At 34.6% G+C, this 72089-nt stretch overlaps 4 protein-coding genes across 4 annotated transcripts in view; all 4 read left to right on the top strand.

The window, feature by feature from the left end:
- Nucleotides 1–4474, top strand: part of LOC120080031 (violaxanthin de-epoxidase, chloroplastic) — a 7542-nt gene extending 3068 nt beyond the window's left edge. The window contains exons 2-6 of the mRNA XM_039034565.1: nt 1–148; nt 308–480; nt 2370–2466; nt 2541–2932; nt 3833–4474. The exon at nt 1–148 is cut by the window's left edge and continues 18 nt beyond it. Coding sequence (XP_038890493.1) covers nt 1–148; nt 308–480; nt 2370–2466; nt 2541–2932; nt 3833–4379 — 1357 coding nt within the window. The 3' untranslated portion in view covers nt 4380–4474. The remainder of the gene's footprint in view (nt 149–307; nt 481–2369; nt 2467–2540; nt 2933–3832) is intronic.
- Nucleotides 4475–25089: 20615 nt separating this feature from the next.
- On the top strand, nt 25090–25951 carry LOC120079186 (secreted RxLR effector protein 161-like). Its single transcript, XM_039033353.1, has 2 exons — nt 25090–25188; nt 25358–25951. The coding sequence occupies exons 1-2, from the start codon at nt 25090–25092 to the stop codon at nt 25949–25951; spliced, it is 693 nt and encodes a 230-aa protein (XP_038889281.1).
- A 31059-nt stretch (nt 25952–57010) lies between these two features.
- LOC120080229 (stearoyl-[acyl-carrier-protein] 9-desaturase, chloroplastic-like) lies at nt 57011–61255 on the top strand. Its single transcript, XM_039034809.1, has 3 exons — nt 57011–57270; nt 59223–59727; nt 60348–61255. Exons 1-3 carry the CDS (start codon nt 57149–57151, stop codon nt 60906–60908), a joined length of 1188 nt encoding a protein of 395 aa, XP_038890737.1. The 5' UTR covers nt 57011–57148; the 3' UTR covers nt 60909–61255.
- Nucleotides 61256–64837: 3582 nt separating this feature from the next.
- LOC120080148 lies at nt 64838–65706 on the top strand. Its single transcript, XM_039034715.1, has one exon. It carries the CDS (start codon nt 64939–64941, stop codon nt 65491–65493), a length of 555 nt encoding a protein of 184 aa, XP_038890643.1. The 5' UTR covers nt 64838–64938; the 3' UTR covers nt 65494–65706.
- Nucleotides 65707–72089: the final 6383 nt, after the last annotated feature.

Raw genomic sequence — 72089 nt, 5'->3', positions numbered from 1 at the left:
TCAAGGAATACTTGTGGATAAAATATATTCAAAATACTTTTGCAAATCCACTTCTAATGGTAGATTTTTGAAGTCAAGAAGTTTAGCAATTATCTCCCATAGGTCAGAGAAGACTGCCTTTTGTGAAACGGAGATAAGTAAATCCAAGGTACCTCGCTAGACATACTTTCTCTTATTTCTTCTTGCTTTCAATTTAGTGACTGATTTTAACGGCTTTTCTTTCTTTCTTTCTTTTTTCCTTTTTCCCTCTTTCCCCTTTTCCCCTTTTCCCCTTTTCTTTGCTTTGTTCCTCTTTGTCACTCTGAAGGTGGATGAATGCTTTGACTTTATTTTTGGAAAATCGTTAAGTTTTCTTCAAGAATGGAGCCAAATACAAACAATGGGTATAGTTGTCATACTAACGTGCACATTCATGTTCATACCATCATCCCAAGCTGTTGATGCACTAAAAACATGTACATGCTTACTGAAGGAATGCAGGTATTTAACTATGCTGGTTAGCAATTGTTATCACAATTTATCTCCTTATTCTCTCCTTGATGTTTCCCCACCTACACATATTTGATTTGTGGCGAGGCAGGCAAAAGATATGCTCACATGTGCATCTTATACAACTTTGAGAAAGTTTCTATTCCTGGTTACATGATTTCTGCTTCTGCAAACGACAAGGATATGTATTGCCTAAAAATTTTCTTCCTTCAAATTAGGTACTAATTTTGATACATATCCTTTATTTCGATTCTGGGGAATCCTCTGAATTTTGAGCAATAACTTTATAGTTTACTTCTGCACCCAAGAGTTAGACACTCCCAAAAAAAAGGGAAAAAAGAAAAAGAAAAAGTCATGGGCTCCTGTTGAATTACCTGGTAAGGACAGTATATGAAACCAGGTAGTCGTCAGTCAAAATTTTTTAATAGAAGAAATATCCTTGATTAATCTGTTTCCATAAAACAGGGGAGGGAGTAGTGAGAAATAAAAAACTCAATAAAAAGTCAATTATATCACTCAGTTTTCTATGTAGCTCATGACTAATGGAAACACATTATGCTGCATAGTTACACCTATACCAACAACTTTTCAACATTTCGACATCAATTGGGTTCAAAACTGCACTATGTTCTTACCTAATTGTGGGTAAACAAGTAAGGTTGGATTGCTTTTTTCTTTTTCAAATACATTTGTTGCTCTCTCCAAATGGAAGTTGGCAAGAGGGCAGAGTAAATGAATCAAATGAGGCTTAACGAGAATATGATAATCACTCAACACAAGTTTCACTTGGTTTGAAAGAACATTGTATGCAGGTTTGCTCGTGGGAGAAAGAAATATATTGGATAGAACTCTAAACTAGGTCTTTTTCATCACTCTCTCTCTCTCTCTCTCTAAAAAAAAAAAAAAAAAAGAAAGAAAGAAAAAGAAAGGGTTGTTTTCATCATTTTCTTTGTATAAATGAACTTCAAAACGATCATCTATGTGTAATGACAGATCCCCATGTAGCTTCACCTGGTACTTTCTTAACCACCATTATAAGTTCCTCACTTCGGATATTCTTTAGTCATTCCTTTCTAACCTAAATGTTATTGTTTTTTTTTTTCTTTGTCTATAAATTTGGGACTTTTTTTTCAAAATAGAACATTATGGAAGTATTTCTATTGTAGGTTTAGGATATTACCAAAATGATGCCTAACTATGCTGAAAAAGAACATAACTTTCCCCTCGGTTTGTTGGTGGAGTAATTCTTGGTGTTTCCATATCTTGGTTTTGTAGAGATAAATTTCTTATTGCTGTAGCTTAGACCACTCTTATCTCCTTGCATTTTTCCACTTTTTAGTATGTTCTCAATCATCTTTAAGCTTTCTTTAAATTTGTTCTTTCTAGGCTTTTGGAGTGTCTTTATTAATCCCTTTTTAGTTTCTTCTTTTTATTCATTAGTAGGAGTCTATGGTTCTTGGTTGCATTCAAATTTAATCCAAACATTTGTAATCATCCTCCAATTCATCCATTAGTATTCCAGAAAGGTTTTTCATCTCCTGCATTTATATCTTTCTTTTTATGGAGGTCTTTTCTCCCAAGTTGAACGATTGATTAAATTTTGCCTAAAAAGTTTAAAGCTATGACACCATATGTCACCATATGTCACCATGAAGAAACGATAATTACAGAAGAATTTATTGTCATTATGACACTACGAAAAAGCGTAAAGCTATACATTGCCACAAAAAATATTACAAGAGATCTTATCTTCATAATGTCTGTTATTAAAGCCAACAACCCCACAAAAGGGACCTTGAAGCATAACCCCATTGCCATTAAATTTTCAAAAGCTGTGTATCTGGCTTCTACAATGACTGGTTTATTTTCCCAAATGTCAGGCTTGAACTTGCCAAATGCATTTCAAACCCACTATGTGCTGCCAATGTTGCTTGTCTCCAAACCTGCAACAATCGACCTGATGAGACTGAATGCCAGGTTGGGTTTTCTCTTATATTGCTTCACATGATTAAAGTACTTTAGGAAATGAACTAATTGTTAAATATTTGCAGATTAAATGTGGTGACCTATTTGAAAACAGTGTGGTGGATGAATTTAATGAATGTGCGGTATCACGAAAGAAATGTGTGCCTATGAAATCTGATGTCGGGGACTTTCCTGTACCCGACCCCTCTGTTCTTGTTAAGAATTTCAATATATCAGATTTCAGTGGGAAGTGGTTCATCACTAGTGGCTTAAATCCCACTTTTGATACGTTTGATTGTCAATTACATGAATTTCATGTGGAGAATGGCAAACTTGTTGGGAATATAACATGGAGAATACGTACTCCAGATAGTGGATTTTTCACTCGATCAACTGTGCAGAGATTTGTGCAAGATCCTCAGCGTCCTGGCGTACTCTACAACCACAACAATGAATATCTTCACTATGAGGATGACTGGTATGCTCTCATTTTAATTCTATATGATCAAAGAAATAAAAAAGAAGCCCGGCTTAGAATGCTTAGCATTATTTATATATATATATAAGATAATATAATAAATTTTTTGTTCAAATACTATTTTGGTCCATATATACTTGAAGGGATTAAAATGGTCACTTCTAAAAGTATAAAGACCCAAATGAATCAAAGTTAAAAGTACGAAGACCAAAATGAACATTTTGAAAGTACAAGGACCAAAATGAACAAAAAAATGAAAGTATAGAGACCAAAATGTACATTTTGAAATTATGGGGAACAAAATAACCCAAACTAAAAGTACAAGGATCAAAGTAGTATTTAAATCTAAAATTTTCTGGCACCTTGAATCTTTTCCATTGGCATTCATTATCCTGCCTTGTATGATTTAACGAAATACAAAAAAAAATGCACTAAGTTGAGAGTTCAAGGACCAAAATGAACCAAAGTTGAAAATATGAAAGCCGAAGTGAACATTTTTGAAAGTATAGAGACTAAAATAACACAAACCAAGAGTACAAAAACTAAAATAGTATTTAAACTTAAAATTTTCTAGCACCTCGAATCTTTTCTATTGGCATTCACTATCATGCCTTGTATGATTTAATGAAATAAAAGAATGCACCAAGCTGATAGCAAGAGTACCAAAAAAAAAATTCTGTTATGTGATCAGGAATGAAAAGAGAAGAAATATGTATGAGCATGATTAAAGAAAGGGTAATGAAAAAGGTGAGAGCAAACATGTTATTTTGATTCAAATTATCTGCTCCTCCGCTCGATGTGTGCATGTGTCGCAGCAGTCTCAACTAGGAATTGAAATTGTTTATTGCCATTTCAAGTTGGCTTCCTTCCTTCTCATTATCATGAACGTTAACTGTGCAGGTATATTTTATCAAGCAAGGTTGAGAACAAACCAGACGATTACATTTTTGTTTACTATCGTGGTCGTAACGATGCTTGGGATGGCTATGGTGGAGCTGTTGTATACACGAGAAGTGCTGTACTCCCAGAAACGATAGTTCCTGATCTGGAAAGGGCAGCTAGGAGTGTAGGGAGAGACTTCAACAAATTTATAAGAACAGACAATTCATGCGGTCCCGAGCCACCGCTCGTAGAAAGGCTAGAGAAGACACTGGAAAGTGGAGAACAAACGATTGTTAGGGAAGTTGAACAGATTGAACAAGAGGTGGAGAAGGAGGTTGAGCAGATAGAAAAAGAGGTGGAGAAGGAAGTGGAGAAAGTAGGGAAAACAGAGATGTCATTGATTGAGAAGTTGGGAGAAGGTCTTAAAGAACTTCAACAGGACGAGGAATTTTTCCTTAGAGAGTTATCAAAAGAAGAGACTGATCTTCTGAATGAGCTTAAAATGGAAGCAAATGAGGTTGAGAATTTGTTTGGAAGAGCACTTGCCCTTAGAAAACTAAGATAGACTTTTATTTAATAACTTCTCACAATATTAGTTAAAACCATATTGTTTAATTACATCAATTTTTTAATCAAGGTTTCAAGGCTTTCATCTGTTCATTCTGAGTGAGCTAATTTCTCCGTAAGATGTTAAGTTCATGCCTCGATTACTTTTGACATTAAGGTATAATATTATTCAACACATACAAGAAGAAACAATACTATTTTTTCTTTTAATTATTACTATTAGATCTCCATTACTTAAAGATAGCAGCTCCATCAATTTTGATATATGAATTGTCACAACGCCATGTTTACCAATTTATATAAATAAAATTTTCACTTCAAATTGAAAACTTCTAGTTGGCTTAAGCTATATATCTTCCACCAAGAAGGCTATATATCTTCCACCAAGAAGGCTAAGGTTTGAATCTTTCAATTCGATGCTAAAGTAACTAAGAAAATGATTAAAAAAGAAAAAGTCTTTTGCTTAAAATAACTAAAAAAAAAATTTCATTTTTTACTAAAAAATTAATAAATCATACTTTATTTTTCAAGAACATTTTGTATTTTTGGTTGCGTTTGTTTCTAATACTCCCTTTTTGGTGTCAGGATTTAAGTAGAAATAATTTTATATTCAAAGATTTTAAAGAATATAAATGATTCATATTGTTATTTAACCCAAGTGGTTGGATAAAGTTTAAGAATATAGTGGTTTTTCAAACTAATGATAAAAATAGGGTAGATGGGAAAGAATTTTCAAAAATAGGTGGGAATGGAAAGTATTGACAAAAATAACGTAGTTTTTGGGGAAGGATAATCGTTAACTTGGTACATGACACCATGTTAGCCGGTAGATGGGACAAAGGCATACTCATGGACCAAGTCCACGATTTACCTTTGTTTCGGGACAAAGGCATAAATAGGAGATCCGAATGATACCTGCACATTGTAACTTGTTCACCATTAAACAAGCTACGAATATAGTGTTAAGGCTATTATTTAAGACTTTAAAAAAATAAAAAATAACAAATAAAAAGAAACAGAGAAATCCATATGCATGGGTTAAAAAAAAAAAAGTCGTGTTCTGTTTTATTCAGAAACAGAAAAATGTAAATAGGAGATTCGAATGATACCTGCACATTATTAACAAGCTACGAATATTGTATTAAGGTCGTTAGTTAAGATTTTAAAAAAATAAAAAATAAAAAATAAAAAGAAACATAGAAACCCATATACATGGGTTTAAAACAGGAAGAATCTCATGTTCTATTTTATTTCGAAACAGAAAAATGTAAATAGGAGATTCGAATGATACCTGAACACTGTAAGTTGATCAGCATCAAGCTTGAACAAGAAACTAAGGGTAACTTGGTCAGCATCAAGCTTGAAGAATAAAATGAATGTGGGGGCTGCAACTTGGAAGGGAAAGGAAATAACAAGTGGCATGCCATTGTGAAGACTAATGCAAGCTAAAGGAAAGGGAAGAAAAGGAAGAAAGGAAAGCTTCCAAGTAATGGAAAATGGAGCTGATCACCAAACAATCTCCTGGAGTGTCTGGATTTTCATTTTTCACTAAAAAATTAATAAATCATACTTTATTTTTATAGTTAACATTTTGTATTTTTGGTTGCATTTTTTTCTAATACTCTCTTTTTCGTGTCTGGATTTAAATAGAAATAACTTTATATTCAATTATTTTAAAGAATATAAATGATTCATATTCTTATTTAACTTGAGTTGTTGGATAAAGTTCAACAATATAGTGGTTTTTCAAACTAATGATAAAAATTGGGTAGATGGGAAATTTTTTTTAAAAATAGGTGTGAATGGAAAGTATTGATAAAAATATGGTAATTTTTGGAGGGAAGGATACTCGTTAACCTGGTACACAATTAGTTTTTAATTTAGTTAGTACCAAGTCAACATCATATTAGCACCGTGGACTGGACAAAGGCTTACTCGTGGACCGAGTCCACTATTTTCCTTTGTGTTTTTTTCTTTTCGATTTTGACTTTTTATTTTTAATTTTTAACTAACAAGAAACAAAAAAATCTATATCCATGGGTTAAAAAAACAAGAAGAGTCTCATGTTCTTTTTTATTCAGAAGTAGAAAAATGTACACAGGAGATCCGGATGATACCAGTGTAAGTTGTTCATCATCAAACAAGCTACGAATATAGTGTTAAGGTCGTTAGTTAAGATTTTAAAAAAATAAAAAAAATAATAAAAAATAAAAAGAAACATAGAAATCCATATGCATGGGTTAAAAAAAAAAGGAAGAATCTCATGTTTTGTTTTATTCAGAAACAAAAAAAAAAAAAAAAAATCAAAATATCAATAGGCTGAGGGCGTTAGGAACCACTAGATCATCCTGACCCTTTTCAAGAAAGTCGGTATCCGACACCTTGTGTTTTTTGGAGGGTCTTTTCCAATGACGATCGTCGGTGCTACTAATACTATCCTCTTCGATCGGGTTTGAAACATCTTTTCGCGCGATCGCTATTGTCTCCTCGACCAGGCGAATCTGCTTACCTCTGTGGTTGGCCCCTTTACCTTTAGGTAGCTTGGATGGTGCTGGGGGAGGGATGGCGCTGGTTAAAAGATGACGGTTTTCTTCAAAGTAGTTCCCATGCTTTGCCAGCCACCAATCCCTAAACCGTGGAGTAACATAGGTGTGCGGATCAAATGTATGAGCTGGAAGAAACACTTGAGACGAGGTCGTGCATCTCGTACACACTCTCTAGTGATATAAAACGTTCTTCGATGTAGGGGCATGCAGTATTCCCCTTATATCATTCGAAATATCCTGATAAAAGCCAAACTGTCGGCCGAAGCGAAGGGGACTATATGACTCTATTTCTATTCTGAATGCTCACTTGCCACTAAATGTTGGCGCCGTTATGGATCAGCCCTCGTGTCTCGTACTCATCAAAGTAAATCGAGCCACCTTCGTTAGAAAAGTTGGCCATCTCAAGCTAGCCATTCTGAAGACCCCAAGGAAAAGGTAACCTCTCTTCTGAGGGAACACAAAGAGACATAGCTTAGAAGACAGAGAGGCAACCAAATATGTTTTGTCCTTTGTCTTCTTATCTCCAATTTCGCGAATAACATGTTTTCCCTGCTCGACCAATCTCGAAATGCGATCTGCGTACCGTCGAGATTCTACATAAACCGAGAACGAGAGGCTTTCTTTTGCTTCCTGATGGTAGGCTTGTCATATATTCGAACCCTTAGAAACCAAAAATGAAATCTAGGAGCTAATGGACACTGAGGAGTCATTCTTCAAAAGCATCGTATCGTGCGATTTTCTCTCTGTGAGCACACTATACCTGAAAAAGATGTTTGTATGTTTTTGCAAGTACCTTTCTTTGTCACGGTAACCGATTAACTCTTTGAGGGAGGGAACCACCTCCTCGTAAAAGCTTCCCTTGATTGGAAGGCCCCCGAACAACCAGAGGTCCCATAAAAATTGATACTTCACCCGCCACAGTATAAAGGCTCGAACTATGTCACCAGTGCGATCATACTATAGGGAGGCCATCACTGTGCCAAATAAATGGGTGTCGTGAAGGAATCGCTCATTTTGGTTAACTATAAATTCGAGCCACTCCAAATAACCGTCAACAAAGCCGAATTCTCTAGGAACTTTCATTATGGTGTTCTAGCTGACTTGGCCCTCAATTGTATGACGTTCGAGAGTTATCAATCGGTCAGGGTTAGGGGCCTCCTCATGAATAGAAGATCATAAAACCCATGCGCGTTTGCCTCAAGTCAAAGGCACTTCCATTTATAATTCAGGAAGGATCACGTTGTTGTCTAGGCTTGGCCAACGATCAATGAAAGGGCCAGGTAATGACTTTGCCATAAGAAGGCTAAGTCCATCCTTTATGGGTTGACCCCTATCTTTAAGAATCACGAGGTGAAGTGAACCATCATTCTACAAAAAAAATGTCAAAAAAAAAAAAAAGAAGAAAAGAATGACAAAAAAAAAATGGGTCAGGTATCTTAGGGTAGACCTTTCCGAGGTCATCCCTAGGTTGATTGAATGGGGGAGTTGTAAGCCCCCTCCCCCACATGAGGTTCAAAATATACGGGTAGACCTTTTGGGGTCATCCCTGGGTTGATCGAATGAGGGTCTATTGTACGGGTAGACCTTTTGGGGTCTACATATACCAAAGAATCAGTCACGTGGCAAGAGCTCAGCGACACGGCGACATGAACGATAGCAGACGGCGGCATGAGCAGCGGTGCAAGTAATCGATCGGACGGCGGCAAGAGGTCAGTAACGTGCGCGGAGAAGATGGAGAAAAGCCAGCGGCTCGGCTCGACGGCTTCATCCAGCTGTCGCTCGAGGTTCGGCTCAACTCAGTGGCTGGTGGTTGGCGGGTTTAGGATTTGCGACTAGGCATGAGTGGCGGCGGCTTCGGAGGTTGCGTCTAGGTGGCTGACAGCTCGGCTCCGGCGTCTCGGTGGCTTAAAAAGAAAAAAAATAAAGAAAATTTACCTTTTCGTAGGAATGCTGGAGATGGAATTATAGGGTCTGAACTCCTATTTACGGGGTTCACTGAATCTAAAATCAAATCAGGAAATCAAAGATTTTGTTAAATCTAGATTTTTTTCCCTTTTTAAGTCCCAAATCTTACTTTGGGTCATTTTTCTTCTCCTTCTTTTCTAAAATTTGTGGCCATACACCAAACCATTTTATTAATCAAGTTTATTTTCAAATCAAATTAAATTGGGGATGAAATTTGGATTTTCATTTTAAATCTAAAATCTTTAAGTTTTATCTCCAAATCAAATTAAATTGGGGATGGAACTGAAATTTTCATTTTAATTTCAAAATTTTAAGTTTTGTCTCTAAATAAAATTGAATTGAGATGAAACCTGAATTTTAGTTTTAAGTTAAAAATTAAGTTTTGTCTCCAAATCAAATTTAAAATAGAGATGAAACTTGAATTTCCTTTTTTAAAATTCGAATTTCTATGTCTTATCTCTCCAAATGAAATTAAGTCTAAGGTAACACTTTGAGACTTTTCTAAAATTAAAAAGTTTTACCGTGCTCTATTACAAATTTTAGTTAAACTTGTGCACTAAATTCATGGTTTAATGAAATTGGGAGCATCGAAGTCAAGATCAAATTACTTGCATCTCGATGCCGACTTTATCTTTTTTAAATCTTGAAAAGGGGCATTTGTTGGAAGATAAGTTTCAGACCAATCACAGGTCGCCACGTCATTTACTAAATTAATGACGAATTTTCAAATCATCAAATTTGGGACCAATTAAGAGTTGACATGTGTCCCAAATTGAAGTTGAAGACAAATTCTGATGGCATCACGTGTTTTCATCACAGACGTTGGATTGAGTAAAATTAATTTCGCCCAATTTGACGTTATAATTTGGGCTTTGGTCCAGTTACGCCAAAAAAATGGGCTTAATTTGGGCCTAAGATGCCAAAGTAGGCCCAAATCCAATTAATCAGGCCCAAAGACTAGACCCAAGTTGATATCTTGTAGAAACACAAGTTATTTATGCTACCTTATCTAGATATTGCGGCCAAAATAGAAGGAATATGCGTCGATTGTATGAAAATTAGCTCAGAAATACAATAAATATAAATTATCGCAATTACACCCACTAACATCGTCAAGATGGTAGAAGAAGATATTTTTACTCTGCTTTACAGGAAACCAAGTCACCGCTTGCGATCAAGGCTCAACGAGAAACTGAACAATGCATCTTTATTATATTGCGCCCGTCAAATCACAATGAGGAAACGATTAACGCAATGACGGCGCAATGCGACAGTCAATCCAGAGCTGAATTTCAACCGCATGCGGTAAAACACCGCATGCGAGCAACCAATTCAAAGATGTAACTGAGCAATTCAAACACGGAGGATGTGACACGTGTACGACTAACCGTTATGCAGATTTGACGGTCTAATTGCATAACAAAAGGAATATTTATTCCTCCATCTTCAGAATTTCCATAACAAGAAGTGAGGTCCACAAGCCAAGAGTCAAAGTTTTTCACCTATAAATACCCCCATATAATTCAGAGAAAATATACTTGATACGGGTATAATTGATACGAGGGCTAATTGTTGTTGGATTATTGAGAGAAAGGCTGAGCTAAGTACTGATCGGAAGAAATCCGAGAAGAGAAGAGACAAGGCCGAGAGGTGAGTCTCAGTGCGAATCTGCCAGATCCCTGCCGTGAAGCTCTGTGCTTAGATCCCTACTACTGGTTAAGCAAGCCTGAGAGGGAAGCTCATCCATCCATTCACTTCATCCACGTCGACAAGAAAATCTCCATCCAGATCGGCATTAAGACATTGACACTTATTTGTATTTGTTTCTAACTCTATTTCATCAAGTGTATTTCATCTTCTTAATCTCTTCATTCACAAATCATGTATCAAACGCTAAATAGTTTTATTGAATGTCTCCGTCACTTTCATTACCACTTTTCTATCTATTTTCATTACTCTATTAATCGTTTTCTCCATGAAGTTTTCTTAATACCTTGTTAATTAATATGGATTAAACGAGTAACTTAATCTGTGCTAAAGAGATAAATACGTTTAGTTAAGGCATGCTAGACGATATCTTCACCTGTGAGAGCAGAAGTGAAGATGTCATTCTGAACTGTCGAGAGAAGGTTAAAAGAATGCGTTAACTAAAGCAAGTAGTATTTTCAGAGATGAAAGCAACCTTGCGTTCATTACGTTCATCCCTGTTTCACCACAGAGATGTGGGAACGTGGTCGATCACCTAGAGGTGTACGCCAAGGGAAAAGCGGAACAATACTTATATCTTTCGCAATTAAGGAACTTCCGCTGTTTATATTAGTTATCTTTTCTGTTTCTGCTTCGTACATAAGACTTATCACCACATTACACGATCTTTGCATAATCTTCACAGGCAGCCTTGACCTCAGTATCTTGTATCATGAATCCTATATCTTGTATCATCTTAGCTTAGATTTACGTTATCGCAATTTACTTTAACGCAATTTATGTTATTATCGCACTTCTACTGCTTTACTTTACGTTATCGTATGTTTGATTAATTGTACATAAATTATTTTATAAATTGAAAAACCCCTGGTCACATATATCACAAGCACAATGAAATAACCTAAAATAGTCCCTGTGTTCGACCTCGGATCACACCGAGAAACTTGCGGTGAAGTTATACTTGGTTTCAACGCAAGCAAACTTGTGACAACACACAGCATACTACAAGAACATTCATTAATAACGCATATCTAGAAGTAGTATCACATATCATCGCATAAAATCTATGTCACAACCAGTTTATGGCATGGACTTGCATTGCATTACAATTACTGCATTACAAGTTTATGTCGTTACAAGTTTATGACGCATAACATCACTTTTTGTGTGTCAAGTTTATGGCGTCGTTGTCGGGGACCCTGTAAATAGAGGAGCTCTTCTATAATTAATTAGGCCCAAAAGCCAGGCCCAGGCCCATGAAGCCTATCAGGGAACCCTATAAATAGAGAAGCTCTTCTCATTCCAAGGGGTCGGCAATTCTACATTCAGAAAGCCCAAAGAGAATTCACCAACAAGCAGAAGACTCTTGAGACTCCTGAAACTCCTTGAAGACACAAGACCCTTGAAGACACAAAAACTTTTCCAAGACTTCTACTTCAAGAACATTCGGTGCTTTTCTTCTTCAAGTCAAGCATATTCATTCAACTAAGAGAGAATTAGAGGATCAAGTACTAGAGATCAAACCACATTACATCAAATCAACATCAACTCAAGTTCAAGTCCACGAATTAAGTTTCTCTGAAAACCTCGTGTGAACATAGTTTTTTTAACACCCCTACCTATAGTTACATCTAACTCCTTAAATACCATTGATCTCTCTAATGAACAATAAGTCATAGTCCAACTATGACCAAACTCCTCTCGAGCAAAGAGATGGTGTGTCGCCATATTGTTCAAGCCTTGGAATCAACCCTTAAGGGAGCAATTTATCTACTTACCCCGACGTCGGAGAATGAATGAATTTTGTCCCATGTAGCTGTGTTCTCAGCTCCCCAATCAAACAAATCCCCAAAATGGTAGACTTATTAAGTCGAAGATCTCGCCACTCTCACCCATACAAATCAAAGGACCGCCTTCATAAGCAAAAGTTCACAACTAACTCAGGATTCAAGTCATGTCACCTATGGTCATCCTGGTAAAATGTAGGCCTCAATCATGAACGGCGTTATATAATGAGACTAGTCATTTCGTGGTCCAGTCTTATACAAATTCTTTTGTATAGAATACCCCCACTCACATGTCTCTACATGAATGATCAGGATCAGATCATTTGTAGTACTTTACAACAATTATAACATCTACAAAGAGAGCTATACTTGTAGTGTCACTAGGATAAGGTATCCAACCTTATCCAACTACTACAGACAATTTAGGTTATCACATAAACATGATTCATACATGTTTAAGCTAAAGATGATAATAACCTTGAATGTTTAGTTTATCTGTTTGTAGGTTTAATGCTATTACATGTCAAATAAAAAATCTCATATTTTATTAAATAAATAAAATATTTGTACAATACAATTACAAACTACAGAACCCTACGAGATTTAGGGCATTAACCCCAACAATCTTCCACTTATCTTAAAGTATTGGGGCGTACAATATACAAGTCATACTAATATACAAGAACACAAAGCAATAAACTTGGGCATAAAACGCACCTAGTACAAAATCTCCTACTTGTCCTAGACTAAATGTGGCTTGTCCCATAGACCTATACTCTGCAGGTGACCCTCAAACACCTTAGCCATGAGGGCCTTTGTAAACAAATCAGTAACGTTGTGCTCTGGAGCAATCTGGGTGACGATCACGTCCTCTAGATGCACAATCTCTCGGATGAGATGATACTTTCGCTCTATATGCTTCCCGCGCTTGTGACCCCAAGGTTCTCAGGAATTAGCCTTAGCACCATTATTATCACAATAAAGGGTGATGGGCTTTGACATGTCTGGAACCACTTACAGATCAGTCAGAAATTTCCTGAGCCACACCGCTTTCTTAGCAGCTTCACAAGCCACTACGTACTTAGCCTCCATGTTGGAGTCAACATGCACCCCTACTTGGTGCTCCTCCAAACTACTGCTCCTCCGTTAAGAGTGAACACTGATCATAATATAGATTTCCTAGAATCCTTATCAGTCTTGAAATTAGAGTCTGTGTATCTTATAAAGATCAAATCCTTAGAATCAAACACGAGCATGTAGTCCCACATTTTCCTTAGATACTTGAGGATGTTTTTAACGGCGGTCCAGTGATTAAATCTTAGATTAGACTGATATCTATTGACTATCCCCATCGCATAGCAAATGTCAAGTCTAGTACATAACATCGCATACATCAGACTGTCAACAGTCAATTCATAGGGGATCCTTCTCATTTCCCCAATTTTTTTAGGTGTCTTAGGACATTATTCCTTAGACAATATAACTCCATGCCTGAAAAGGAGTAAACCTCTCTTGGAGTTCTGCATCGAAAAGTTGACGAGCATTTTGTCAATATACGATGGCTGAGACAAAGCTAGCGTTTTATTCTTTCAATCTCTAAATATTTGAATGCCCAGAGTAAACTGTGCCTCTCCCAAATCTTTCATTTGGAATTGGGTTGCTAGTCAATTCTTAATTTCAGTCAGTAGACCCACATCATTCCCAATGAGTAGAATATCGTCTCCATACAACACTAGAAAAGATACTGAATTGTTAATGATTCTCTTGTAAACACAAGGCTCCCCAACATTTTGATCAAAATAATAAGATTTGATTGCAGTATCGAATCTTATATTCAATGATCGAGAAGCTTGCTTCATTCCAGAAATAAACCGATTAAGCTTGAAAATCTTTTGTTCTTGAACTTAGGTTATGAATCCCTCAGGCTACTCCATATAAATGGTCTCCTCAAAATTTCCATTTAGAAAGGCAGTCTTGACGTCCATTTTCCAAATCTCATAGTCATAATATGAGGAAATGGACAAGAGGATCCAAATAGACTTCAACATGGCAATTGGTGAGAAAGTCTCCTCATAGTCGACTCCCTCAACTTGGGCATAACCCTTTGCCACAAGTCTGACCTTGAAGGTTTCTACCTTTTCATCAGCACCCCGTTTTCTCTTGTAGATCCATTTGCAACCTATAGGTTTAACACCACCAAGTTGATCTACAAAATCCCAAACAGAATTGAAGTACATAGACTCCATTTCGAGATCCATAGCTTTAATCCACCCATCTTTGTGAACATCCTCCATTGCCTTCTTGTAAGACAATGGATCATCAACAATCTTCGTTAGCTACCATAGCTTGGATTTCTGTTAAAGCCATATAACGAACAGGTGGGTTTGAACCCTCCCACTACATCGAGGTTCCCTTAATACTTGAGGTGGACATGACCTATTGGATGAACCAACTTCAACAACTCTTGCTGAGGTGTTGGGTTCTTCAACAACTCTTGTTGAAGGTTCAGTAGTTTCCTTTGAATGTTCAGTCAACACAATCTCATTGCGGGGTTTATGCTCCCTTATGTGGTTCTGTTCTAAATTTGTAGCATTTGTCGACACAAACACTTTGTTTTCTTTAGGATCACAAAAGTAACTACCTTTCGTTCCTTTAGGGTAGTCTACAAATAGGCACAATTTTGAACGAAGTTCCACTTTCTCAGGATTTGCCTCAAGCACATGTGCTGGCAACCCTAGATCCTGAAATGTTGTAAACTAGTTTTACAACCATTCCATAATTCCAAAAGTGCTCTCGTAACACTATTAGATGTAACACAATTCAAAATATAAGTTGTAGTCTATACTGCATAACCCCACTTAAATCCAATAGGGAAGCATAACTCATCATAGACTGAACCATGTTCAACAGGGTTCGATTTCTTCTTTATGATACACCATTCTGCTGAGGTGTACCAGATGCTGAGAGTTACAATACAATTCCACGTTCTATCAAATAGTTTTAGAATGTAAGATCCAAAAACTCTCCACTTCGATCAAATAGAAATGTTTTAATTGTTTTATTTAATGCATTTTTAACTTTAGCATTAAACTCTTTGAACTTTTCAAAAGCTTCAGACTTTTGTTGCATTAAATAAACATACTCATATCTTGAATAATCATTAGTAAAAATGATGAAATATTCAAATCCTCCTCTTTCTCTAACATTCATCATACCACAATGATCTGAATGTATAAGCTCTAAGGGTTCTTTGACCCTATAATATTTTCCAGTAAAAGATCTTTTAGTCATTTTACCTTCAAGGCATGACTCACATACAAGTAAAGAATTTTCTTCTAACTTGCTTAGAAGTTTATTCTTAACCAATCTCTCAATCCTATTGAGATTGATGTGTCCTAACCTTAAGTTCCAAAAACGGGCATTTTCAGGAGAAATTTTAAGTCTTTTATTTTAAGTTACTGCAATTTTAAACATTTCAATGTTTATGGGAGCTTTAGTTGCTAAAGGTCTTGGCAGAAATAAATTATCTTCAAGATTAACACAACAAATTAATATTTCATTCTTATAAACAAACAATTTATTTATTTTAATATTAAGAGAGTAATGTTGTCCAATAAGACATTTTACAAAAATTAGGTTCCTTTTCAAGCCTAGAATCACATATACATTATTTAATAAAATATAAGATTTCTATAAGCAGAGTCTTAAGCCCTTCCACTGCCATATCTGAGACAACGTGCCAAGTTCAAACACACATCGTCATCTTCCCAGCTTCTAATTGTCACCAGGAACTAATTTCTAAAATGAAGAACACGCATGGTTAGTGGTGCCTGAATCAATTATCCAAACTGAATCATCATTTTACACTAAACAAGTCTTCAATACAAGTGAATCACATTTACCGTACTTGACCTTCTTTTTTTCTGCCAAGTATTTGGGAAAATTCCTCTTTTAATGTCCCTCTTGGTTGCAATAGAAATAGATTCCCCTTTACAACCTTGGCCTTCTTGCTCTTCTGGGCAGCAACTAGTGGGTTAGCTTTCCCCTTTTCACATTTCTTCTTCTTCCACTTATTGATACCGGAAGAAGAAGACACAGACTTAGTTCCAGAGGACGAATCCTCTATAAAACTTCTTAGAGGACGAGGTAACATTTGCCTCTTCCTTTTATTCCTTGCTTTTCATTAAGGACTGGAAAGTATGTAGCTCATTAAATAAATTAGTCAGGTTGTAGTCAATCTTGTTCATAACAACATTGCTATGAAACTGTAGGAAACTTTCAGGCAAAGATTCTAAGATGAAGCTAACCTGACTAGCCTCATCGATGACAGACCCATTCATCTATGCCACATTGAAGTGGACCATCATGTTAAGAACATGTTCTCTAATAGATTCCTCCTATTGTATACGGCCATTAAAGATGTGTTTTAGAGCGTCATGATTGAATTGTGCAGACGGTTGTCCGAATATCCCCCGCGGGGACTCCATGATCTCATGGGTAGTGATCATGGACTAATGCTTCTTGGACAAGACTTTAGAAAGACTAGCCAAGACATATGCTCGAGCCTTCTCATTTGCCTATACCCAACGTTCATATGCCTTTCAAACATTTCAAGTGGCATTTTGAGTTGGTACAAGAGGACAATACTCCATTAGGACAAATCTAAGGTCATCGATGATTAAAATTTTGATTGTGTTTTTTAATGTAGTATAATTTTTGTCAGTAAGTTTGTCGGCAGGGAGAAAGTTTAGTATCGCGGAAGTCATAATGTAAGTTTCTGAAACCATACAATTTATTTATATTAGTACTCTATGCATTAACACATTTGAAAAAACAATTAAATTTAGCAAAATAATCTAAGGCACGCTAAGTGACATATATTTTGCAATGATATTTCAGTAAGATAGGACAAAAACCATCTTAGGGTGATCAGGTGCCCCTTCACTTAAATGAGACTATCTTAACCAATAGATAGAATAACTCCTTGTTACTGTAACTATCAGTCACCATTGTTCAGTCCAGAAATTGTTAAACTTGCTTAACATTTTCTTGTAAGTGTAACCCCTCATTTTAGATTCTAAAGTTTCGCCATAATGAGCCAACCATAGGGAAAAACCGATTGGGGTAAAAACTAAAGCACCCCTATCCATTTCTAGAGTTTGAAATAAAGAATCATGCAAATTTCATCCGTAGGGGGACACAAGCAAAGGTGCCTTGAGGCCGAGCATGAAACTTTACTACAAATTAATGAGAGAGACTGTGGGATGTGTTGACACTCCCACTTACTATAAGCACTCTCTCCATTCACCTTAATATTCACCTACACCATTCGTAGGGGGACAAAAGCAAAGGTGCCTCGAGACCAATTATAGATCTCACGGTATGAACTTTTAAGGAGAAACGTGAAAAGTTAAAATGAAGTATCATATATCCCATTTTCCTCTCACTGAGTATTTTACCTAGGGTTATTTAACTTATGAAAATCCGGCTACTAATTTTAACTAAGTGATTATTTAATTTACCCAAAATTAATACTTACTTTGGATGGTTAAACAACATGATTAATGTTTATTAAACACTTTAATAAACTTCAATGAACCATTGCATGCTTGTAGCAAATCAATCTAATTCACCTTTCTAGGTAAGTTTCCAGGTAGGGGTGTTACATTTTTGTCAACTTAAATACCTCAGTCTAGATAGAACTAGCCTTAGACAAAAGGTTCCTTATAGATACATTTGCTAAAAATTTAATCTTTTAATTAAGAACCAATTTAATCCTATTAAAGTGATTAAAAGATTAAACTTAATTTCTAATCTTATTAGAATTGTGATTTTAAGTCTATGTGAATCATATTTTAAAACTATTTTAAAAAATTATTATAACCTAAGGTTTGCATGCAATTTTGAATTATTAATTTTAATTTCTAATTTCATTTAATTATAATTTTTATAAAATAAATGAAATAAACTAAAACCATACAATTTCATTCATTGACACTTTTAGCAAAAATATAACAATTATAAATTACCTAAAGTAGTGTCATGTTTCATGCAATTCCATTTCATTACTAACCATATATAACACTTATATAATAAAGTAATGAATTAATTACATCCATACATACATTCAACTATATATTATAACACTTATAATATAAACGATGCATGACTATGTTATTAATGCATGCAAACATATACTATAACACTTATATCATATGATGCATGAGCATGCTATAAAATTAAATCATGCAACTATATATTATAACATTTATAATATAAACGATGTATGAATAATGCATAACCTATGGTGGGAGTTTTATTATATGGGCTACATTATGACATATATAAAATTAAAAATAAAACATATATCAAATACATAATTTAAAACAATTATCGGACCCGGATTGGACTACTAACCAATTAATTAAATTAATATAACACTTATGTTAATTAATAAAAAAAACAACTATCTATTACAACAATAATGGTCAACCAGTTCGAAACAAGCGAACCGGGTTTTGAATCACACGAATCGGACCGCCCAACACCCGAACCGACCACGAACCGCTAGAACTAACCAAACCGGATGCAAACCAACTGAGCTACGAACCGAACCGGGCGCGAACCAACTTGTTCTTTCTGGACCTAGCATTGCAATGCTACAGAAAGATCATCCTGATCTGCCTTTCGCAGCGTTGCAACGCTACCGTACAAAAGCCACTATACAATTGTAAACTCCTTCATTTCTCCTGCGATTTTGGCCTCGTTTTCTTCAGAAACTCACTGGAACCACCATGAATGACTCAATAAAGAACAAATGCAGACTCTATAACCTATAATGCCCAAAAACAAAGGGTCATTACAAATCATATTTGTAAAAATTAAAAGCCGTAAAACTAAGATCCAATCTTGAAATTATTCAAAAATTGTAAACCATTCAACCATTCCATACATTCATCACATGAAATCAGATAATTCAAAAGCCACCATGAATCTATAAAATTAATTCTGGAAAAAATGAAAAATTGGGACCAAAACTACCGCTCTGATACCAATTAAAGGAATCAGTGAAGGTCCAATGCGGAAGCTGGGATCGATCCCAAATTTCAATTTTTACAAAACAAAAAATTTTACATAATACAAATAGAAAAAATATACAATAATCAACAATTTTTACAGCATGTATAAAAGAGATTAGGGTTTAGAAAGAACTTACCCTTGAAAATCCGATCTTCTTCGTGTGAGTCCTCTTCTCCAAATTTTCACCAATCAAAAGGATGCCTCGAACCAAAAGTTTTGTGGACACCACCATGGAAAGTTTCATCTGTATTCTCTAGGATGAGAATCACAAAAGTTTGTGGGCTCTGTGATTTTGGAGAGGGAAAGAGATGGAGAGGAAAAGAGGGTGAGATGTAGATTGATTTTTCTCAGAAAGCTTCTATTCTGTTTTCTGTAAAACTCAAGAATAAGAAGAAGAAGTGTATCCACTTCACAAAACCACCCCTTGAAATCGTGATATTAAGAGAGAATTAAAGGGAGGGAAATTATTTTCCTCTCTTTAAAATTCAAGAATTAAAATTAATTAATAATAATTAAATTAATTTTAATATTTTATATATATATATTAATTGACCGTCATCAATAAAGAGTTATAGATGTTAATTCAATAAATGTTATTGCTTGTGTTGTTTGTCTATTTTTGTATTAACAACCCTAGATCCAATAAACTAACATCTACGGCTGCCTTATGAGTCTTGAACTATACATGGAGACATACAAGGATCAATGTTCAAGATAGAGCCTGAAGGGTTTATAGTATAAGGATAAGGTTGGGTACCTTATCTTGGTAATATTATGGATAAGAACCACTTTGTATTTGATGCAAACGCAATAATCCAACACGTTAGTTGACATGCGAGCGAGGGTATCCTATGCAATGAGTTTTCATAAGATCGGACTGTGAAATAGTAACCATTTTGGGGACAAGACCGAGTGGGGAGTTGGGAACATAATAATACAAGATGGAATTCGCTCCTTCCCACCTTAAGGGTAAGTGTTGGTATTGAGAATCAACAAGCGAAAGCGATTAAGATCCTAAGCACTCTAAATCCATTAATTTTAGAATCAAAGCATGTTTGTCCATACCAAAGAAGTAGGGTTTCTGAAAAATACCTTTGAAAAACTCTTCAATTTCTTCAAATCCAGCTTGAAACTCCTCTCCAACACCTTGTAGACCATCACTTGATCTTCCGTACTATCCTTTAGGCCCTTAGGTTGGATGGTGGACTCCAAAATGAGACAAAATTGAGGGTAATTGGAGAAGGTTTTTCTGCTTTTTGTGTTCATGAGAATGAGAGAACTTCTTTCTCACTTATTTCAACTATATGCCTCCTTTGCAACAAATTGAACAAAGACATTTATTCAATCTCAGCATGTAAATTTAAATTATCTAAATTTGACATCAAACCACAACCAGTTTGAGTGAAAATGTAGGTGGATTGAGTGGAAAAATCCACTTAAATCTCATTAACTTATCTTATCAATTTAATTTAAATTTCAAATTTTAAACAAAAACAAAATTGATTTTGAATTTTCATAAAATTCAAATAAAATTAATTCAAACAATTAATTATAAATAAAATTTATTTTAAATAATTAATTAAAATAATTTAATATCCAATATTAAATTATTAAACCATCATTCCACAATCATGAATCCTTATTTTTCAATTCTTTAATTTTTTTAAAACAATAATTAAACGTTTAATTATATCACATATAATTAATAATTCCCTTAAATCGAATTTGAATGTTTCTAATTTCTTTATGATGTTATACTAAGGTTTAGTCCATTTGTGAGTTAATAAGGGGACCTAATGGACCTACAGATCATGAGCTCTAACAATCTGAGATTAATTGACTAAACTCTTTTAACTGAATTAACCAACATTCATTAACTATCAGGTCACAACACTAACGTCCAGTAGCATCCACTAACTATCGGGTCTCTTTATAACGATCGTTTACTGTTAAAACTGACTATTTCAATTTGATGACCTATGATAACTCAATTTTAATTCTAAGCTAACTATGAACTCTTGTTTATTCAAGATTATCCTTTAATATGCATATGTGAGAGTGACTCAACATCGTCACTCAATAAGCCTCCCATTTTAGGGGTAAAAGTGGGTAGATAACTAGGGACATAGTCCTGCAAGTCACTCCTACTTGTTTTAGGGTTAACAGATAGATTGTTCTCCTAGGTACTGACTCATAGTCTTGAACAAAGAGGCCCTGTCTTCTCCATGACTGAGAAAGACTCGATTTATTGGTAGGACCATAGACCAATTGTTCATTAGTGGATCAGTGGAGATTTAAGAAGCAAGATGTATTATAAGGGTAAAACGTTAATTTTGACCCAGTTGTTAACACGAACAACCTATAAAGAATCGACTTACTGATTATGGTTAAATGAAGTGGACAGAAATATCTCTATACTATTTCATAGTCCGACCTTATGCAAATATCTTTTGCATAGGATGCCTCCACTCACATGTCTCTACATGAACAATTCTAGGGATCATATTGTTTGTATCTAATACAAAGCATGCCTCATCCATAGTGTTCCCAGGATAAGGTTTATACTTATTGACCGTTTTGGCTATATACTCAAACCTAATCCTCCTTTACATCTCCACATAAGGTTCAAGTATTCATACTATAGCTAGGGGTTCGTTAGTTTATTGGATTTAGGTTTTATAAGTGAAATTTTACATATTCAATAACAGCTTATTGAATAAATCTCAATAATATCTTTATTGTAAATAGAATATGTTTAATTTTATAAACTGCAAGTTTGAGGACATACAACCCAACAAACTCCCACTTGGACTAAAACTCCAGTAGGTTTATATATATAAATATATACAATGTTGAGTATGAGAGAATAAACACAATAAACTAGGGAGTCAGATACCCATTAATTCTCTCACTTGCTCTAAATTTGTCTATCCCGTAGTCCTAGTTTGACTAAGTGACCTTCAAATACTTTAGTCGTGAGGGCCTTTGTTAATAGATCAGCTAAATTGTCTTCATAGGCTATTTGTGTCACTGTTGGAATGTCTTGAATTTGTTTGTTGGCGCTTCGAACAACTAAGTACGGGGGTCTCGCTAAAAAGGGTATATTTGTGGGTTTTGGGGATGGAGTTAAGGGATATAGAGTCTGGTCACCTTCTGAGTATAGAGTCATACTTAGTAGGACTGTGATATTTAATGAAAATTCCATGCTTAACTCAACTGTAAAGCTTTTTGTGACATCTACTAATGTGGGAGAAAGTAGTAGTATTGATAAACAGGTAGAGATGCAATTCACTTCAGCTGTGAATGAATTACAACATCAAGGTGGAGAAGATCAACACGTTACTATAGAAATTGATGTGTAACCAGAAATTAATGTGCCTAAAACGTCAGAAATTTCTTTGCCTGAGAATTCTAGATCACGAGTAGATCAACCGAGTATAGCTCATGATAGAGCTAGAAGAGTTAGTGTTGGATCTCTTGTGAGGTACGGTTTTGAAGATATGGTTACTTTTCCGTTATAGGTTGCTGAAGAAGTGGATCCTCATGAGCTATCCACCTATAAAGAAGTTGTGTCATGTGGTGAGTCTGCTCAATGGCTTGCTGCTATGGGGGATGAGATGGAATCTCTTGACAAAACTCAGACTTATGAATTAATTAAACGACCTAAGGAGAGAAAAATTGTCATTTGTAAATGGGTCTTCAAGAAAAAGGAGGGAATATCACCTTCAGAGGGCATTAAATATAAAGCTTGAGTTGTTGCTAGAGGGTTCACACAAAGGGAAGGAGTTGATTATAATGAAATCTTCTTACCAGTAGTCAGACATACTTCTATCAGGATGTTACTAGCTATAGTAACTGATGCATTGTGAATATGATGAAATAATGGTGTATATTGCGATGGTGGTGTATTCGTTGTACATGCAAGTTTTTTTTAGCAAAATTCAAGTATAAATCCTACTAAGTTGCCTGGTAAGCCCAAGGTCGAACACAGGGACTATGGAGACAATATGCGATGGTGAATTTTGATTCCTTTATGGTAACAATCAAAACAATAAATTGGTTGGTATGTTTGTTAAAAATATAAATCCTATGCAGCAGAATTGAGAAAAGAGTTAATAATAGCAAAAGTTATAATAAGTATGCGGGGAACGGGTTGAGAAGGGATTTAGCTAACACTTCCTAAGATTACGTTCAAGTTAAGTGATCATGTTACACACATATAACAGCAAGTCATCTCTCAATGCAAATGCTATAGCTTCTAATTTTAGGATGCATGCGATGTATACAATGATGTCTATAGGATTATGTCTAAGCATCTATTCTTGTCTATGCGATGATGAATGACACACACACACACACAAGGTGATCGTATACTATCATATTCTATTTTTAAGGTGCATGCGATGCATGTTAGCAAACAGAACTTATCTCTAAGTTTCTATCTCTTGCTTATGCGGTTCTAATCTAACTTTCTCAAGCCTAGATTCTAACCTAACTCTCTCAAGTCTAGGTTCTTTCTTTAGACTACTCTCTCAAGTATCTCTAAAGGATGATGGACGCATATATAAGACAAGATGATCGCATAAAATGAAGATCTTAGGTCATGCTAGCTAAGTGCTTCTCAAACCATTCGAAAGTTTAGTTACTCATGCGTAATGTAAAGAGAGTGAACAGATGTAGAGATGCAAAATCCATTTTATAAATGAAATCAGAATACAGAATGACAATGGAAAGTAGGGATAGTGAGCCTGGTAGCAATGTCTTGCTTCCCAAGGCTTTTGCACTATGCTTTTCTCTACTCTGCCCAAAAGAATGTTCTTGCTTTTGCAAGAGTCGGCCCTCTCTCCGTTCTCAATGCTTCCCGACACTCTTTTGAGCTAACCAGAAACGATCTTCCGACGTCTTCTTTCTTCACTCGCCTCCGTCTTCTAAGTATAAAAATTACAGATTACGACTATCTATGTATATGGCGAAAAAGAACTCCAAAATCCTGAACTGCTGAACTCCTTTAACGAAGGTGGCCTTCGGTATTTATAGAGCTTCAGGGTGAAGATCTTTTCTCTCAAATGATTGTACTAATGGGATGTCATTAAATCTCTGTCTGATGCGCCGATTAATGGTTACCGAAAAGTTGAGTGTACTTGCTACAATGTGTCGTTAACGGCTTGTCAACTAAATTCGGATTCGATCGTCATCAACTTTCTATCCCATCATGATTTATTAAGCTTTCACCTTGATGCGCCGTCTCTATGCGGCCACCTTCTTGACCAAATCTTCGCAAACGCATATGATCACATAGCTTTGCTGTCGCAATCTTTTAATGTGCTCAGACACTGAATTCCTTGGATCGCAATTCTGCCTTGCGCCAATGCATTTTCCTACACAAAATACATAAATTAGCTGCTTTAATGCAATGGGTGTATATGATCGCAATGTTCTCAACTTAATGTTTTTGGACACGATTTTACATATTTTTACCGTCGCAATCCTACATTGTTTTATATCTTTGCATTGTAATAACGTGCATTTCTGCCCGTTATCAGTAGCACATCAGAATTTGGAACTTGAACAACTAGATGTGAAGACAGCTTTCTTACATGGAGAGTTGGAGGAAGAGATTTATATGACCCAACCAGATGGGTTCCAGTGTCCAGGTAAAAAAGATTATGTTTGCAAGTTGAAGAAATCTTTGTATGGGGTTAAAGTAGTCTCCAAGGCAGTGGTACAAACAATTTGACAGCTATATGATTGGACTTGGCTATAACAGAAGTCCGTATAATTGTTGTGTATATCACAATCAAGCTGATGATGGTTCAATGATTTATCTACTTTTATATGTAGATGATATGCTCATAGTTGCAAAGTCCAAGTCTGACATTCTGAAATTGAAGAATCTTCTCAGTGCTGAGTTTGATATAAAGGATTTGGGTGCTGCACAGAAAATTCTGGGTATGGAGATTTATAGGGACAGAGATAAGAATAAGCTCTTCTTGTCGCATAAAGGATATATTCAGAAAATATTGTCTAGGTTTGGTATGTCATCAGCTAAGCCTATAGATACTTCTAGTGCTGTAAATGCTTGTTTTTCATCTGTGCTTTCACCACAGTCTGAAGCTGAGAAGGAGTATATGTCTCGAGTTCCATATGCTAGTGTAGTGAGAAGTTTGATGTATGCTATGGTCTGTACTAGGCCTGATCTTGCCCATGTTGTTAGTGTTGTCAGCGGGTTCATGGGTCAACCTGGGAAGAAGCATTGGCAAGCCGTTAAAAAGATTTTTCATTACCTTAGAGGTATGTCTGATGTTGGTCTCGTTTATGGGAATTACACAGAGTGTTTGGTGACTGGTTATTCTGATTCTGACTATGTTGGAGATGTTAACAGTAGGAGGTCTATGACTGGCTATGTATTCACTCTGGGTGGTTCTATTGTTAGTTGGAAGGCAACCTTACATCCTACAGTTACTTTATCTACTACTGAAGCATAGTACATGGCCTTGATAGAAATTGCTAATGAGGGAATATGACTGAGGGGGTTAGTTGGTGATCTTGGTTTACCTCATGACCAAGTTATTGTATTGTGATAGTTTGAGTGCAATATGCCTAGCCAATGATCAAGTTCATCATGAGAGAACTAAGCACATAAATGTAAGATAGCACTTCTTAAGAGGTGATCAGAGATTTAAAGTGATGAAAATTGGTACTGCTGATAACCCTACTGATATTTTCACCAAACTGGTCCCACAAGGCAAGTTCCAGCATTGTTTGGACTTGCTGAATATTTTGAATTGTTAGTGGTCCCCTTTGTGGGACACTTTGAGGCATGAGGGAAAAGTCTGGGTACGTCTGGCAATATTGATTTATGTTGCATTTGGTACATCTGTTATCTAGGAGAGAATTCAAGTCAAGGTGGAGATTTGTTGGAACACCTTGAATTTGTTTGTTGGTGCTTCGAACAACCAAGTACAGGGGTCTCGCTATATAAACTCTCTAACCTTAGAGGCACCATTTGATGTAATTTTCTGAAAACATTCTCCCTAATAATACTGTTCTCCCTCTACTCGTAGACGTAGCTAACACACCGTTAGTGAACCACGTATATATGTGTGTCGATCTTCTCTATCTCTACGTTATTTTTTGTGTTCTTTAATTATCGATTTTGTAATAGTCACTATCACGTCTCCTCGGTGTACTATATACCTTATAAGATGGTACTTGCGCTCGATGTGTTTCCCGCGCTTATGGCTTCTTGGTTCTTTTGAATTTGCAACTGCTCTACTGTTATCACAATAGAGGGTGATTAACAGATGCATATTTGGAACCACTTCCAAATCAATCAAGAACTTTCTTAGACATACTGCTTCTTTAGCTACTTCACATGTAGCTATGTATTCCGCTTCCATAGTGGAGTCAGCAATACAACTTTGCTTTATACTCCTCTATATTATAGCTTTTCCATTTAGAGTGAATATTGATCCTAAAGCTGATTTGCTAGAATCCACATTGGTCTAAAAATTAAAATCAATGTATCCGGTAAGGATTAGATACTTTGCAACATACACGTAGTCCCTCGTTCTCCAAAGATACTTGATGATGTTCTTAACGGCAGTCCAATGATCATATCCAAGATTGGACCGATATCTGCTGACTATTCCAATTGCATAGCATATGTTTGGGCATGTACACAACATGACATACATTAAACTTCACAATATTGATGCATAAGGAATTCATTTCATAGCTTCAACATCTTGAGGTGTCTTAAGACATTGTTCCTAAGACAAATGAATTCAATGTCTGAAAGGTAACAAACCTCTCTTGGAATTTTGCATTTTATATCTGGACAACATCTTGTCTATATAAGATGCCTGAGATAATGCTAGCATTCTGCTCCTACGATTCAGAACTATTTGGATTCCAATAACATACTGTACATCTTCCAAATCCTTCATTTGGAATTACAACTCCAGCCATCTCTTAATGTCAGCCAGGAATTCCACATCATTTCCAATGACTAGAATATCATCAATATATAGTACCAGAAAAGCTACAGTTTTGTTGGTAATTTTCTTATAAATACGAGGTTCGTCAACGTTCTGTTCAAAGCCATAAGATTTGATCGCAGTGTCAAATCTTATATTTGAGGATCGGGATGCTTGTTTCAACCCATAAATGAATCTTTTAAGCTTGCAAACCTTTTGTTTTTTACCCTGCTCTATAAACCCCTTTGGTTGAGATATTTGGGAAAGGCTAGATAGGTTTTTATGTAATGTATCTTTTGAATCATTATTCAACCAATTCACTGTTTTACATTTAGATTGGTTAAGATCAGATCACAAGCCCATTGAATTCTCCTTTCTTCAAACCAATTATTTTAGAAGGAATTAGGGTCACAAAACTTATAAGTTTGAGGAAAGTTGGACCAGACATTCTGGATGTAAAAAGATTATAAAACAAAATGGGAATTGGATTCCTATTAACAATAATTCCTGTTCTTTGAATAAAAATTTAAAATCTTACTTTTTAGCTTTAAACAGCTGAGGTAAGAAAATCACATTAGAAGTATTAAGAATGTAAAGTATAAAATAGCGTTAAAAGTCCTTGCTAATCAGCTCAAAAAAATCCTTGCCAAGATTATATCGAATGCTCAATCAGTCTTCATCCCTGATAGATCAATCACAGACAATGTAATCGTAGATCATGAATGCCTCCATCTTATCAAGAAAAAAAAAACTGGTAAAGGGGGTTGGTGTGCAGTAAAATTAGATATCAGTAAAGCCTATGACCGAGTTGAATGGCCTCTCTAGAAGCTATTATGCTGAAGCTTGGTTTTGATAAAAAATGGGTTCCCCTCATTATGGAGTGCATATCAATTGCAACTTCATCATTACTTTGGGGAAGCAAAAGGATCCCCCCCCCCCCCGAGACCCAACTGTATCACATCTTTTATTTGCAGATGATAGTCTATTATTTTGTAAAGCAAACAAGTTGGAATGTGTTACACTAAAGAACATTATGTTATGAAGAGGTATCAGGAGAAAGCATAAACTACTCCAAATCAGCAATCATTTTATCCCTTAATGTGAGGGAAGACAGAGGTACTTTTTTTAGCAGCATTTTAGAAGTCAAGAAAGTAGATACCCTTTGTTTCTACTTAGGGTTGCCATCAACTTTCACAAGAAGCAAGACTAAAGACTTTTAACATTCTGGATAAGACATGGATTCTATCCAAGGATGAAAAAAATCTTTTTACTCAGTAGCGGGCAAGGAGATTATCGGTCAAGCCTTACCAACATATGCCATGAGTTTATTTCAACTACCAAAAAAAACTATCTGACGAGATAACAAGGAATTTTGCAAGATTTTGGTGGGAGCCTTCAATAGAAAAGAGAAGACTCCATTGGAAAATTGGGAGTTTTTTTGCCTTCCAAAGTCATTGGGTGGTCTTAATTTTCGAGACATTATCGGTTTTACAAAGGTTTAATAGCAAAATAGGTCTAGGGAATCCTAAACAATCCTAATTGCCAAAGTGTTGGAAAGCACCTACCATCCAAATAATTCAAAATTAATTCATAAAAATATGTGTTAATGGTATATGATGCAATTAATATAATGCAACAGATGGAGCAATCAAAACCAATGCAAATAAGTTTGGATCCACAAATAAGTTTGGCTTACCTGCTGAGACACCCATCAACAGATGGAGCAATCAAAACCAATGCAAGAAAGACATGAAAAAGAGGCAATGAGACAAAATCATTATGTTGTATATTTTACTCAATTTTGGTAAAATACAGGACATTTATCTTCAAAAGTGTAAAAAGGTCACATAAACTGAAATTGGGGAAACTTTTAAAGCTACACATCTCAAGAAATGAATGATACTTTTCTTATGATATCTTAGTACTCAAAACACTTAACTGAGACTGTGAAATATCTATTAAGACACAGGATCGATTGTAGTGATAGTAATCTCAACAATCCTAAGACCTTAATTGGGGCAATGAAATATTTCAAGTGGGAAAAATGTTTCTCAATAAGAATCGAAGATATGTGATTTGTGATCATCTGTAGCCACATCATTCTCATCAATTAATTGAAAAGCCATTTGAAAGAAAGGAACCAATCCCAGGAAGAAAGATGATAATTGGCTTGAGGAAATTTGTTACAAAACTTAAAGAAGAGACCATCTGCTTGCTAACATACTTGATCAATTTAATGGCAACATATGAGAGAAATCTTGGGAAACTATGCCTTGAATCTTTGGGATTTGTCTAAAGAAAATTTTCACTTTCATCTCCCTTATGTAATTCTCCTAACCTTACTTCCTAGTCCTTGTGTGTCCATATCCTTAACCCATATTTTTCTTCTCCATCCATATATATACCTTCAAATCAAACTTGGCCTTAATCATCTACATATCTTTTTCTCTGCTTGTATACACTTTCTTTCCTTCAGGTGTCACCTTTTGCTCATACCTCCTACTTATTTTATTCAAATATACGTTTAAATGTTGGTTTTATTTCACCTTTTTTAGTGAAAGCCTTGAAACGATTAAAGATCACCGAAGTAAAGGTCTATGAGGGCCAAATCAGTTACTGTTTAAAATTTAAATGTACAGTCACAAGTTTTTTTTTTATTAATTACGCAAACCACGAGAGACCAAGAAAAACGGTAGTGAGATAATTTTAGAAAACTTCTTCTGTACAACAGCATTTTTCAGCCATTTAGTGATCAATCCGTGGTCCGATCGAGTTGAAATTTGACACCAGGGTCTTCAATTTGGACGGTGAAAATTTGGTTTGGAGGAACCTACAGTCAGATATCATGGGTAATTGGTTGCACTTCAAGTGAGACGTTTCTAATTTTATTATTATCAATTTATTGTTTTTTTTGCCAAGATTGTTAATCTTGAGATATTTACTGTGATTTTTATACTATTCATTTTCTTTAATTGTCGCTTTATAGGTAAAATGGTCCAGGGAGCATTTTGAAGTCATTGCAAGAAATTTGGACTAAAATGATAAAAAAAAAAAAAAAAAAAAAAAAAAGACCAATAAATCATCTTAATTGAAGAAGTCAAGTTAATTACTAAAATACCATTAGAAGCAGGGTTGCAACCCCTCTAATCAACGTCGTGCAACGCTGAAAGATAGAAGCATGCATAATTCAACCAAATAGAGCAGCGTCATAACACTCCACAAGAGCGTCGCAACGCAACAGATTTTTAACGGAATTCCCAACTGCGTGCGTGCGCCTCTCTTTAGACCAACGGCATCACACCAGCGTCGTGCCTCTACCTAACGCTTGAGGATAGGCTACGCAATAGAGTTGCAACACTCTTGACAACATTCCAATGCTACCCCTTCGAGTATAAATGTAATTCTTCAATTTCTAGGGTTAGAGGGTAGGCAAACTTTTAATGGAGTCTGACATTTCTCTCTAAATTCTTTCATCTCCTTTGTAATTTCTGTGTTCTTAGGTTATATTTCTTAATTTATTTTGGATTGTAAGCATGAATTAGATTCTATCTCTTTGATTTGTCCATGAATTGATGAGGTAAATTTGCTATCTAGTTTTTAGATCAAGAATTCTTGCATATTTCTTGAGATTTCTACTTCCAATTGATATTTTGCATCTTTAATTCCTAAATGCATGACTTTGAGGTTGACTTTTCACGCATCATCTTGCATGCTAATTGATTCTTAGTTCGTCAAAATTTTGCATGAATATCTTGTTAAGTTTATTTTTGCATAAGAATGTCTTGCTAAGATCACCTAAGTAGCAATAGTTAATTAGGCATTTGATGGCTATTCCTAGAATGTGTGAATTGTTGGGTTCAAAAAATTGGTCCATTGAATATGACTTTCCTGACAGTTAATCGACATAATTGAATCCTAAATCATAATGCATGTATTTTTAGTTCTAGATAGCCACTATTGAACCCAATAGAATTAGAAGCATGTAGGTTAGTTAGGGTATCCGCTTTCTGACCTTAATTAATAACTAGGACGCTTTTTTATGCTTAATTTTATGAAGTGGAAATGTGGATGATATGCGATGATGAAATTGCGTTGTGCACTCAAGTTTCCTCAGCGGATTCCAAGTGTAAATTACACTGAGTTTCCTAGTAAGTCCAGGGTCGAACACAGAGACTTGTGAAAACAGGATACGTTGGTAATTTTTATGAAAAATTTCGGTAACCAAGTAAATAAATTGTTGGTTTGTTGTTGATTGCATTGATGAGAAAATAAGCAAATGCGGCGGATTTGAGAAAAGTCAGTTGTGTGATAGATACACTGAGTATGCGATGAACGGGTTGAGAAGATCTTTAGCTAGCGTTACTTGGGAATGCATCAGACTATTCGATCATGTTACAATCATGCACAACAAGTCATTTTCCAATACAAATGCGATGCTCCTAAGTCTAGGATGCATGCGATGCTCCTAAGTTTATAACTGAGTTTGAGTACAAAATAACAATGGAAGTTAAAGGTAGAGAGCCTGATAGCAATTCCTTGTTGACCGAGGCTTTTACACTCTAATCTCTATTCGATTCTAAAGATATTCCTGCTTTCGCAGGCATTGGCCCTCTCTCTGTCCTTGAAGCTTCCAGCGCTCTTCTAAGCTTACCGGAACGATCTGTCGGCATAACCTCCTCTCTCGCGTCCGCCTTAAAATGAAAGGAGACTATGAACAAAGACATGCGAACGTATGAATTTCGAACTAAAGAATGGTGAACCGATCAACCTCTTTTCTGAAGGCTGCCCTTGGTATTTATAGACATCCAAGGTGAATGGCGGCTTCTCTCTCATGATTGTACAGATGGGACGGCTTTAATTCGTGACTGATGCGCCAAATATTTGTCACCGAAAAGCTGAATGTACTTGTGATCGTTATCGGCTGTTAACTTAATTCGGATTCGACTGTCATCAGCTTTCTGTCCCATCGCGATTAATTAGCCTTTCACCCAGATGCGTTCACCATGTTGCGCTGACCAAGTTGCGGTGATCCTTCTCGGGCAAATGTTTGCGAACACAATCATCGCAAAGCCTTGCGGTGAAGTTGCGCTTGACCAATGATTTCATATGATCGCAATTCTTGCATTGCGTCAACGCATATTCTGCACAAAAATACAAAGATCAACTGTTCTAATGCAATGAACGCATGCGACCACAATATTATGAAATTGATGCTTAATGGATGCAAATTAACATATTACATCAACTCAATCCAACATTGTTTAAGAACTTAGCAATATGATAACGTGCATTTCTGCCCATTATCACTTTCTTGTTTAGATTCTTGCTAGTTAGCCACCATTGTAGAGGCTAGAACGGTTGAATCAAGTGAGTAGTTGTACATGCATAATTCAATTGCATAATAAATTTTTAGGAATTGATGATAGAAATTGCATTGAATGTCTAACTTGATCTAGAAACTATATAAACCAATCCTTGTTTACATTTATCCGTCGCAATTTAATTTCATGCATATTTCTCATTTTATTCAATACCAAAACCCCCGTTTTTATCGCTTTCTATAGTTGAATTTAGCTTAAGAAGAGATTAGACCCTAGGCTCCCTGAAGTTCAACCCCGTACTTGCCGCTTATGCTACTAGTTAGTGTAAGAAGTAGGTTTTGTGAATTATAAATATCATTTGTTTAGGTTAGGATTTATTGGTGTAAATCTTGACCGAACAAATTGGCGCCGTTGCCGAAGAGCCAAGCCAATTTAATCTCTTTTTTAGTTAAATTTGACTTGTAAACCTTAAAAACACCAAAAAGATTTTCTTTTATATTTGAGTCACTTGTTTTTAATGTGGCGGATATGAATATCTATTATGCTATTCTTTCGAGACAAGAAGCTCCGTAAAGAAGAAGAAGAGGTAAGAGAAATTAATAAACTCAAAAATCAAGTTTCACATATAACCTCTCTTGTTCAAGATTTGGCCAGTAGGCAATCACAAGTTTCGCATGGTCCTAGGCACGATTATTACCCTCCTTGGGAGATACCTAGCCAAACACCATTGTCGACGCATGCCTCTCCCTCTAGTTCAGGTATTTCTTTAAAAAAATTGGTTAAGAAGTTTTCTAACAAATCTTGTGAGATTGTATAGGAATCCTTCTCTAGTCAACAAGAATCCTCGAGTTTCCAACAAGATAGCTTTAATTCTGCATCTGAAGTTAGAACTGGATTTCAGAATCAATTGGGAGATTTGACGAGTCTTAGGGGCAACCATCTTCTAATCATACCGCGCTAAGTAGTGAGATAGTTAGCATCAATCACTATGTTGAGCAGCTAGTTTCCCAAAGTACAGGTCGACGTAAGACTTCGAATTCTATAATGTATGAACTTGTTAATAGTTCTTCTAAGTGTGAGCATGAGTTTATTGAGTCTTTCCTGGAGATTCAAGCCTCCATGCTAGTTGAGGTAGATCATGTTCCTCAACTTTCACATTCCCTACTTACATTGGAGAGTCATTCAGAGCTTTCCATCATCTGTGGCATCGAGGCCAGCCTTATTGAGGAATTCTCTTGGACGAGTGATGATGAAGATGTTTATTCCCCACCTTACCAAAAACAAGTCAGTGAGGTTAAGTATAAGCTTGTGCTTCATTTCGAGGAGACTCAGATGATAAAGTTAGAGGCTACTAAGCCTCATTCTTTTCTTCCTCATGGTATCTCATATATTTTTTAACACTGCTTATCTTTTCCTTACAAGTCAAAGTCTTTATTTTCAGTAGATTTAGTCCTATTTTCAGTAGATTTAGTCCTTAAGTCTTTTGTTTTGATTCCTGTTTTTTTATAAATCTTAAAAAAAAAAAAAAAAACAAAACAAAAATTTGACCTATCTAGTTCTCATCAAAAGATTAGTGTAACGACCCAACCCCCTAGGACTCAGGTAAGGTCGTTACTAAAATAAATGCATGCACGGAATTTTAAAATGACACTCAGTTATTTGAAATAAATGCTAATTAAATAAGAGAAGTTCAAAAGACGTTTATTAAATGCAATTGTTAAAACAGTTAATAAGGTACCCAAAATTCTTAAAGGCTAATCAAAGGCATATAAAAGAAATAATCCTTAATAATAAATTGTAAACAATAAAACCAAATAACAGATTTCAAAATGCGGAAGCGAAAAGGGTCTAGTCCCAGTGACACGATCACGAATTCCGCTGCACCATCGCCGGTACATCTTTACCTTTTTTTGAAACATCAACATAAGAAAGAATGAGTATGAAATACTCAGTAAGTAACCCCACCACTGGGGTCAGGCTAGACATCTGTGTCCTCTAGATACCCACATATGGCACATAAATACATGTAACCTATAAGAGTATGAGTCCTATCCTATTGTAGTTAAGTATGCCCACAAAACTGGGGAATCCTGAAGGAAACACAAAATTGGTGAATCCTGAAGGAAACACAAACTGATGAATCCCGAAGGAAACACAAAACTGGTGAATCCCGGAGGAAACACAAACTAGTGAATCCCGAAGGAAACACAAACTGGTGAATCCCGAAGGAAACACAAACTGGTGAGCATCTAACTAATCAATGAGGATATTCACACAGTCTTAACATGCTAAGATTCAACATTGTACAGTTCTAAAGCATACATAAAAATCCTTAATACCATGGTTGCATCACATACCCATAATTCTTAACAACATACTATACATCATCCATGTATAACTTATATCATAAAGCCACAACATACAAGTATGCCTCAACGCCAACAGATGAAAATACATACTATCACATACTAACGATCAAGCACTTAGGTATGTATGTAAACAAATCAGAATTTGTGCCAGAATATACTTTAATTCAAGTCATACTGTCAATCAACATGCTAACAGTTACCATAACATATACTTATCATGCTAGCATACAACTAGAGCCTGGCCTGTGGGCGGTTCCAGTGATAAGATTATTTACCTTAATCGAAAATCCACGGATAAACTCAAACAATCAAATGGTGGCTGCGGCTTGAAGAAACGACCCTACCATATGAATACAACCATTAAGTTTCAGTCCAAAAATAATTGTGACAACTCAGATTCAAAACCATAAAACCCAATAGCTTACCCAAGGAACTTGGTTAACAACCACTCCAAAATCTCCTTCCAACAGATTTTAACTCCCTAAAGGACGACAACTTGGAACCTTAAAGATACAAGGGTTAAGTCAAACCTAGTTTAGAAATCAAAGTGTGCCCACACACCAACAATAGGGACTATAATCCTTACCAAAACTCTTGTCGAACGATCTTAAACCCGCTGGACAGCCACTCCAATAGCTTCCTCAATTCAAAACTAAGGCAAAAAAAAATAATTCGAATAAGTTAACCTTCATTCCAAACTTAATAGGGCCCAAACTTCCACCCAACTTCACAAAAGGCTTACCTAAAACTGCCAGATCCGGCGAACCCAAAGGTGACAGCGGGGGCGGACGGCGAACGAAGGACGGCAGCGAAGCGGCGGACGCGTAGATCCGGTGGCTGGGCTCCGACCTGGGCGAAAACAACACAGGACGAGGGTCCAAAATGGGAGCGGCAGCAGTCCGGCTCGTTCGGTGAAGGGAGGCGCGACGACGAGTGGCGTGGTCTGACCGACGAGATCTGGTCGGCCGAAACCCACGAACAGCGAGCAACGTAGTTGGAGGGAGGTCGACAGCTGGGCGACTGGTGGCAATGGTGCGACCGGTTGAAAGTGGACGTTCGGCGCTTCAAGGTTGACAAAACGGCGATCGGTTGGAGGCGCACGGCGACTTGGGTGCGGCGGCTGGGCGTGCGGCAAGGAAGAAGAAATCGGGGGGGGGGGTGGGGGAGGAAGAGTGAAGGGGTGGGGCCCTTTTTATAAAAATAAAAATAATAATAATAATAATAATAAAAGGAAAAGGAAAAATAGTAATAACTTTATTTAGATTTTTTTCCTTAGACCCACTTTATACTATTTAATTCCTTTCCTTTTTCCAAAAATAATTAATTTCTGGCCATAACTTTTTTTCCAATTGAAATTTTTTTTTAATAAATTCCACGACAACACTTAAAGTTCCTCGGCAATTTAAAACTTTAAACTCAGAATTCCCAAACATGTCTTTCAACTAGAGACAATTACTGAAAAGGGAAAAAGTTTTACATAAAAAATAAATAAATAAAAAGGTGTGGGAATGTTAACAATTAGTATCCTTATAGCCTTACTGGGGTATATAGACTCATCCAAGAGAGGGACCGGAGAAGTACGAGAACTTCTTTGTACCTTGAAAAAGCGACAAGTCATGTCGAGCAACCGATCGTTAAAAATTTTCCCAAGTTAGAGGTAGCAAAGTGTAAAAAAATAAAAAATTAAAAAAAATTCTAATTCCTTTCCTTATTTACTTTTTAGATTATAACTTCTTATTTTTCTTTGTTAGGAACTGAAGGATCTCATATCTAAGAGTTTCATGAGCATGTTAACGGATCGTCCGATCTCACTGGATCGAAAATAAAAATTATACATTAAAACATACAGTTATGCAAACAAACACTAATTATCCGACATGCTTTGAACAAAAAATAACAAGGGAAAGAGTTTTTCATACCAGTTGAAGACGTTCTTAAATCTTTGGCACTCACAGCAGTGGAAACCTCCAAGCGATCTACCAACACCCATCAGAAGCGTCGACTACAGAGCAACGACAACCGCGAACACGAACACTGTGGGGACAACACCACACTAAAGAGCCTCGAGTATTCTCAAAGTGAAAACTCAAAGGTGGTCTTTAGTGAATTTGTAGGAAGGAAGGAGGAACCACAAAATCATTGTAGGCGATAAGACAAGTGGGAGGGAAAAAGATGTTATTGCATAGCAGAAATGCTTATCGTTTAGGAAGAGCTACACAATCGTGTAGGTTTTGCTGAACGATCGTTTAGGTAAAGGTATACGATCGTTTAGCTAAATCGGCACACTATACGAGCGTTTAGAAAAGTTATCCGATCGTGTAGGAAACAATGTGCGATCATTTAGGTGCGAGGTAGACGATCGTTTAGGTGGAGAGACGACTATCGTATAGGCTCTCGTTTCTTTAGGCGATCGTTTACAAAACACCAGCGCGCTCTCATGAATTCTTTTTGGACGATTGACGAACAGGGATTCAAAATGAAAACATTTTTCATTTTAACTCATACTAACCCATGTCCGAACGTGAAATTTTTTGGATTAATTATCATATAATTAATCAATTAATTAATAATAAATATAATCATATTATATTTTTATCTTATAGTTTGATATCACATATCTACTATAGTATTTTCTCCTCTACTTGATATAAATCATATTTATATCTAATTTCCTCCAAAATAATGTATATCATACATTTAGCCAATTATATCATATATAATTAACCAGTCCAATTATATCGTATATAATTGAACTTTCTCCTGTCAATTTGAACATTTAAAATTAACCCAAACACTGGTTCATGACTTTATCCAAGCTACCTAGGGGACCTAATGGACCTGTGGCTCGAAGCTCCAATGGTCCGTGAATAGCTTACTAAACTCTTTAGCTACGAGATCCACCAGTTAACTGTCAGGCATTCCACTAAAGACCAACAGTTGAACTCTTCTTACCACAGATATTTTCCTGTGTCCATCGGATATAACCAATCATGAGTACGATGACCCTTCACAGATGCTCGTAAGTACAGTTGGGCCAAATTATCATTATGCCCCTGTAGTTACATCTCACTCCTTAAGTACCACGGATTCCTCTAATGAACAATGCAACATAGTCCAAATATGTGTGAACACCTCTCGAATCAAGAGAAGGTGTGTGGCGCCACATTGCTCAAGCCCTGGAATCAGCTCTTAAGGGAGCTATCTATCTACTTACCCCTACCTTTAGGAATGAGTGAATTTCATCTTGTGTAGCTGAGTTCCCAGCTCCCAAATCAGACGAATCCCCAAAATGGTAGGTTTGAATCGACGACCTGGCCACTCACACCCGTACAAATCAAACAACCGCCCTCAATGGCAAAAGTTTCCAACTCACTCAAGATTGAGGTCATGTTACCTATNATGCAAATCAAAGGACCGCCCTCAATGGCAAAAGTTTCCAACTCACTCAAGATTGAGGTCATGTTACCTATGGTCATCCTAGTGAAGTGAAGTCTCTGTCATGAACGATATTATATAACGAGACGTTAACACTTCTTGGTCAGGTCTTATACAAACTCTTTGTATAGAACGCCCCCACTCACATGTCCCCAACATGAATGATCAGGATCAGGCCATCTGTGACAAGTTACAACACATGTGACCATTCTATAAAGCGGGCCGCATCCGTAGCGTTACCAGGATAAGGTTTCTCTCCTATATCCATATACTACATACCATTTTGGTTATCACTCAAGATATGATCCACTTGTATGTCACCACATATATGCTTGAGTCACATACAGATAACTAGGGATTTTTTGTTTATTAGTTAGTGCTAAAGCAAATAAAACAAGTAACCGAGTAAAAATACAAGATGTAAAGTAAATATCATATATTAACAACACAAGCGTTCGTACATACTGTTTACAAACTATAGGACACGAGACTTTAGGGCATCAACCCCAACAGGAACACCCTAAAAAGAAGAAAAACATTATTTTGAAGCAGTGAGATCATTTGACCATTCTGTGCACGAAAACGTCATCAGGGGAGTTTCCTGCTCCCCTTTACTTTTTGTTCATGAGCTTATATGCATAGTCTAAACATTGAGGACAATGTTCATTTTTAAGTTGGGGGTGAGAAAACATATCATGTCTTGCATGTTTCTTTTACATATTTTAAACTCTTAAGTTGAAGGTTGGAAATATGAGCCCTTGTTGGGATTGGTGTCCTAATTCTCTTGGTGGTCTCGCAGTTTGTAAACACCTCCGTAAACATATTATTATTAATAAAATAAATGTTATTTTATAAGAATTTAATCAATCTAATAAACTAAGATCCGTGGTTATTTTATGTAACTTAAGCATGTATGTGAGACATACAAGTGGATCATGTCTTAAGTAATAACCTAAATGGTCCATAGTAGATGGATAGAGGAGGGATACGTTATCCTGGTGACACTACAGGTACGGCCCTCTTTATAGATGTTACAAGTGTTGTAAAGTGCTACAAATGGTCTGATCCTGACCATGGAAACATGCGAACGGGGTATCCTATACAAAGAGTTTGTATAAGACTGGACCACGAGATGATTAGTCTCTTTATATAACGTCGTTGATAATTGAGACTTATATCTCACTAGGATGACCATAAGTGACATGATCTTAATCTTGAGTGAGTTGGAAACTCCTGCTCATAAAGGCGGTCCTTTGATTAGTATGGGTGAGAGTGGCCAGATTGCCAACTCAACAATCCTACCTTTTTGGGGATTCGTCCGATTGGGGAGCTGGGAACTCAGCTACACAAGACAGAATCCACCTCTTCCCTGAAACAGGGGTAAGTAGATAAATTTCTCCCTTAAGGGCTGATTCTAGGTCTTGAACATAGTGGTCACACCCTCTCTTTAAAAGTGAGGACTCAATCATAGTAGGACTATGACTTATTTTTCATTAAAGAAATCAGTGGTACTTAAAGAGTTAGATGTAACTACAGGGCAAAACGGTAAACTGGTCCAGTTGTACTTACAAGCAATTTGTGAAGGGTCAACGCACTGTTGACTGGTTATATTCAATGGACACAAAAATATATCTGTAGTGAGAAGAATGCAGCTATCAGTCTTTAGCGGAGTGACCAATAGTTAACAGAAGGTGGGTCCCATGATTAAAGAGTTTAATCAGTTATTCATGTGTCGTTGGAGCTTCAAGCTACAGGTCCATGAGGTCCCCTTGGTAGCTCAATTAGTTCAAGTTAAGAATCAGATTTTGGGTTAATTTGAAGTGTTCAAATTAACAAAAGAAAATTCAATTATATGTGATATAATTGATATGATGTATTAGATATATTAATTGGAGGAATTAATATAAATATGATTTATATTAAATGCCATAAAATAGAAAAAGAACTATGGTTTATATGTTTCATATGATGAAATATTAAAACTATAGGTTATAAATATAATATGATAAGTTTGTTATCATATTTATTTATAAAATATTAATTATATGATAATTAATTATTCTTTTTCTCTAATAACCGAATTGAGTGGGAGGTTATTGGAAGTTATGGTAACTGTGAGATAAAAAGAAAATGGTTTTCCAAAATTAGTTGGTAGATGATTCATTCGGAAATATCTTACAAAAAAAGGCTATCAAGTAAAGAGTGTGTTTATTAAACGATAGCGTTGAGAGCATACACGATCGAGCTATGAGTTGACTATACGATAGTTACTTGCTTGATCGTTGCTATACGATTGAGTATCAAAGTCTATACGATAGGCTTCATCTTCTAAGCAATCGAGTACATCGTCTATACGATAGACAGTGTTCATCTCTCACTTACTCGATCGTCTACTCGATCGTATACCTCTTGTCTTCCTCAATCCAAGATCATACAGAGCCCACAACTCTTGGATTCTCACACCGAGAATACCAAGGTAACACTTGTGGTGGTGTTCTAATTCAGTTCGAGGATCGTGTTGGACTCGGTTGGGTTCGAGATGCATTCAGATGTTCGTTGTGTTTGTGTTCGTGCTGACTGAACGATTTACTGAAAAATCAAGGGATATTTGAAGAAGAGTGCTTCAAAAGTATGCATACCCTATCCCTTGTATCGTCTTATAGCATGTTGTAATTTCTAATTATGCATAATCTGTTTGTTTCTATCTAAGACTAATTGTTTTTTGTTCATTCTGAATGGGATTTGGAACGATCCACCTTTGCTACTCAAAGGATCTCGATTTAGATTTCCTTCAATTGGTATCAGAGCCACGTTGTTATGATATTCCGAATTCCATTGTTGTATTGAACTTCTTTTACAGTCGTGGTGGGCTTTAAGTTTTCTACACTATAAGATTTAAATGTGTTTGTAGATGTGTTGATAGATGTTTATAGGATGATTTCTTCTGTTTAAAGCTTTCTTTATGTTTACAAAGTGTTAATTTGTAAGGGCCCCTGCGTTTTTTGGCATAATTAACGGGCAATCGAGTCTGTATTCAAAATGTTTGAAGTTTTTTGAGTCGTCCGTGATGAAGTTTTGAAGCATGGAGATGTTGTTCTGATTGAAGTAGAAGACCAAAGGTTGGTAGTATCGTGTAGTCCAGGCTAAACAATCGTTCAGATTTGGCTAAACGATCGTGTAGAAAAGTTCTACTCGATTGTGTAGTATTTACTACACGATCGTATAGTTGTTGCTAAACGATTGAGTAAATAGTTTACTCTATCGTTTAGTGTTTGTTGCTCGATCGTGTGGACGCTTGACATAAACCATCGCATAAAGTTTTTGACACTCGTCATTTAGTAGGCGCGCGCACTAAACGATCGTGTAGTCCAGCATGCTTCATTGCATAGTCACTGGCTACACGATCACCCAGTATACAATACTTGATGCTTATTCAGCGATCGTTTAGAAAATTATGCTTCATCGCATCGTTTTCATCTACTTGATCGTTTAAAGCATTGCACGATCGCGTGACCTTCATGCTTCATCGCATAGTAAAAGGTACTCTATTGTTGCTAAACAATCATTTATGCTCATACAACATTGCTAGACAATCACAAGGAGCTATTACACAATCAAGGAGGCGTGGCTTCGCCCGGACGGTTCAAGACCCGGTTCGCCTGTTTGAACCGTTGGACTCATTGTTCTTTGTAATAGTTAGCTTTCTTCTTGTGGATTTGAAGCTAATTATCTTGGTTCATCAACTTTTATCTGATGTACATGAGATGTATGTTTATTTATATGTCATAATGTATGACATATAGATTTAAAACCCACCTTAGGGTATGTATTTTATTCATGCATCATATATTATAAGTGTTATAATATAGTAAATGGCATGATGAAATTACAAGAAAGCATGCTCATGCATCATGAAATATAAGAGTTATATTTATGCATGCATTAAGCATATTCATGCATCATCTTTATATTATAAGTGTTATAGTATAAGGGTGTATGAGAGCATGTATGCTTGTTTCATTACTTTGTTATATAAGTGTTATATACTAGTAGTAATGAATGAACAATGTATGGGGCATGACACTTAGGCTTATTTATAAGAGTTATGAATGCCTTATAAATGTGTTGCTTTGCATTGTGGTTGGTTTTAGTTGTTTCCTGTTATAAGAGTTATAATGGAAATTAGAACTAAAATCAATAAGAAAGAGTTGCATGCGGACTTAGGTAAAATCATGTTTTAAAAGGGTTTTAAAATTTTATTGAGATAGACCTAAGATCATGGTTCTAATGAGATTAGAAACCATTAAAAATAAAATTTTGACTTGACTAAGTAGTACGTCCATCTACAAATGAAAAAATACAACTCACGTATATGGTAGATTCTACTGTAGAACAAGAGAAATTAGTTCTTTAATTTCAAAATAGAAGTTTACATGAAGTTAAAAGACAACCCCCCTAGCGCTTACCCCACAAGGAGGTTGTCTTCATGTGCCTCTAAATTAGCTTTGTCTTGTTGTCATTATCGTCTACAACGAATACGTCTTGGATCAGTGTCAGGAACATTGAGTCGTCTTGTTTGTTGAATAATACTTTCTACGTTAACCAAGGTTTGATCACAAACTGAACCCAACTCTGGTAAATTGTGTTTTACTGAATATTATTGTACATCTTGGATAAAATTATTCTATACGATGAAAAAATATTAATATTAAATAATATTTATATCATATATTTGAGAAATGTAAGATAATAAATCTTTTATCGTGCAATAATAGTAAGCATCATCAGGTGTGATAAATCGCCTCGTGATTGAATCGTACTAGAAAAATAATCATCTGACACAGTTGGTCCATTTGTTATTTCTTCTTGTGCACAACGATCATGACGTGCGCGCCAGTATGATATATATTCTGCATGAATTCAGCGCCAGTCTTGGTCATGTACCTATTAAATCAATATGGTGCAGTGTCAGGAGTGTATAGCACAATGAAGGTACCATTTGTCGTAGACTGAATTGTCTCAAGACACGATCTGGATGATGTCACTCTACTATATGGAAGCATATAAGAGAGCTAATGGTCAACAAGATGTCGTGACCATCATGACAGTAATTAGGTAGGGATGACCAAATATCTTGCGTGTATGACGTCCAATTAATTTGAAAAAAGAAAAGAATAATTAGACACCCAAAAAGTCTTTAATATTCACTTATATATAGATTTGTTACCTCATTGTACATCAGTCTGTCAAATATTTGTTAGTATACTAGCAAGATATTTGCTGACTGTTCAGAGGCAGCTAATACACCATTTATCTAAAGTTATAAACAAATAAAATTAATTTAATTCTTATATAAAATGATAACGAAATAAATATATAAATGAAATAATAACTGGCACTGAGTGGATGATGATCTGGGCCTGTAACTGGACTTGTGGCGCTATAATTTTAAATCTATCATAAATCCATACTTGTAGTAGTATTAGTGGCCTCGCTATTTCTAATGCTTGTGCATTAGTAGCTTGACAAAGTTCTCTCTAAAGTCATGTAAGACAGACACCATCCCATGAGTACGCACCAGCATGCTCAAAATAAGACAATAGAGCGAGAACATAAGATGTACCAGAGTGTTTGACTTGTCAGCGAACAAAAATCCTCCAATAAGCTGCATAATATATGCTCGTGCATACCTACGTACGTTGATGTCATCGGCATCGGAAGAAAATTTTGGAAATTGAGACACTAACCATGGGATACTCAATCTTGAGCCTTTCAAATCATCTGGTAGAATCCCTAAGAGCTCGTCACAAACATTTTTCCAATCATATTGTAATGAACCTGTCAAAGGTTCTCTGTCCACTCGTAAGCCAAACTGAATAGCAACATCCTGCAACGTAATTGTACATTCCTCACAAGGCAGGTGAAGTGTGTGGGTTTCTGGTCTTCAATGCTCTATTAATATAGTAATGAGGTGTCAATCGATAAATCCAATTTTTGCAACCCAAGAAAACTAGCCTGTTGTATGTAAGGAGTAATACATGGATCAAACGGGATAATATATTGTGCAGATGCCTCCCTTCTTCGACAACCCAAAACTATAGTAGAAGAGCTATCCCATATCAGTTGTGAAATATGGGTATTTTGTTGATATAGTTGCACAGGATTAGAAGGATCGTCTCCATTTCCTAAAAAATTCAAATTACATCACATATAGTCAATTCCATAATAAATTCATTATATAAAAAATTCCATTACATAAAAAATACAATTACATAAAAGAACAAAAACATAAAAAATGGATTACATAACAAAGTCATCAATGGCCCAAAGAGGAAGCACCTAATGTACGTTGTGGACAAGTACGCTTGTTATGTCTTTCTCTCTTGCAAATTGTACATCGAACTTTTTGACTAGCCTCTCTCCAATCCATTTCATTATGAATGCGCGTACTTTTTAGGCAAGCTTGTTCTCTTAGTAAATTCGCATTTGGACGAACTTCATGATAATTATGGCCAATAATCTGGGTGTTGTATTGGATGGAAATGACTTTCATAACTTCTCTTGAAATGGGACAATTTGTAGCATTCATCAATAAGAGTATGTATATCAAACACATGTAATTACATGAGAGTATGGAATCTTGAATGTCTGCCACTTATTACAAGAACAAGACCCTTCTTTCAAACTCATAACGGCCTTTATAGGGAGAAATCATACTTATGCCAGTTTGTACTTCAAAAGTTTGAGTTTCTTTGTCAATAGATGTCACAGTATGTGCAGATGCTCATTTTCCCCACATCTTAAGTTTTCTCATGGCATATTCTGTATGCATGTCCCCACGGTCGAGTGCTTCACTTATCTCTTGTCTTCGACGTTCAAAATAGTATTGTCCGATAAAATGTTAGCCTAACCAAAGAAGTAATTGGTAACATTCTAGTACCTTTGAAAACACCATCATACATTTAGCTGCATTGTTTTTCATCCACCCATAGTGATACCCATCATCATGTGATTGTGTCCATTTTTTCAAGTCAATATCAGAAAAATATTCAAGGCATTTAGGGATCAATTGTTTCAACTCTTTCATGCACCGAATGAATTTGTGCCTTTGGTGAACCATCATACATTTAGTTGCATTGCTTGTCATCCACCCATAGCAGTACCCATCATCATATGACTGTGTCTATTTTTTCAAGTCAATATAAGAAAAATATTCAAGGCACTCATGGTTAATTGTTTCAACTCTTTCATGCAACGAATGAATTTTTGCCTTTGATGTTGATTTCTTGCCTTAAACATCAAATCTTTCAGTTGCTTCAATTTATATTTCGTATTGAAATTACTAGCAACGTCATGACGAAGACAATATTGATGGTACACTCTAAGTTTACTCCAATCAATTTCCTCATTGTTAATTGCAGCGAGAATGCCCTTGTATCTATCAGAAATCAAACAAATATCATCTCATTGGGTAACATATTCACGCAATGCCCACAAAAACCATGACAAATTGGACGAGTTTTCACCTTCAACAATAGCAAAAACAAAGGGAAATATATGCCTATTCGCATCAATAGATAATGTGGTCAATAATTTTCCCTTATACTTTCCATAGAGATGAGTTATATCAATATGAATTAATGGTCTACAATATTTCAACCATTCTCTTTCAGGATCGAAGGACCAAAAAACTCGACTAAAAATAGTCGTACTTGGCACATCAGACGAAAGGAAATACCAATCTGATCGTGTTCCTGGATTGTAATGAACAACGATACTTAACCAATACGGAAGCGCTGAATATGATTTCTCCCAATTACCAAACACAACAATCAATGCTTTTCTTTTGGCTTGCCACATCCGTCTATAATTGACATTATACCCATATTATTTTTTAATTGCTTCTTGGAGTAGGGTCATAGGTATCCAGGATCAACTCTAACCATATTTTGGATTTTGATACTCATAAAATTTGAATGTGAATGATCTTGTGTCAATTTTGAGTACAAATATGAGTGTTCCCCTTCAAGTCTTGTGATTTCAAACATCCCATGAGTTTTACGCCGACATGCTCGTAACCTCCAATTACAATCATCCTTCCAATGTTTTCATCTCACATACAAAATATCTTGATTTGATTTTACAACAAAAATCTCATAGTGTTCTATCATGCAGTATTTTTTTACAGTTAGCTATAATCTTCTTTACTATCAAATAACATTCCATTTTGTATTAAACTAGAATTATCTACACATCTACTCCTTCCCTCCAATGTTGACCCTCGTTCACAGGTTGAATTAGTAATTTCCCAATCTATTTGTGTGAACATCTTTGACGGTACCAACTTAGGATCATGTTCCCCACTTCTATCATTTCCAAATAATTCATCAAGTTCTACATCAATATCACTGTCTCCATCATATCTAGTTTCAAGAATGACTAAATCTTCAGGACGTATCGACATATTTACTCGAATTTTTACAACTGTTATAGTTGACAAAGAATATGTTAATACGAAAAAAAGTTCATTTCTTCTTTTAAGCAGTCCAAATAAATTAATACTCCAAACAGTCGAAATATTTTTTTATGACCAGTTCAAACCGTCCAAATATTTTTCTAAGTTAGCCCAAAAAATCTAAAAAATCAATCCAAATATTCTCCTAAGTCAGTCCAAATATTTTTCAATTTTCACTTAAAAAAATCCAAGTTATGATACAGCCCAAAAAATCTAAGAAAATCTACAGTCCAAGTTATGATATTCAACTACAAATAAATAAATAAATAAAATAATCAGCCCAAATATGAGATTTATGAAGTATATACTTAAATTAGCCTAAATAAAAACAAAATGATAGATCTATGGAGGAAAATCTATTCTTTTCCATATAATCTCATATATTGAAAAAAAAAATTACCTACGACGGAAGGTAGATCGACGAAAAGAAGGATGGTGGGTGGTAGATCAACGGATGGCGACAGTAACTAGATTGATGGATGGTGATGGCAGTCGAACCGACGACTGTGAGAGAGAAAGGAAGAAAGTTAGAAAGTTTCAGATGGGAAGAAATGGAAGGAGAAGGTTGTAGGGTGTATTTGGGACCACTAAGTCATGTACTTGTAGGGTGTATTTGGGACCACTTACATGACTTAGGGTAACCGTGGACCCCATCCATGATTACCTAATCAACATTGCTATCCATGTGGTAGTTTGCATGTACCAGGTCACTACCAAGTGTGGCAGAGTCACATGCTCTGTAGGAAGTCGTGTATTGGGTACACGATTTAGGAGTAATCGTGTATCAAGTCCACGATTACACAACTCTATTTTTTACAATAGTTTCAGCCCAACCCTATTTTTTTAATATTTATTAAAATAACATTATTTTAAAAAAATTCAGAAAATTCTTTTTCTAGCAAAAACATAAAAAAAAAAAAAAAAAAAATGAGTGCAAAGCTTTATTTTAGTTAAGAGTCGAAGGCTAGTGGAAAGGTGATATCTAACTCTTTATTCCTCTCCACCCTATATTGGCCTGATCATCGATCTAAGATATACCTAAACTTACAAAAAAGAGAGGCAATACTGAGACAATGGCGCCTTTATACTCACGCACACAAATCTTAATTGCCATGTCTTTTACCTAGAGGGATAGCTTTCACACTCACACCATCGGGAACCTATCACTCTTTTCTCGTGGGCCCTAACTAGACACGATGAAGGTAGCTATTTTCACCTCTATCTATCCACACACAGGTATTAATATGTTATTTTGCAAAGATTTCTTTATTTTTTATTTATTTATTATGTTTATTTATATTTTTTTGTGTTAGCAATACTAATTTGTCATCACTAAGCTTCTAAAACAAGTTGGTTGTTCTCAAAAACAAAAGTTGTCTTATTAGGGTGACAAAGAAAATCAAGTAGAAATGAAATTTCTAAAAGTTTAAGATTCTAAATAAACATAAAAACAAAGCATTTGATTTTTTTTATGAAATTAAAAGGATTTTTTTTTTTAAATGGTTCCAAAGTTTATTTGAAAATTTTAAAATTTTTAAAATTTTGCTTGTATCTTACTAAAAAGAGTGTGTCATCAAAATTTCATTGATAAGAAAGAAATGATTGTATAAAAATCAATTGAGAATATAAAATAAAATGAATGTGCTTTTTTTACTTTGTGCTACATATAATGAAAGATTATGCAAACAATGGTAGACATTTGTCATTGTTGATAGATCTTAATCAGTAATAAACCTCAGAGATGTCCACCAACGATGGACCTGAGTCATAGATAAGTCTATCAGCCATAGACCTCAATTAGTGATAGGTACTGATAGAAGTTAAGATTATGTCGTATCTGCAAATACTTTTAGGCTACACGTTAGATTTGCTATTATTTTATATTAAATTGTCATATTTGTCATTGCCATTTACCAAACTAATTTGACAGACAATTTTGTACATTAATATTCTTTGATTTCAATTTTATGCATTAATTTATTTTCTTATGGAAATTAATGGGTTTAGGTAGATTTTAAAAAAAAATAATTAATCATACACCAAAAGTGTAAAGAAAAAAAAAACAAAAGATAACAGCTAGAGATGTCCATTTAAACTGTCGTCCTAAATAGGGTAGAAAATTCCCTGATCAGACTGAGAATGAAGGAGGGAGTGAGAAGAATTTTCTCTCTAATGGCTAAATGAGGCCGAGAACAGAAATGAGGAATATGCTTGTCCCCATCCCACTGTTGGAATTAGCAAGTAGTCAGTGAGAGAATTCAGGATCATTAAGCACTCTAATTCATCAATTTTAGCATCAAATTAAACATGTTTATCAAATAAAAAGAGGGTTTCAGGAAAAGACTCACCTTTGATTACTTTGAACTTCAAATTCAGCTCTAATCTTCTCAGGTACAAGATGTAGACCACCAAAAAATCTTTCCTACTATTCTCTTTGAACCTTAGATTAAGTTGTGGGACTGAAAATGAACTAAATTTAGGGAATTTTGAAGGAGAAGACACTCTTTTCAATTAAAGTTGAAGAACCCTTCTTCAACATAAAATTCTCAGCAAAAAACACTTTGCATGGCCCTCATCTCAACTGAATTAACTAACTGTTATTCAGTCCATTTAGCGTCATCAAATAACATATAAGAATGACACCAAATCCACAAAGATTTGGGTGAAAATTAAAGTGAAATTGTGAGTGTCAAAAGATGGAAAAATCCACTAAATTAGATTTTTCTAAATTTTTCATTTTTTAAATTTATTTTCTTAAATTTTCATAAAATCTAATTAAAACTATAATTGAATTTTTCAAAATTCAAATTTATAATTTTAAATAAAATTAATTCAAATAAATAATTTAATATTCAATATTAAATTATTTATACTACTAATTCTACAAACATGAATTCCCATTCATATAATTTTAATATTTAAATGATAATTAAATATTATCTGATTCTCCAATTTTATTTAATTAGATAATTAAACGTGTAATTATATCGTATATAATTACTAATTCCCTCAATTTGAATTTGAAGTTTCAAATTTTCTCATCACACTATTCTAAGGTTTAATCTGTTTGTGAGCTAGTAGGGGACCTAATGGACCTACAAATCTTGGGTTCAAATGATGCGAGATTAACTGGCTCAACTCTTTAACCTAAATAACTAACATTCGTTAACTACCAGGTCACCCCACTAAAGCCCAGTAGTTTCACTCCCCTCACTGTAGATATATTTATGTCCACTCGATATAATCATAATCAATAAGTTAACCCTTCACAAGTTGTTTGTAATAACGGCTGGGTCAATAGTTGTTTTACCCCCGAGATTATATCTTGTTTCTTAAGTCCCACTAATCCTCGAATGAACAATTGATTTGTAATCCAATCACTTAACCAAGTCCCTCCCAGGCCAGTGAGAGGGTGGGGCCCCTTGTTCAAGACTTGGAATCAGTACTTAAGAGAACAACCCTATGTCTTTAGCTATCTACCCGGTCTTACGTTTGAAATGGGAGGGTTATTGAGCCGGTGCTGTTAAGCCAATCCTCACCCATGAAAATTTAAGGATAATCCCGAATAAACAGGGGTTCATAGTTAGCTCAGAATAAGGTCAAGTTACCTAGGTCATCGCTTTAAAATAGTCAATCTTAAACAATAAACAATGTTATAAAGTAAGAGTGACTTGTTTCTTTGTCTGGTCTTACACAAACTCATTGCATAGGACGCTCTAACTCTTATGTCTCCACATGAACGATTCAGGATCACAACGTTTATACTAAATACAAAAGTGAGTCACATCCAATAGTGTTACCAAAACAAGGTACCCAACTTTATTCGTATACTATAGACCGTTTTAGTTATTTACTAGAACTTGATCCATTCTTAGGTCTCTATATAAAGTCCAAGTATTCATCTAATAGTCATGGATCTTAGTTTATTGGATTTAGTCTTTACAAGTGCAATATAAATATTCAATAACAGTTTTATTGAATAAACCTCAATAATATCTTTATTGTGAATACAATATGTTTAATATTACAAACTGCAAGTTTTAGGACATACAACCCAACACCCACCCAATTAAATTATATTAAATTATTTATATATACATATTATATTAAGTTGAAGACTTGAATATGTTGTTGTAATATTTAAATTTTAACTTTTAGAAATTATGGAAACTCATAATTATATCTTTTACATATTGAATATTGTTTTGATATTTTTTTTAGTAAGAGGTTAAGTAATATTTATTTAAATACAAATTATACTAAGTTTAGGACTTGAATATAAGCCATTAAAAAAATTTCAAAAAAAGATATGAGTCATTAGTAAAGAAAATTTTGAAAATTTTATTTGATTGATAATGAATATAAAAAGTAAAGCATGACTGACGTGGAACTTGATCCCTGCAAAATTCCTAGGGAGAATCTCCACTCTGATCCTTACAAAACCAAACATAGAATTTTGCAAGGATGGGAAAGGAGGCACGGGGACGAGGAAGTATTCCCTATCTCTGCCCTACATATCAAATCTCTAATGACAACAATTATGCAAGTTGAAATTTCAAATACATCGAATAGAGAGTTTAGAATAAGAGATAGACCAAACTTTTCTTCTTTTTACGAAAGTAAAAATTGAAGGAACTCTATGAGGAAAGAACCAAGATCGTCCCAAATCCAATTTTCATTGAATGTAAGTTCTATGGTAAATCAAGAATAAGATATGCATTTACATAAATTATAGCATGCATTAATAAAGGAAAACTTCGAGTTTCAGAAATCATTACCTTTGATGACTATTCTTCAAGAATCCCTCGAACAAGTCACAAACGGATCTCCTTCTCCAAAAGGGACACCACCAAACGAAGCATCATGTATTCTCCTTAGGGATTGATGCAAGAGGTGTGGGCTCTGCCTTAGGGTTTTGAAAGAGAGAAGGAGATGGAGAGGAGGAGATGGAGGAGAAGAACTTTTATTCTCTTTTCATTTTGTTTTTTTTTTCATAGAGAACTTTTCTCTCAGTATTTCATAGAGGAAGATGAGTTAGCATCATCCGGAGGGAGGGAACTCCCTCCCTCCCTTTAATTAATTAATATTAATTTAATAAAATTAAATTAATAATAATTATACATATAATAACAATCTTATTATATGTATATAAACTATAAGTTATATCCCATATAACACATAATCTATAGTTACATATTGTATCAAATACAATATAACCTATAGATGTATTTTCTCCCAATCATATATGGCATTTAATATAAATCACATTTATAGTAAATTCGCTTATATAAATCTTATTCATATAATTGATATTTGGATCATATCCAAATATTTAATTCCTCTCAACTTATTTATGGTATTTAATATAAATCATATTTATATTAAATTTAATTACATGAATCTCATTCATATAATTAGTATTTGAATCATACATATTACCTTATATTATAATGTATCAAATGCATTGTATTAATTAATCACATATATAATAAATTAATTAATTATATCATATATAGTTAATTCCCTCAATTAATTTGAACACTTCAAATTAATTCAAAAATAATTCTCAACTAAATCTCTATTGAATTATAGAGAAGACCTTATGGATTTGTAGATTGAAGCTCCAGCGATACTTGGATAATTAATTAAATTCTTGAATTAAATTATCCAACATCCGTTAACTACCGATCATTCCACTAAAGACCGACAATTGCACTCTTCGCATTACAGATAAATTTTTGTGTCAACTAGATGTAACCAATCAACTGTGCGATGACTCTTCACAAATTGCTCGTAAGTACAATTGGACAAAAATTACCGTTTTGCCCCTGTAGTTACATCTAACTTCTTAAGTACCACTGATCCCTCTAATGAACAATAAATAATAGTTTAATGATCAAGTCCCTCTTGGGCTAGGTGAGGGTGTGGCCACTATGTTCAAGCCCTGGAATCAACCCTTAAGGGAGCAATTTATCTACTTATCTCTGCATCGGGAAATGAGTGAATTTCGTCTCATGTAGCTGTGTTCCCAGCTCCCCAATCAGACAAATCCCCAAAATGGTAGGCTTAATGAGTTGGCAATCTGGCCACTCTCACCTATACAAATCAAAGGACCGACTTCATGAGCAAGAGTTTCCAACTCACTCAAGAATCAGGTCATGTCACCTATGGTCATCCTAGTGAAATGTAAGTCTCTATTATTAACGGTGTTATATAAAGAGACTAATCATTTCATGGTCCGATTTTATTCAAACTCTTTGTATAGTATACCTCCACTCACATGTCTCTATATGAATGATCATGATCAGATCATGTGTAGCACTTTACAACACTTGTAACACCTACAAAGAAGGTCATTTCCGTAGTGTCACTAGGATAAGGTACTCAACCTTATCCATCTACTATAAACCGTTTAGGCTATTATTTAAACAAAATCCACATGTATGTCTCTACATACTTGTTTAAATTACATAAAATACCCTAGGATCTTAGTTTATTGGATTGAGTATATACTTATAAAATAACACTTATTTTATTAACAACAATATGTTTATACAAAGTTTACAAACTATGAGATTACAAAGAGATTTAGGACACCAATCTCAACAAAAAATTGATCACACATATATATAACCTCAATTCTTAAACTAGAATAATACCAGGTCTACAATAATATCAATTATGAAGCTATGATAAACTTAATAGCAAAGTGCTAAATGCACATATCAATTCAAATATCAGGTTCTCATTTTAGGAAAATGTTAATGAAAATATCAATAAATTTCTATGTTAATTTATAAAAATAATTGTAACTATAAAAATTAACAAAGTAACATTTCAAAATTTAAAAATTCAAATTTTTTTAGGGGTCTTTTCAAATGTAATAAGAAAAAGTAAAAAATATTTACATGAATAGCAAAATTTGAACCCAGCCCAAAACGATTGAAGAAAAGCCCAATCCAAGTTAGTGAAATACCAAATTATCCCCAACCCACACGAATAACAAGTCGATTAATTACGATTAATCGGATTACCCATCAACTGGCTCGATATCCACGCTCAAGCCCGATACTCATCCTCTTCCCATGTCTTCTTTCAACATCTTCTTCTTCACCAAATAATGCACGATAACAATCTATCATTTCTGTATAGTAAACACTAATATTTGTTTCTATAGTTTCTATATGGTTTGCACTCTATATCTGTTTCTATATACTAAACACTAATATTTGTTTCTGTTTTAATAATGTTTATTTAATAATGTACTTGTATGTCAACTATCTATCTCAAGAACTTTATAAAAAAACTTTAACATCAATACGTCTATTATTGATACATTTGAATTAAGATAGACAGAGATAGAGCATTATCTCTGTCTATTATCTTTGTCTATCTCAGATAGACAATGATAAGTAAACACTAATATTTGTTTCTATAGTTCCTATATCGTTTGCACTCTATATTTTTATATTTGTTAAGTTAAGTGGGTCTATTATTGATAACTTTGAATTGAGATAGACAAAGATAGAGCACTATCTCTATCTACCTGAGATAACAGTGATAGAGTTCTATCACTCTCTATCTCAAATAGATAGAAATGGAATACTATCTCAGATAAATAGTGATGAATTTCTATCATTGTCTATCTGAGATAGACAGGGATAGTATTCTATCTCTATCTATCTCAGTCAGATAGTGACAAACTTCAATGGTAAACACTAATATCTGCTCTATATTTCTATATTTGTTTAGTTGAGTGGAACTATTATTGATATCTTCGAATTGAGAATTGGTTGCAATTAGATCCTTTTATTTAATTAAATAAAAGGACCTAGTTACAACTATTTTGAAACTACAAGAGGGTAATTGATCAAATTAAAAGTTCAAGGGTGAGCTTATTTTAACCAATTTCATAGTTCAGGGATGATTTTTGCAATTTTCCTTTCATTTTTGTCTTTTGTCCTTTGAAGTCCTTTGAAGTTACTTCATGAGACAAAAGACAGAAATGAATTCAACTTTAAGAGAGAAAAAGTCAGTCTTTTGTCTCGTAAAGTTGAGTTCATTTTTGTCTTTTGTCTCATGAAGTAACTTCACAAAACAAACTTATAACTTTAGGAGACAAACGGCAGACTATCTTGCTTGTCTCATAATGTTGTAAGTTTGTCTTGTGAAGTTACTTCAGAGACAAAAGACTTACTTATAAACTCAAATTTATGAGACAAACGACTACTTTTCAACATAAAAAATAATAATAAAAGACCATTTTTCAACATACTTTCTTCTTTTGTAACTCTCAAGTGAAGACCAATCAAAGATAGAGTTCTATCTTTGTCTATCCATGCGTTTATCTCTGATTATCACATAGAGTTCTATCTTTATCTATCACAGACGTCTATATTTGTCTATCTGAGATACACAGAGATAGAGCATTATCTCTTTCTATTTGAGATAGACAAGTAATAATACTATGCATCATCAATCATTTATGCACTTTCAGTTGAATAAGATGTTGATTGTATTCAAGATTTTAATAATCCGATGTTCCAACAATATAAGCTATTATAAATCGAGTGATTATGAATCAAAGATAGAATTATATCTTTTTCTATCCTTGATAGACAAATATAGGCATTTATTTCTGTTTATCAGAGATAGAAAGAGATAGAGCATTATCTCTATCTATATTGACCCCTTTCGATCTAATCCTCCCTAAGATAAATAATACGTACTATTTTCGAATTTTCAACTAACTGGCTTCCAAAATAACTTCGCAGTGTTGTATACAACAACTTATTGGAATTGTGGAAGAAAAGTTCAATAACTTGATTTATGAATTGGGGCATACAAGAATAGTTGTTGTCCGCTAATTTTTCTTTTTTTTTTTTTCAGAATAAAGCATTAGAGTGAAGAGAATACTGTGAAATTCGAAGAAGAAGAAGGAGATTGGAAATCACCGTAGGAAATCTAAGGTAGTTTTGGAATTTTTTTTAAAGATATATGTTGATATGATTTTTTGCCATAGTATATAAATAGTTTGTATTTTTTTTTTTTAGACAATTTCTCAATTTTTTAATTATTAATACATTTTTTAAAAACTTAACATTGGCCAATATTTTTTCCTTTCAAAAAAAAGTATCGGTCCACATTGTTGAAATTTCGATGATAATTTTGTATATTTTGTCAAATTTCATAAAGAAGGATAATAATGTTGATCCAACCATATCTTCCATATATGAACATACAAAAATATTATGATTACAGAAAAAGAAATTGAAAATCTAATTTAGCGGTGGAAATAGTTGAATTAATGACAAACTATTCGATAAAATTATTACAATGTAATCAAGTTATAGGTTTAAAATATTGATTATCACGAAAATATCGAAATCTTAATTTTACAAAAATTTCGATGAAAATATCAATAAAATCTCGATTTCGATTGATATTTTTGGAAAAATTAAAAAAAATGAACAAAATAAATTAAAAATAAATTTAAATTAGTAAATAAACTTTTTATATTATATTATGTTTGTAATAATGACATTTTGCTGTGTATATTTTATGTTTGAAGGATTTTTCTACGACATAATGTAAATATCAATTCACACTTCAGGTCGATATAGAATTTATGAAAAAGTAAAAATATCGATGAAAATATTGACATGTCAATAAAATTCTTTTAGTACATTTAGAGATTAATGGAATTTGAATCACGAATCTCTTAATTTCTACGTATTCGAATATTAATTGAACTATATTTAATTTGATATTAATATTATGATTATAATAATTATTTGACGTAGATTAATTTGAAACTGTCAAATCATATTGTGACAGCTGATATAAGAGACGGTATGGGAGTTTGGAGTTAAAGATTTGGCGTTTCTAGCGGCATTCGTAGTTTGACCAAATATACGTATAGAAATTAGAAATAGAAAGCCCCCTGTCCCTCACTTTTTGTGCTTCTTCTCTTTCCCTTCCATTTTCCCTCTTTTCTTTCTCCGCCATTCTTTCTTCTTCTTATTTCTCTCTTTCGCCGATCCCTCAGCTTTCTTCATCGCTAATGGCTGCTCTCAAGCTCAATCCCCCACTGAACCTCTCATCTCACAATCTCCCTTTCAACCACCATCGCCATCGCAGATCTCCCACTCTTCTCATGGCCTCCACTCTCCACTCTCTCTCCACGTCAGTATCTAACATTTCCCCTTTATCAATCTGATTCTTTACTGTTTTTAATCTGGAATGACTTTTTTCTGTTCATGTTATTGCGTTCTTAGGAATCTCCGCCTGTCTCTGAATTCGAAAATCAAGTTGCATAGTGATAGGATTTGGGTTTTTCTTTCTTTTGGGTTTAGGGAGTTTAGCCATTTTTCATGGATTGTTGTTGTATCTGTTTCTGTTCTAGTAATTGCAAGAAATCTCGAGAATGATCATTTTTTTTTCTCTCGTAATTTTCTAATTTATTTATTTGTTAATTGCCATTGTTACAATGTTTATTAAATGATCTTGCAACAGTATTGATTCTTTTTCCCTTTTTTGTTCGATTCTTTCCAGACGGTATCTCAGTCTTTTGTTTTGTTTGTTTTTTTAAAAAAAAAAAAAAAAAAAAAAAATTCCTCGCTTTTATTTATTTAATTATTTATTTTGGGTCCTGAAGTTAGGTCATGTTGATAGCACTGTCACGTTTCTTATATATCTATCTATATATAATTTTATTGGTGGTCCATGTTGTGTTTATAGAAAGTTAAATTATTTTGGGTCCTTTAATTACGTTTGCATTTGTCAATTATTTCTCCAGAAGTTAAAATTTTCAGTTCCATTTAAAACTTGGTCCCTTAATAAAAAATTATTGAAAATTATATTTTGCTCATTCATGACGTGTGGAATTGTGGAGGGATGTCACCACCAATAATTACTTTTAGAAGAATTTTGATTTATTGTTTGCTTAAAATATATGTTTTCTTTGAAAATCACGCAGCCACATATATTAACACTAATGCAATATGCTTTTATTCTTTCCTTGATTTTATCATTTTATATCTTTTTTGACTTTTTAGCCCAATTTTGAAAAGGGTAATTATTTTAAATGGCAAACTGGCAAAACGTCATTATCTATCCATGATAGATAGTGATAAACACTCTATTAGGCTATCAATATCTATCACTGGACCAATAAGTTGGCTTATTTTACTATTTTCGGAACAACCATTTTGGAAATAGAATAGTTTTTTTTTTCTAAAATTACCTTTTTAAATCGTTCCTAGAATAAAGAGCTGATAAATTAGGAAAATATAATTTTTTTTTTTCAAAAATTGAGAACCGTTTGCAAGAGCTTAATCATTCAGCGTGTGGCTTGTTTTCCTTTTGAATATTTTCTGACTTAAGCAAACATAAGCTTGTAGTCTTGTTATTTGGTAGCTGGATCTTGGACTTTTATCAAAACACTGATGTTTTGGTCGGTTTTGTTGATCTGCCACTGCCAGTGGACCTATACACGTTTACCACTTGTAGTTGAGTCCTTATTTAGAGGAAGGAAAAATATGGAAAACTCTGATTATTATGGTCATATGGTGCATTTATAGTTGTTTTATGGATATTGTGTTGTAATGTTTATTGTGGTTATACCCTTTCTCTAAACTAGTGCATCTAAAATGTTGCCTGATCTCAAAGTTCTACTTTGCATATTTCTGATTTGTGTTTTATTCTCCCAAACTAGAACTGGGCATTTGAGGCCCTTTTAAAACATTATACAAAACTAGTTGGATATATAATCACGACTCGCAACCAATTATTTAAATAGTTTCTTGTTTTCCTGTTATTTCTTTTATATGGTCGTGTCATGTTATGTTTGTCTTTGTGGCTTAAGCCATGTCCTATAGGCTATAGTTGCTCTCTACTAACTATTGGCTTCTTCATACTACATTTCTATTCAATTTGGTAGCTAGCAGAGTTGGCCCATTCAGGATTAGCTTGTAATTTCTTGAGTGGAAGTGCTTGTAAAACTTTACTCGGAGACTTGAGTTTTGATGACCCTCTTCTTTTCTAACTGTTCTTAATAATTTGTTGATCTTGTAAATTGAAATTTTGAATCGTACAGCTGAGACCGACATATCACCGTTGTTTATTCTATTTTTCAGATCGACAGAGGGACCAAAGAAGCCATATTTCCCTCCCAGGGAAGTACATGTCCAAGTGACTCATTCCATGCCACCTCAAAAGATGGAGATCTTCAAATCATTGGAAGATTGGGCAGAGAAGAACATCTTGGTTCACCTAAAACCTGTTGAAAGTTGTTGGCAACCTCAAGATTATCTCCCAGACCCGGAATCCGATGGTTTCTATGACCAAGTCAAGGAAATAAGGGAGAGATCGAAGGATATTCCTGATGACTATTTTGTGGTGTTGGTTGGGGACATGATCACTGAAGAAGCGCTTCCAACTTACCAGACAATGCTGAACACCCTCGATGGTGTTCGTGATGAGACTGGTGCAAGCCTGACCTCGTGGGCAATATGGACGAGGGCATGGACTGCCGAAGAGAATAGACATGGTGACCTTCTGAATAAGTACCTTTATTTGTCAGGACGAGTCGATATGAAGCAGATTGAAAAGACCATCCAGTACCTTATTGGATCAGGAATGGTAATAACTTTTTGTTTTGGTTTCTTTGAACAATTTTATTGTGACCTGGAAAAAGTAAAGATTTGTGTGCACTTGAACTCACGATTCAACTCATAAGTACTATAGGTCATCCGAGACAATTTACTAGGAAAAACTAGGGAAAAATAACTTCAAAAACGTCGACTAAACATTGAAGGTGCATCTTAAAAAGCAGAGAGCACTTTTTCAAAACATTCTCAAATGGCACCCAAGTCTTTTACAAATTTGTGGACCGCTAGAATTCTGAGTTTAAACCATTAGAACTTTGTTAGTACGCTAGGTCATTGAATTGTGTTCGTCGATCTCTTTTAATGGTTTTACAGTTTCAGATTTGATCAAACATTATTTTTTGATCTTAAATGAACTGAATGGTGAGTTGTGAAACTTGCTGTTTCTACATAATGTCCTTTTCTGCTATCTGAATGCTAGAAATAGTTTATTGTCATATTTTCAGCTTGTATACAATGAGACCTTTTGTGTACTTTTGTTTTCCAACAGTTAGTATTTGTCTGTGACCATAGTTTATTATAAAATGTTTTGCATTTATTCTTTTCCTTTTTTAGATTCAAATTTAACCCATGGTTTGTCTTTGTGCCTTTTAGGATCCCAAAACAGAAAACAATCCATATCTTGGTTTCATCTACACCTCATTTCAAGAGAGGGCAACTTTCATCTCCCATGGGAACACTGCTAGGCTAGCCAAGGAGCATGGTGATTTTAAGCTGGCACAGATATGTGGTATAATTGCATCTGATGAAAAGCGCCATGAGACTGCATACACCAAGATCGTTGAGAAGCTTTTTGAGGTCGACCCTGATGGCACAGTTATGGCTTTAGCTGACATGATGAAGAAAAAAATCTCAATGCCTGCCCATTTGATGTACGACGGCCAAGACAACGATCTTTTTGAGCACTTCTCATCTGTTGCTCAGCGGCTCGGAGTTTACACTGCTAGAGACTACGCTGACATTCTGGAGTTCCTCGTCAGTAGATGGAAAATAGAGAATTTGACAGGTCTCTCAGGCGAGGGACGCAAAGCACAAGATTTTGTGTGCGGATTGCCTCCAAGGATTAGAAGGCTGGAAGAGAGGGCTCAAAGCAGAGCCAAACAAGCACGAAGAGTCCCATTTAGCTGGATCTTCGGCCGAGAAATACAAGTGTAGGGGCAACAGTCTCAAAGGAAGGTGTTAAACTACTTGACTCGACTGAGGCCTTTCTGACGACGTTCGACTACAAATCTGATGCGTTTTCATCTTTAGGTATCACTTCAAAATCCTAATTGTTGAAGGAAAATATGTAGATCTTGTTGCTGCAGTGTTTGGTAGATGCAACAACTATGTCACTTCCAGCTCCTTATTTCTGTAGAAGAAAAGGGTCGGTATTGGCTCAGGTTTTATTTTTGTCGTACACAAAATAGAATGCCAGTAAGTTCTCTCGTCTGTTGTAATCACCAAACCAACTATAAATTTTGGCACAAAATCCTAATGGCACTTTTTCTTTTTATCTATCACTGATAGTCATTTCTACTTTGATGTTTCTTGTTTAGTTTAGAGGGTGATTTTGTTTTTCATCTAATATGCATAAAAGTACTTGTCAAGCAAGATAAATATGATGGGAAAAACATTGAAAATGGAAGATAGAATGAAGAATGCAAAATGTTGTATTAGGAGAAACAAAATGCATTTTTCAAAAAACTACCATAAGTGGGGTATGAAAATTTGTATTTTTTTCCGGAGAAATAGAGGTACTTCTACAATATTTGTATTTTAAAAAATGACTTATTTTCAAAATTAAATACTTGAAAAATTAAATCAAACACACCCTTAAACCTTAATCGAGTTTGGGATTGGAATGTAGAGAACCAAATGGCTCAATGATGAGGAGAATCTCAAACATTTAACGTTATTTGTTCTTGCAAATTAAAAAATATATATGTTTTAGTCTCTAATAATATTTTTTTATCTTAGAAATTATAGATATCAAAAAAAGTCTAACATATTTAATGTGTTTAATTAGTGATTGGAAAAGAAAATTCAAATACATGAACATAATGAAAACAAATTTGTATTTCATATATATATGCTAGCAATTTAAAAACTGGAACTCAATATAAATAAGTGTTTAAGACGTATTTGATCTATATTCATAAATATAAAATTATTTGTAATTGTCAGGTAAATATACTATTATTCCATGATTTATGAAATTGTTTTTGGTTAAAAATTTTGTATAGTTATTATTTTATATTATCATATAATTTATGACATATTATATCATTCATATTTAAATTCAAAACAATGAAATGAGTTTATATTATCAAATACTACCTTTGTTATCAGTTTTTTTTTTTTTTTTATGTAATTCTATATTTTGGAATTTTAAAATCAAAATATATATACAATTTTTTTTATATCTGTGAGTATCCGAGCCAACTTACATGCACCTCGACTAATCTCAGGAGACAATTAGGGTTGGCAACGAGGCGGGGTGGAACCGAGATGTACTCCCCATCCCTATCTCCGTGGGGATTTTTAATCTCCGTCTCTGCCTCATTCCTTGTTTTGAGGAGTCGGGGTTGGGATCAAGGAATCCCGGAAAAAATTTCCCACCCATTAGTTTTTCTTTTTAATTTTTTTATTTAAAATCGCTAAGTTTTTGTATTTCTATTGAAATGGTACACTTTTTAGGTAACAAGTTAGTATTATTATTATTTTTATTTATTTAATTTAATAATAAAAAAATATTTTAACATTCCTTTATTTTAAAATTTAATAAAAAGTAAAGTTAATTATATTATAAAAAATTTAAAAAAAAATTTAAAAACAGTAGTTTAATATATATATATATATTATATATTCGGGCGGGATCGGGGTCAGGGATGGGGTGGGATATGGTCCCAATTTGCCCCCATCCCTGGTCAAACCGGGATTCCTCACCCCGATGAGGGTGAGTACCCGCGGGGATTTTTGCCAATCCTAGAAGAACAACCCATCTGACCCTACAATATTTGGGTGTCAAAGAAACTCGTAGGAAATTAATTCTTATGTAGGTGACTACCACAAGTTGAAGCTTTGACCTCTTAACCAATTTTAAAATGTTGTTTTAAGAATTTCTACTATTTAGATCACCATAATCTAATAATAAGTTTAAAAAAAGAATTTGCAAACAAAAATATTCGTTGAATTCATTTGACCAAATGAATTCATAAAAGATAAAACAAATTTTGAATTGCGAGTCTTTGTGATTTGAAAAATACCTCAAATGGTTCTGCTCGTGTTTTCTTAATAGAAGTTTAAGAAAATTTGAACGAATAGATATACCATAAGTTTGATTAATGTACAAATTATATGTTGAATAACTTTATCAAAACCCACAAAATTTAACAGAAGATTAGCTCAAATGTCTTTTTTTTTTTCCTTGAAATCCAATCAATTTTGTACTAAATTTTTAATTATTTGAAAGTATATAAAAATATTTTTTCAAAACAAATTTTGAAAGGAAAACTTATCCTATGCCAAAACTGATGGTGCCTTTCCAACTTCATGGTTAGGATTGCAACATTTATACAATTTTGAAGTACCATTTGATTAAATTAATAGTTTAGAGTATAATGATTTTAATATTATTTTAGTCTATATAATTTTGATTTTGTTTTATTTTGATCTACTTTTAAATTTAGTTCATTTTGTTTTGCAATTTTAAAATATCCATATTAATCCCTACACTTTTAAAAAATGGTTATTTTGATTCCTTCATTTTCATTTTTATTTCATTACAAAGTTGTGATATGATATTTCGTTCACTAAGTGTCTTAAAATATATTATTTGTATCAAGAGATTTTCATTGGGTATAAAAGTTGTTTTATTATTATTTTATTATTTATATTTTTCAACTAGGGATATAAAAAAAATCTCACTTTTGAACAACACATCGACCAACATAAATATTTGACTAAAATAAATAAAAGTTGAAAATATAAAAACCAAAATAAATTAATGATGATATAAAGGCTTAAAATATTATGTGTATAAAAATTATACAACTTGACAAATTTTATGAGTAAAAATTGATTCTCTCCCTAAAATTTTCTTGTTCAAGTGCTTTCCTCTCTTAATAAAATTTAAATCTTATAGTATTTTTTAATTATTATTTTTTTTCCCAAATATTTATATTTGTTTTATGAAGAAAAAAAATTTGAGTGCAGTTAGACTTGCACCCACTTTTTGTACCGCCCAAACTACACTCAATATAAAATGTCGTGATAATTTTATTTTTTAAATTTTTTGTTTAAAATACTATTTTGGTCCTTGTACTTTTAATATTTGTTTATTTTGGTCCCTATAATTTTAAAATGTTCATTTTAATTCTTATACTTTTAATTTTAGTTCATTTTAGTTTATATACTTTAAAAAATGTTCGTTTTGGTTCTTGTACTTTAAAAAAGTAATCATTTTGGTCCTTTCATTTCAATTTTTACTTCATTCTTAAGGAATCAAAATGATTACTTTTTGAAACATCAAGGACCAAAATGAATAACAGTTAAAAGTACAAGAATCAAAATGAACATTTTAAAAATATAAGGACCAAAATAAACCAAAGTTAAAAACATAAAGATCAAAATGAACATTTTAAAAGTATAATGATTAAAATAAACAAACATCAAAAGTAATATTTAAATCTAAACTTTTTATTTGTGCAGTAAAGTGGAGGAGAGCATAATAATTAGACTACGCGTAATTAATATTCTTATTTTATTCCATAAAAATCAGTCACACACACCAGCTTTTATATATATTATATGTATAATACAACTAGCCGTTTGGTTGAAATCAGTCAGAAAATCAGATCGCAGCAAGAAGAGCACCAAAAATGAAAAAATTAATTCAAAAGTGAAAAAGATTAATCACATCTTTCAAGAAAAAAACAAATAGAAACTAGCCGTTAACCTCATTTTATTCCAATCATTCCCATCTAACGTCCCTCAAAATTTAAATTAAAAAAAGAAAAAACACATCAATTGACAATTATGAACCAAAAAAGAAAAATGACCGTTGCCCCAAAAATCTTCAAATCCTTATAAACTTCCATTTCCCCCTTCTTCTTCTTCATCCCCAATCTCATCCATCTCCAGAAAAAAATCCCTCAAAATTCCCCAAAATACCCTCACTCCCAAATCTCTCTCCTCTTCTCCAATGGGTCTTTCACCTTCGTCTTCAACCTCCATTTCTAGGTCACACTACAACATCCACAAGCTTTTCCTCCTCTGCAACTACATTCTCCTCGGCGCCGCCTCCAGCTGCATTTTCCTTACTCTCTCCCTCCGCCTCGTCCCCTCCGTTTGCGGCTTCTTCATTATCTTCCTCCACGCCTTCACCATTGCCGGTGCGGTCTCTGGCTGCGCCATGGCCTCCGCCGCTACTGGCCGCTGGTTCGGCGTCCATATGGTTTTCACCGTCCTCACAGCTATCTTCCAAGGCTCTGTTACGGTACTGGTCTTCACTAGGACCAGCGATTTCCTTGGCGAGTTGAAATCGTATGTTCGAGAGGAAGACGGATCGGTGATTCTGAAATTGGGCGGCGGATTGAGCGGATTGATCTTTTGTTTGGAGTGGATTGTTCTGGTTCTTGCGTTTTGTTTGAAGTATTATATGTATGTTGAAGGAAATGGAAGTGTTGAGGGTTTGAAGAGGAGTGGTAAGGTTCAGCAATTTGAAGATTCAACTTGGGCAGCACCATTCCCTGTTTAGAAACACAACCAAACACATATGCTTGATTTTCATTTGTTATTCTTGATTCAATTTGTGATTCATATTCTTATGTATTCTTTTCTATTTCATTATATGTGATTTGTATGTTTGTGAGTGTATCTTTAGGGATGATGGCTTCTTCAAATGTGATTCTATTTTGAAGGGGGTATTCATTCAAATGATATAATACCATACATTACTTTGATTTTGTAATCCCTCCCAACTTTTCATTAGATTTTTCTCCCTTTCTTTCCTTCTTTTTGGTTTGTTAATTGTGTGGGGGTGTTCGGGTTCATGCATGTTGTTGATAGTGGAGTGTGATTGTGAAAGTTATGCCATTTAAGACAGTTTTTTGGGTTTTGTTGTTGAAATAGTTAATTTTAATACCTCAATTTTCCAAATTATGTGTGTACTGTGGGGTACAAGCAAGAGATTTTGAGGCTTCAAAGCATGGAGAACGTCATTGACTTTATGTGTGGATTGTGAATGGCGGTTGGAGTGTGATGATAATTAACTAGAGGTGTACATGATTGAGTTGGATTGGGTTGTTGAGTTATTTATTTTTCTTATTAATTTAAAATACTTATGTTTATTTACAACACATGTCTGATAACCAAAATCTCATAGAACCATAGAACTTTAAATAATGATAAACATTCCTAAAAGAAATATTAAAGGATCACAAATTCATCAACCTAAGAGAAATATATAACTTTTTATTAATATATATGTAATCCACGAAAAAAGATTATACAATCTGAGATCTAATCCAGCCCAATCAAACCCTTTTTTAATAAGGGTTTGTCTTCTTTGGTACATTAGGTGAATGTTAAAGGTGTCTTAGAGAAGTAATCCACTTGTTTGATGTGTCAATAATGCAAGCTGGGGTATTTGGGAGTCATGGGCGGTGATGTCTATGATCAGTTCAAGTGTAGAGGTGGACTTCTAGTTTGAGGAATGAGTGTGGATGATAGTTCTTAAATGAGTTATCTTAGTGTTTTTAATCTTGATCATTTATGATGTTTAATGTGTTTATATGTCTATATTTGTAGGATCTGAGCAATTCATGCATTTCAGAGTGTTATGGGCCATTCGAGATTAATTTGGAGCAATTTGCTTAAAAGAGCAACCAGACTTCAAAGAAGGAAGAAAAGACAAAAACGCCCCTCGGAGGTCTAGCACCACAATGCTATCCTATTATATCGTAACGCTCCATACTTTGACGGAGCAACACGTGCACTCACTCAGCATGGAGCGTCGTAGCACCTTGTGGCGCTAACATAGTGCTACGACAAGGGACCTAGAGTGCCATGGCACTACGCCGATTTTATACATAATAATCTTCGATTCTAGGGTTAAAGAGGAGAATTTGGACAAAACCCATGAGATTTCTTTAGATTTTTTAGTTGTATTTGAATATTTTGGCATCGAGATTCGAGACTCAATGATCGACTAAAGTCCCAAATGTCAATTTTGAGATTTTTTGGGCACTTTTATACGACTTAATGAGATTTTGATGAATGTTCTTGTGATTTTCTGATTTCTTCTCATTTTCCTTTCCTTGCTTTAATCCATCTCATTTCATGTTTGATTAATATGACAAATTAGTCGTCTTAAGCATAAGTCATATATGTATGTTATGTATGTCGGGGTTCGTATGAAAAACATGCTTAATTTGAATAGCAAATAGGTTTTAGTTATAGTTTTTGTTGACTTCTAGTGTTCTAGGGTCATTAGTAACAAAAAGATAACGAAACCCAAGGAATGGAAATGTGTTAAGTTAGATTTGACCAATTTGATCTGAGGTTCTAATCAATCTATGAGCTTAATGCGATTAATTAAGTAAATAAACTTGCACCATAAACTCAATTCGCATGATAAAAGGCTTATGGTCTCTTGTTGTTTGCTTTTTTATTTTTTTGTATATTACCCATTCCTCTGGGAGATCTAGATTGTTGAATCTCGCAGATATTAATAAAGAGAAGGGAAAAATCAAAAGAGAGGTGAAGAAATAAAACGTATGAAACATGCAAATCAATGTAAAAGATACTCAAGAACAAGAGATCGTTGAAGGGGAAGAGGCAACGATGGCAGCGGCCTAGGAGCATACTCTGAGGGACTTAGCCTCCCTTGACTTGACCCAACATCCTCTATGCACAATATACCCCAAGACGACGGGTAATTTTGAGATGAAAACAAGTTATATTTGAAGGGATCAAATCCCACAGCGGAAGTGTTGTGTTAGAATGTCCTGCATTCCACAATTGGATTATTACAATAAACAAAATCGTTAATCTAAACAAAATGTATAAACACGTAAACTAGCATACTATTGATGAAAGGATTAAAACGATTTTTACCTTAGTAGACTCCCCAAGTACCACAAATAATCCTTTCCAATGTTCCAATGAACGGATCTCCAAATGGTCTTGATCACGAAGAGTAACCTCATTATTCTTCGGGATTCCAATAGAGGGATAGGTAGTATTCAACTATTGGGAGAGAGAGGAGAATAAGGTTTTGGAGAGTAGAGAGGCTCAAAGAAATTTCTGCACAATAACACTAGGGAGTTGTATATCGTCAGAGTTTCTCTGCAATGAGAATTGTGTATTCAGTGCATTCCCAAAGAATCATGAGGAGGTCTTTATATAGAGAAGATTTCCCAATATATTTTTCTTTTCTATAATTAATTAAATAACATTTATTTAATTAAATAATGATTATTTAATCAATTAGCCAATTAAATAACATTTATTTAATTTGCTCAATAATTAAAAACTACTTATACATTAAACTCAATTTAATGTATCATTTAATTATCATATACATCCCACGTATATTTGCAAAACCTCTCTACTAATTAATTCTTTGTGAATCTAATTCACTTGAATTAATTAACTTGAATCTTATTCAAATATTACTCTCTAATTTAATTACAGATCATATCTATAATTAATTATATATTCATCTCACTAATATATAGTTTCCTCAAATTTATTTGAACAATTCAAACAATCCTTTTTAAGTATCCTCTAGTGAGCTAATGAGGGACCTATTGGACCTGTAGATTAGAAGCTCTAACGATATGAAATTAATTGGCTAAACTCATTAACCAAATTAATCAATATTCGTTAACTGTGGGTACACTCCACTAAAGACCCACAATTGCACTCTTCCCATTACATATATATTTTTGTGTCCACAGATATAGACCAATACCAGCAAGTTAGTCCTTCACGAGTGTTTGTAACTCCAACTAGATCAAATTACCATTTTACCCTTGGGTTCTCTCTGACTCCTTAAGTACCAGTGCTCCTCTAATGAACAATTTGTTTATGGTCCAACCAATAAATAGAAACCCCTCTCAGGCCAACGAGAGGGTAAAGCTCTTTGTTCAAGTGCCAGAGACACTATTTGTAACGACCCGAGTTCAGGAGGGGTACATGAATGAATCGATATCACATCTGAATGAGAGGGATCCTGAGGATATGAAAGTATGGTTAAGAAAGGCTTAAAAGAATTAAAAGTTACTACCTATACCAACAAGGTGTACCTTCCTTTTCGTTGGCTCAATCATAAGAACTCCAAAGTTAAGCGTGCTTAGCTCGGAGCAATCTTATGTTAGGTGACCTCTTGGGAATTTTTCTAGGATGTTTGTGAGTGAGGACAAAGCATATTGAACGACCCGTGTTGGGGGAGAATAACATAACCAGGACGTAGGGGAATGCCGAGGCCATCAGGGGTCGAATCCGGATTTAATTGAGAATCAGTTTTTGGGTTAATTTGAATTGTTCAAATTAATAAGAGGGAATTTAATTATATATGATATAATTAAATTAATTCAATTATATATGATATATTGTTATAATGTATTTGATACATATAGTTTAATTGAAGGAAAGAAATATTTGAATGAGATTCAAATAATTGTTAATTTTAATAGAAATGTGATTTATATTAAATGTCATACAATAGAGAAAAGAAATTATAGTTTATATTGTATATGATGCAATATTAAAACTATAGATTATAAATATAATATGATAAGTCGTTTATCATATTTATTTATATTAATTATTATTTTGAATAATAATCCATTTTTTCTCTCCAACCACCTTAATAGGTGGTTAAGTGGTTTTTTGTGGCAAATGGGATAAAAGAAATGTTTTTCTATTTTTCCCTTATTTGTCTATACGACATATATAGAGACTATACAATAGACATATTGACTACACAATTGAGAAGCTTTCTATGTGATAGTGTCTTCCTATATCTTCTTCCTCCTCCAAACTCAAAATCCTTCCTTACCAAAATAGTCAGAGCCCACAACTCCTAGACTCTCACCCCAAGTATACATAAGGTTCCAAGTGGTCGTGTCTTCTATTTTGGTTCGTGATTTTCTTACAAAGGGTCTTCAAGTTTTGTTGTTGTTTGTAGAGTTCATGATAGTTCGAGGGTTTTTACGAGAAATGTTCTTCAAAGGTATAATCTCTTAAACCCTATTTCTTGTTTAAAAAGCATGCTATAATTTTACTTAAAATTCATAATTTGTATGTTTACTGTAAATTCGTGTTTTCAATCTATATGGAATTTGGACGATCCGCTTCTGCTCATGGATCTATTTAAAAACGAGTTCCTTCAATTGGTATATGAACCAGGTTTGCATTCTGATTCCAAATTCCATTTCTGTATTGAAATATTTTACAGTTTTGGTGGGCTTAAGTTTCTACATTGCGTTTAACTGTTAAATGTATGTGGATGTTTATTGATTGATGTTTCAGGGTAGTATCTCTGTTTTTGGCTTTCTGTTTAAATTACAAAGTTAATTTGTAAGGGCCTCTGCGTTTTTGGGCATTAAACTTGCAATTGAGTCTGTATTCATTTGGTTTTGAGTCATTCATGAAGCTTCAGAAGAAAGGTTGCAGTGCATTTCGATGGAGAAGATGAAACGGTGGCCACATCGTGGAGCTAGAGCTAAACGATCATTTAGATTTTGCTATGCATTCGTGTAGAATTTTCTATACGATCGTGTAGCATTTGCTAAATGATCGCATAGCTAATGCTATGCAATCATGTAGAGTTTGCTACATGATCGTGTTGCGTTGGTTGCATGATCGCGTAGGCACTCGATGGGTAGACAATTGCGCGGTATATGATACTCGATGCAAGGCTTGCGTACTAAACGATTGTTAGACTATCATGCTCATCACATAGTCAATAGCTACATGATCGTATAGTATACGATACTCGACGCTCGCTGCACGATCGTGTAGACTATCATTACTCATCACATAGTCAATAGCTACACAATCGCATGGTATGATACTCGATGCACGCTGCACGATCGCGTAGACTTTCATGCTCATTGCATAGTCAAAAGCTACGCGATCGCATATACACGATCATTTATACTCGACGCCTCGTTACTTGACGATCAAGAGTTTGCTACATGATCAATGATAACTTGTAGAAATACAAATTATATACCATCTTATTTAGAATATGCGGCAAAAAGAAGGAAAAAGTTACGTCGAACATATAGAAATTGACTTAGAAATGCAAAAGTTGTAAAATGTTGGAAGCACACTCGCTGACCCCATTGAGATGGAAAAAAGGGATGTCCAAGTCTTTGTTTTGCAGGAAACAGGTATCACTGCATGCGACGATCGCTCGAGGACAAAAAGGAGCAACGCATTCGCACCGTATGCGACGATCCATCATGGAAAAAAAAGAGCAACGCATTTGCACCGCATGCGACGATCGACCGCGGATAAATAGAGCGATGCATTCGTGAGGATTTCTGAAATTGTACAGCTTTTCTGTTGTACGATCTGACAAATTGAATATGGAGCAGAGCGGACGTTTCCACCAAGCCTCGGCAGAAAAAGTAACTTTTCAGAGCGGAACCAATGACGAATGAGATGCCAAGGTCTATAAATAGCTATATCAACTCTAAAGAAAGCAAGCTGGTCTGAAAAGACATTCATAGAGAATCCGGGAGATAGACGAGACAAGTCCGAAAGTAAGTCTCGGGAGCCAAAAATTCATTCACAATCCCGAAGAGAAACTGTGTGCAAGGATCATTTCTACCTGAGGAACTATCCTGAGAAGGAAGTTTTCCACCTCACTCCTTCTACACATCAACAAGCAAAACAACTCCGATCGGGATCTGTGTCAAGACATTGACACGCTTTCCTTATTTGTTCTCACTTTCTGTTCATCAACTGTTATTCATTTCTGATATTTCATTCATCTATCTATAACAAACGCTTTATCTTTTAATATCATTATCATATTCATCTTCATCTCTATGTTCACCACCATACATTCATCGTCCATTTCTTTCACTATGTGTAACTATTGAAAATAGGGTTTTTACTCTAGGGGTATTTTTGTAATTGCCTCTAACCCTAGGGTTCTCTACAAGTCTATTTATTCACCCTATTCTCATGTATTCAGTGTATTAGTTTTATAATAATAAAAGAAAAGATCTGTACTGTGGTTTTTCTCCCTGGTCTAGGGTCTCCACGTAAATATTGTGTTTCTCCTCTGTTATTTTTTTATCATGGTATCAGAGCAAAGGGACGAAATTCTAA

The sequence above is a fragment of the Benincasa hispida genome, chromosome 6, assembly GCF_009727055.1.
Source record: "Benincasa hispida cultivar B227 chromosome 6, ASM972705v1, whole genome shotgun sequence".
NCBI classification, from domain to species: Eukaryota; Viridiplantae; Streptophyta; class Magnoliopsida; order Cucurbitales; family Cucurbitaceae; genus Benincasa; species Benincasa hispida.
Note: the sequence above shows the minus strand (reverse complement) of the source record. Positions and strands in the feature narration are given on the sequence as shown.

Coding starts and splice junctions, on each gene's coding strand:
- LOC120079186 (XM_039033353.1), top strand. CDS start 25,090: ATGACCCAACCAGATGGGTTCCAGTGTCCAGGTAAAAAAGATTATGTT. Junction 25,189..25,357: donor AAGTAGTCTCCAAGGCAGTG/GTACAAACAATT, acceptor CTGAAATTGAAG/AATCTTCTCAGTGCTGAGTT.
- LOC120080229 (XM_039034809.1), top strand. CDS start 57,149: ATGGCTGCTCTCAAGCTCAATCCCCCACTGAACCTCTCATCTCACAAT. Junction 57,271..59,222: donor ACTCTCCACTCTCTCTCCAC/GTCAGTATCTAA, acceptor TCTATTTTTCAG/ATCGACAGAGGGACCAAAGA. Junction 59,728..60,347: donor ACCTTATTGGATCAGGAATG/GTAATAACTTTT, acceptor TGTGCCTTTTAG/GATCCCAAAACAGAAAACAA.
- LOC120080148 (XM_039034715.1), top strand. CDS start 64,939: ATGGGTCTTTCACCTTCGTCTTCAACCTCCATTTCTAGGTCACACTAC.